We start from the raw sequence: 68,795 nt of genomic DNA on the forward strand, positions 1-68,795 counted from the left end.
GGTGATGGTACCCACACCATAAGAAGTAAATGAGATGTTTGCTAAGTGCTATTTCAGAGGGTGGCATGTAAAAATATTGGTTCCCACGCTACTTGCCATATAACCTAGAGCAAGTCACTTAAACTGCTAAGCCTGTTTATTCATCTCTTAAACTGAAAGGAAAAAAAGTACACTCTGAAGATCACAAAGCATGGTTGTGAGGATGAAACAAGATGTGTCAAAGCTCTATGTAAACTGTAAAGCGCTAGAAAAATGTAAGGAATGGTCCCCAACAGAAATTACCACAATGCTGTGCATAAAATAATTTTCAGTAAATGTTTGATAAATGCTACCAACATAAAACTTTCTTAATGTTGACATGAACCAAATTATCTGACAGCACTAATAACTCATGGTCAATCTTTATGCCCAGAGAACAAGATGTGGAGTCAATTAAAAAAAACCTGTTAAGAAACATTTACTTCACTCTACTACACGGACCCTGGACTCTCATCCTCATGCAATAGTTAAACCTTCCTCATGAAAGGAAACTAATAAGGAGATTTGCCTGGTGGTCCAGTAGTTAGGAATCCGGCTTTCAATGCTGGGGGCAGGTTCCAATACATGGGTTCAATCCCTGGTCAAAGAACTAAGATTCCACGTGCCATGGGGGCAACTAAGCCCATACCACAACTCCTGAGCCCACGTGCCACACAAGAGAGAAAACTGTGCGCCACAACTAAGACCTGACACGACCAAACAAAATTATTTTTTAAAAAGTAAACTAATAAGCCACGTGGCAAATAACCTGAACCTCGGTTTGACTGGCTTTGGTGTGCTTTTGTACTTTTTAAAGTCAGGAAATTTGAAACAATTTTTACAGAGTACAATGTTCCTGTGGAGTAGATAAAACAACATTCAAAGCTTCCACCTTCTGCAACCCCACTGTCCTCTTTCAAGCTTCCTCTTACATCCCACTGCTGTGGACAGACATAGGACATCTTAGCTGCAGTGAAAGTACCAATCGAAAGCAAAACAAGCTCATCTCCAAGAACTGCTAGTTCACACCTTCCTCAAGTTGAGCTGGAATTAAGTATTTCCTTTAAAAGGCCTGCTCTTCCATTTCCTGTTGGGTCAGAGTAAACATCCAGTTTGTATCAACAGGTTTAATTGAACACAGCACTTACTATTTCAGCAAGATGAGCCATCATGTGATGGGATCTCCCACTACACAGGTAGTATTCCCCAAGACCAGAGTTTTCTTCCAGGGATTTCAGGGCACTTTTAGTTCCCTTCTAAAATGCTTAAACAATCCTCCATCTTAAAAACAAAACAAAACCCAGGCTCATGCTCTTAAATGAGTTGAACTTTTCATGTCCTTCCAGCAACATGTAGCTACCCAGGTTAGTTGCTGTCAGTAACATAAACAGCCCAACAGGCTCTTCTAACTCAATCTCAGCAAGAATCACAAAGCATCCTCAAAGGTTCATTTCAAGGGAAAACCAATATAGCTTACTCATAAACATCTCAACGAATGAAGAATGAATACGTGAGACCCAAAGAGAGCTCTTCAACCTAATTTTGGTCTTAGTTTCGGACTCCTTTTTCAAGACTTACCTTGTGATAAGGTCTGAGAGTAAGAGAAGTAAAGATTTCTGGTATTCCCTAACCTATTACCTCCTGCTGTTTTCTGAAAGAGTGGGTAAACAACTAGTTTACAATAATGCTAGAAGACAACTGATCAGCAGAAAGCAAAACCTTAAAGGCAAAGATAATCCACAAACTAATAACCAAGAACTATTTATCTAAGGTCAAATGTAAACAAAGAACTGCTTCTTAACAGCTCCCACATTTAAGTCTCATCCACACCACTCCAGCCTCTCTCACACAAATGATGGCACTTTGTGATACAAGAGCAGAATCCTAGTATCTTTTATATTTGAAAAAAATCTGTCTTCTTTCAGATAATCTTTCCTCAACTATCTACTAAAGGCTGTTACTTAGTGACAGATTTCTCATACCCTACAAACACTAAAGAATAACATAGAGCCTTTTCTCCCTTCAACACACCAGGCATAAGCTATTTTATTTGAACCTTTCAAGATCTCTTCTGCTAACAGATCATCCGAAGATCTCTTAGGAGGAGTAAGCCAGGGCTTCAAAAATCCACAGGTATAAGAATGAGATAGTCTGCATGCAACAGCCTTTAATATGAAACCCAAGACCTTTCTGAATCTGTCCTCAGACAACACTAAAAAAAAAAAACCAAAAACCCAAAAAAAAACCAACAAAACACCCCACATGGGGCATTTCCCTGGAATTTAGAAAAAAGGGAGCTCCAGATTTGAGGTAACTACATCCTGCCAGCCTCAGTTACCCTGTGTTGTTTCAGCTGCCTGAGTGTTTCCTTGCTTTGCTGAATTGTAGCACACACACTACATTCCCAAGTGGGGCAAAAGAATATACATTATTATAATTTTTATAGAGGGAAAAATTTCATCACACTAATTCGACAGACTTAATGAAAGACAGCTGCTACAAAACTGAAGGCCTAACTTATTCATTCAACAAATATTTATGAAGCACCTACTCTGTGCAAGGTTCTGTATATTAAATGAGGAACAAAACAGGTATAGTTACCATTCCCACAAAACAAAGTTTGGTGAGATGGAAAAGTATACACAATTATAATCACAAAAAAGCTACGAATAGGATAACAAGTCCCAATCTGCCCAAGATACACCAATCTAAACTTGTCTCAGTGTAAAACAAAAGCACTGCCCTCCTCTACTCTCGAAAATGTCCCACACTGGACTAGAAATGATACGTCACTTTATCTCTGAAGGCTAGAGTACTGTAAGAGAAAGTAATGGAGGCACCACTTTAGCCTGGGTGATCAGAGAAGACTTCTTGAAAGAGGCACCATTAAACAGTTCTGATGGATAAGGCTCTAGTCATTCTGAGAGGGTTTTCCAAGTAGAGAGAACAGCAAAACTCAAACAGGGCTTGGGTACTAATATTAATCAACATGAACTTCGGCTGATGGAACTGAAGAATCATAAAAGTTATTTCAAAGTTCCCAGAGACCAATTTATATAGCCGAGATTAAAATATCCTAAGCCTCTAAATTTGTTAGACCTCAAAATTCAAGCATAAAGACAAAAATGAAGCTCTATGGCAGCAGTTTTCAAATTTTTATAGGTCATGAATCCTGCTGAGAATCTGAAAAATACTCCAGATCTTCACCCAGGAAACACATATATATTCTTGTGTGCACACATACACAATTTCAGGAGGTTCAGAAGGAAAGTCCATACCCAACCCCACCAACACTGGAAGTTCACACATGGACTACAGGTTAAGGGTGAGGGGGGAGCTCTCTTTCACAAAGGACAAAAGCTAGCTCTCAACTCTCTTTCTCTATTCAGGCATTAAGACATTTCTTAAAATCTTCTGAAGATATCAGGGAACAAAGATAAAAACTACAGTGATATATATATATTTTTTAAATATGTCAAAACAAGCCAATTGTAAAAAAATTGTCACTGGAAAAAATTTAAAAAAAAAACAAAAAAAAAACCATATGGACAATATATGTACCATCAAGAGTCAATGAGACTCAAATTTCCCATCATTTTGGAGACCCAGAACTGCCCTCAAGTCCTTACCTTACTAACGTTGAGTGAAGCTAGGGGAGGAGGGGTTTCTGTTCGGTCATTAATTATTTCCACTTCTGAAACATACTGTAAGTTTATAAGCAAGATGTCTGCATGGTTGGGCTTTCCACTGGAAGAGGGACATTCTGGTGAAAAAAAATAAAGTTAAGGAAAACAGGGGCAAGCAGAGCACTGACACATCCCCAAGGTGCATGGAAAACACACTTCTCACAAGGCTTGTGTAAAAGGTGTGCCACAAGCAAGAGGGGGGAGTCCCACAAGAATCACAGCTCTTCTCAGCAAATCTTTGCCTATCACCTTCCTCCCGCTCAACCCCATAACCAAAAGATCTCAAGCTTTTCAAAGCCAAACACAACCCAAAACTGGAAGCCTCAACAGGGTTTCCGTCACCTTCTCTCTAATGGTTTTACGAAGAGGCTTAATGTAGTTTTAAAGCTGTATGCATACTGTCCGTCTTGAACCTAACGAACCTCACAAGAGAGCAAGTACCTTCTGTTCTTGGTATACTTCCTACATCTGAACAGCTCTTTTCACTTTTTCTGATCTGAGACTTTCCATTTTGCAGAGGCAAAAACTACAGCACTGGAAAGGAAGCTCACTCAAGGTGACCCAGCTAGTTAACCCACTCATCCATCCATTCATTCTCCAGCCATTTCTCAAAAGCATATTGCATGTCAGTTGAAAGAGTAATTCCTCATTCCAAAACTCTTCCAGCTAAACCACTAATGCAAAAGATCTTATATGGTCCAGGTACGGTATCTTATGTTTAAAAAAACCGAGAAAACGCAACTATTTGAGCTGTAGTTAGTTTCAAAGGACATCTTCCTAAGCTAGAAATCTACAATGCGTTTAAATGAAGTGGTTAAGTTTAAATGAAGTTGGTTAAAATACTTGCCAGTCAAAGGCAGCAGACCCAGTAAGAAAATTCCTTTTGAAAGGTGCCATAAAAGATAACTCTTAAAAAAAAAAAAAGAAAAAATCCAAATAAATCCACCTGTGGCTCAAATATAAGAAGGAGGTGGTATTACAACCAGGAAGTATTTTGTTTCCAAGATTGAGCTTCCTGGAGTAATTCAGAAATCATTTCCACACCAAAGAAAGAGGCCACTTTTTCCATTCTGTTTAACACTGCCACATTTAAAAGGCAAGGCTACTACTGTGGAGAAGTCAGGATTCCATGTGCTGGCCTAAGCAAAAGATAACTTACTCTTTCACCTGTAACCCACACGTCCATACACAAGCCCCTGAAAAACGTGGTCCTCTCTCTGGACCAGGTTTCCAGTACAAACATCTCCAAAAGAGCAACTTCCAAATGACTGAGAAGCCTACAATTCAGCACCCCGTCCCCAGTAGCACCACGCACACACAAGCACCAGCAAAACAAGCCCCTACCCCCAGTTCTGCTACAAACTCTGTCCTGCAGTTACTCTCCCCCAAACAAGCGAGGCCCATTTGGTCACACACCACCGCCCTTCCGTGGACCACATCCCATCAGTAGACAACCCCTCCTGAACTCCATACCCATGTCCCACTCACTAGCAATTCCTTACTCAACACACCCCCTCCCAACTTGATTTCACCCTCCCCTCTTCCATCCGGGCTCCAATCACCAGCCCTCTCCCACGACCACCCCTCTCCTGATGACTGGGTCCCCTCTCCTAGCGTTCCCCCTGAAAAGCCATCCGCGTGTCAAGTCCCCCTCCACCCACCCTGTTCGCGGCCCAGCTCCCACAAGGGGTGGGCGACAAGGGTCCCCACGGCGGACCAAGGGACCAGGGAGAGGGGGAGGGGAGCTCAGGGTCGTGCGCATGCGCTCCGGGCACCGCGGTAGCCGGTCGCCCCTAGGCCCGGAGAGGGCCCCAGCCACCGCCGTCGTCCCCCGCCCCCCCACCACCGCACACACACGCCGGCCCGGCCTCGGGCTCCACGCAGGGAAGGATACTTAAAGCCAGCATTTTGGACTGGTAGTCGAAGGCTACCACCTCGCCCTGCAGCCGCTGCTCCTGGCACGTCCGGCACGACACCTGGCTCCCAACGCTGAAGTACTCGCCCGGAGGAGCCGCCATCTTGGGAGAGCAGCCGCGGCCGGCGGCGGCGGCGGCAGCAGCGGGCGAAAGCCGGGCCCCCAGTGAGCGCCGCGCCGCGACGCACGGGGCGTGCTGACGTCACACGCCAGGGCGTGGCCTGGACTGGGTGGGGCGGGAGCCTAGGTGGAAGAGGCAAGGAGAGGAAATAAAAGAGGGATCTGAATAATTATGTTTGTGCAGCTGCGCCCGTTTGGTAAAGTGCTTGCAAGGTCCATTTTAGAAATTAAAGATAAATGACCTATGTGGAATGAAAAGGGGAGACAGGGGAGAACTGGTCTCCGTTACGTACACACCTTGACACGAGTTTAATGAATGAACTCTATTTTACATATGAGGAATCCGAGGTTCAGAAGACTAAACGAAACTTGCCCAAAACGATTACACCTAATTACAAAAAGTGGTGGTGGAAAGGACACTGGCTACAAAATTAGCTAAACCAGAATCGGAATTCCACTGATTAACATGACCTTGAGCAAATTACTAAGCCTGATTCTGTTTATTCCTTCTGTACTATCACTATTGAGCATCCGACAACCCCTTGATATAGGAATCAATATCCTCATTTTACAGATGAAGAAACTTTGTCCAGGGTTGCACAACTAGCAAGGATTCAGTCTGTTTCCAAAAATGGTGCTATTAACTTTTATAATGTATTAGGTAACATTTGACATAGTAGTTAGGAGGAGTGGAAGATAAATAATGTGTACAAATGCATGACATGTAGTTACTACGTGGTAGTTCCTCCATGATCACCCATTACCGTTGAAACTCAAGATGCTTCCCCATCACCCCTCTTTCCCTCTCCAGAGCCAGAAGGAGGAGCAATGGTAGTGACAAAGGATGCCTTGGGACAAGAGTTTTGGGCCCCCCCATTAATGACTATCTAATATACAAAACAGTTTTCTTAACATGTAAGTATGATGGAGATGCATTTTCAACCCTACCATCACCAGTCGCCATCCCTAACCCAACTACCCCTCCACTATAGAAATTCTAGAGCCTCATTTAACAACAGGCAAAGAGAAGATGGCAAAGGACCAGTTCTGGCACTATTTAACATGAACAAATTTCAAAAGTGTTTTCATGCCTTGCAAGGGACATCAACTTCATATTACTACAATCATTGTAACAGAATAAGTATCAGTTCAGTCCAGTCACTCAATCGTGTCCAACTCTTTGCGACCCCATGAATCACAGCACACCAGTCCTCCCTGTCCACCACCAACTTCCGGAGTCCACCCAAACTCATGTCCATCGAGACGGTGATGCCATTCAACCATCTCATCCTCTGTCGTCCCCTTCTCCTCCTGCCCTCAATCTTTCCCAGCATCAGGGTCTTTTCAGATGAGTCAGCTCTTCGCATCAGGTGGCCAAAGTATTGGAGTTTCAGCTTCAGCATCAGTCCTTCCAATGAACACCCAGGACTGATCTCCTTTAGGATGGACTGATTGGATCTCCTTGCAGTCCAAAGGACTCTCAAGAGTCTTCTCCAACACCACAGTTCAAAAGCATCAATTCTTCAGCGCTCAGCTTTCTTCACAGCCCAACTCTCACATCCATACCTGACCACTGGAAAAACCATAGCCTTGACCAGACGGACCTTTGTTGGCAAAGTAATGTCTCTACTTTTTAATATGCTGTCTATTTGGGCTTGTTTCAGAGAACTTTCATGTCTCCCCCATAACAAGTCACATGTAACTGCCACTCAACTTTTCATGTAACATTGTGATTACAGGTTCTCAGGCACAGAGCCAGGCACTGTTCGGAAAAGCTATCTGGAAGAAGTGAAAAATCTGAGACCTGATGGACAAGCAGGGAAAGAGTGGCCAGGTACTAGCAAGAAGGAACTGCAGATGCCAGGACCCATAAAAGGAGAGAGCTTGGTGATTTCAGGGAGCATAAAGTAGCTTAGAAATATATCATTAAACAGAGTGTGGGACTGGACTGATAAAGGCTATCTTAGCTAGAGCACAAGCAAACTTTCACAAGACTTAAAAATGTGAACTTTTTCCTTGGGGCAATTGAAAAAACATTTAGCAAGGGAATGAAATGAGATTTGAATCCAGTTTCCCTTCCCCATACCTTTTTAAGTAGTGAAATTAATCTCTTTCCAATTAGAACCCAGATTTACATCCTTATTTTCACCTCTCAAAGAACTCACGAAGAATAAAGTTGCTTGAGGTAGGGAAGCAACCACTTCAACAATCTCCTCCCACCTCAACTCTGCCTCTAGGTAAGACCTCACCTAGACTAGCTGAGATTTCCGTTTTCTGTGTGTGTTCCTCCAGAGGATTATTCTAATTTTTGTCGTAGGTGGGTGCTCCTTCTCCTCCCTCACCAACCTAGCTATCTCAAGGCTTACCTCCCCAGAGGGGTTTTGGAAAGCAAGATGACAGGAGCACGAAAGGAGAGGGGCAAGACGAGCTTAGAACTGGGAGGAAGTGTGACTTAAGTCTGTGCTACGTGTTAAGAACTCTCAAGCCTTTAGGGACGACCCCTCAAAATCAAGAGGCTGATCTGTCGGCCACCAAATCAACAGCGGATGAATTCAAGCAAGAAAGTCTTGGGCTGGAGGAGGAAGCTGTGGACCGGCTTAGCCACCTGTGTGTGCAAATTTAGGGTCCCACTTCAGCGCCGACCGGGGATGACTGGCTTCCCGGAGCAGGGGTTGTCTCTAGCCTTCTCTCCAAGACATCTCCAAATATCTTTGGAGGGCAGCGGTACTGGAGGAGAAAAGTCTGGTCCGGAAGGAATCCTAGCTCTGGATATTACATGCCCGTCTTCACAGCAGCAAAGGACGGAGCCTGGACGCACCGCCGATCCTCACGTTAGTTTGTCCCATGACCCGGAAGAGCAGCAAGAGCCGCCTCTACGCCCTAGTCCACGTGCCGGCAATAGCAGCCACGTGGGGCTCTGCGGAAACGCCTTTGAAAAGATTTGTCCCCTACGCTGCCCAGTAGAGAGGAAGGGCTGGGAAGAGCGCAGGAGGAAACGGTACCGGCAGGAGGCCCGGCTCGCGCGAGCCCAGGGGCGGGGCCGAGGGCGGGGTTTTCACTGGTCACCACCAGGGGGCGGGGCCTCGGTTCCGAAGGGTGGGCTCTGCAGGGCAGTGAGTAGCAGTTTCCTCGTCGCCTGGACTCCTCGGCTTCCGCCCTACATCAAACCCTGGCCGGACCAGCCTGGGAGTCGCCATGGAGTCCACGCTGGGCGCGGGCATCGCGATGGCCGAGGCGCTGCAGAACCAGCTGCCCTGGTTGGAGAACGTGTGGCTCTGGGTCACCTTTCTGGGCGACCCCAAGAGCCTCTTTCTGTTCTACTTCCCTGCGGCCTACTATGCGTCTCGCCGGGTGGGCATTGCGGTGCTCTGGATCAGCCTCATCACCGAGTGGCTCAACCTCGTCTTCAAGTGGTGAGACAGCGAAGCCCTCCGGCGGCCTGGTCCCCCACCCCCAAGGGCCCTGAGCCTTGTGCAGACCCTGATTCCTCTCAGAAACTGCCTCAAAGGCCTGGCTCCCCGCTCCACCCCTAACCCCACCCCCAGGGAACCTTAAGACCTCCCCACCCCTACCCCATGGCCACTGACTTTTCCTCTTTGAGCATCCTTGTGCATCTTGGACTCAGACCTCAGAGTCCCCATCCTAATCATTAGACTAGTGTTTAACGGGCCTGATGAGATAAATCACTTAAGGGGGCGTGTTTAAAATGCAAATATCCTATCCCACCCCAGACATACTGATTTTAAAATTCCAGGGGAGAGCCTGGGAATCTGTATTTTTAAAAAACATCAATGGTGACTTAAGTAGCAGAAAGTCCTGCTTCTCAACTCACTCTTTGATTCATTTCTTCATTCATTTATTTGATAGAGTTTTTAAGAAGCTTGCTTTGTGCCAGGCTTCAACACTGGCTGCTCAGGACAGAAAAGGCTTCCAAGTTAAGGTGTGGTCACCGGGCCATGGCCAGCAACATAAGGAGCATTTGAAAACTTGCTGGAAATGCAGAATCTCAGGCTCCAGGTGGGAGCTCCTGAATCATTATCTACATTTTAGCAAGGACCCCAAGTGGTTCGTGTGCACAGTAAATTTCAAAAAGCACTGGGGCTTAAGCTTTGCCTTTTAGGGAACACTTTCTCATCTCCCTCTTCACCTTCATTCACCAGTAGGCTCTGACACAGACTTAGAAGCCAGGAATACCAGGCAAGTGGGTAGGGCCCTTGGGGCTTATCTCTTTGTGCCACCTGTTCTCTTGGGTGCAGAAGGGAGCTATACTTCCTGCTGGGCATGCAACTGCACCTCTCCTCACCTCACCATCTATTGCCATATTGCCAGCCTGAGGGAGGGAAGGGAGTTTCATAGGGGACACTTGAATGGGCTAGAATGACTTGGTGAAAAACCAAATACCTTCCCTTCCACTTCTTTCTACCAGGGCTTCATCCCTGCTATAAACGGTAAAGCAGTTGTCTAATCATTTCCTTCCTACTGAGTTGCCCTTTGCTTTGTCCTGTCCTCCCTCGGAGTCTGTATCAGCCTTCCTGTCTCGTCCTGTTCCCCTAAGACCATTAATTCCCACATGGCAAAGCCCCTGTTCATTTCCTAAGTATGTGTTGAGCATCTGGTGTGTGAACCACGCTCAGTTTTTGGCGGGGAGAGGCAGGTCCCTTCTGTACCTCCTTTCCCAGCCCTTGGCTTCCTAGCCAGCATCTCTGCTGTTCTGCCAACCTTTTCTCTTTCTGGCCACAGCAGCCTCTTAGTCTGCTGTGTGTTTTCCAGGGTCCAGCGAAGCACCTAGCTAAGCCAGGGGATTTTGAACTGTTTTGTTTTCTTTATTCTCCCTCAGCTTCCCTGTGCATTCCCCACCTCTGGTTTGTTTTTTTTTTTCTTCAATAGAAGGACTTTATTTATTTATTATTTTGGCCGCGCAGGGTCTTCATTGTGGCGTGGGGTCTCTTAATTGTGGCTCATGGGCTTTCTCTAGTTAAAGCATATGGGCTTCTCCTTGGGGGATGCTCAGGCTTCTCTTGCTGTGGCGCGTGGGTTCAGTCGTTGCAGCACATGGGCTTAGTTGCCCTGCAGCATGTGGGATCTTAATTCCCCAACCAGGGATCAGACCCACATACCCTGTGTTGGAAGGTGGATTCTTAACCACTGGACCACCAGGGAAGTCCCTCCCCCTTTTCTTATATTTGTTTTATTTATTAGTTGGCTGTGTCAGGTCCTAGTTGTGGCACATAGTATCTTTAGTTGCAGCACGCACACTGTTAGTTGCAGCATGGGGGATCTAGTTCCCTAACCAGGGATTATACCTGGACCCCCTGCATTGAGTGTGTAGAGTCTTAGCCCCTGGACCACCAGGGAAGCCCCGCCCCCACTACTATTTTCAAACATGAGAGACTTTCCTAAGTAACTGAGGCTGGAATTTGGGAAATGGAGAAAAGAGAAGCAGCAGAGTGAATGAGGGTTTGGGAAGGAGAGGGAGAGTCAGGTCCCAAGCTGTCTATAAATGACAAGAGCAGAGCTGGCCTTGCAGTGGGAGGGATAAGAATGGGACTTTTGAGCATCTCAGAGCACGCCCACGCACACCACAATCTCTTGCCTCCTTATCACTTTTTAAAAAAATGCACACTTTCTCCTGTTCCAAGGTAAAAAACCGTGGCAAGGCAGTGACCCAGAATCAGATGTCCTCTCTGACTCCACCCTATAAGCCCTTTGGAGTATTCCAGGTGTCCATCTGCCTCACCCCCATTCTCCTGGCATTTGTGTCTCTCTCTGTGTATGTGTGTGTGTGTGTGTGTGTGTGTGTGTGTGTGTGTGTATGTATAGTGGCATCTGCTCTCTTCTAGGTTTCTGTTTGGAGACAGGCCCTTTTGGTGGGTCCATGAGTCTGGGTACTACAGCCAAGCTCCAGCCCAGGTTCACCAATTCCCCTCTTCTTGTGAAACTGGCCCAGGTGAGAAGCCCTATACCTCCCTTGCCCAATGTGGTTAGCGTTTGGTGAGTGTTCGATAGTACTTTTTAGCCAGGACCACCTAAGCATCAGAGGCCTAGTCTCCTAGTTACTGGGCCAGAGAACAAAGAAACCCAGGGAAGAATTGTAGGAGAAAAACGCCCGTGCCAGTTGCTCACCTTGTATCGACTAGAGCCAAGTTGTCAGGGTAGAAGTCAGAGCAGTGACTGCAGGCTGGGGGTGGGGAGAAGGCTTCAGGGCAGAGGGAGCTATGGGCAGTGCTGGAGGAAGGCTCTCTCGTGGTCACAGGGAGGCAGCTGTGTTGAGCTATCACCAGGTACACCTGGGCTCCCACCAAACTCAGCTCCCACCATGAACTGAGTTTCTGAATCCCCCGGCAGGCAGCCCTTCTGGACACTGTATGATCACAGGAGCAGCCCTCTGGCCCATAATGACGGCCATCTCTTCCCAGATGGCCACTCGGGCCCACAGGTACACCTTGGCATCGCCCACCAGTGGGGGTGGGGTGATGGTACCCTGGACCCAAAAGCCCCACAGCAGGGTGGCCTGGGAGCTGGAGTTCTGGGGACCCCAGGTTATTTGGTCCAAGTGCCTGAGTGCTCAGGGAAGCCCAGCAGTGCATGGACATCTCGTGAACCATCTGCTTCTCTTCTTTTTAGCCGCTGGGTGAGGGTGATTCCTAGCTTGGCTTATTGCACCTTCCTGCTGGCGGTCGGCTTATCCCGGGTCTTCCTCTTAGCACATTTCCCTCACCAGGTGTTGGCTGGCTTAATAACTGGTGAGCAACTGGGGCAACGGGGTGGACCCAGAGGGTGCCATTGACAGTGGGAGGACCAGTGTATGATCTTCCCATTGTACGGCCAACCCCAAGCCCCCCTTCTGACAAACTACCCTGCTGTTCGGGGTGAGGGTCATATCCCCAAACTCCTTGAAGCTGCTGTCACCCTGCTTCCCTAGGTGCTGTCCTAGGCTGGCTGATGACCCCCCAGGTGCCCATGGAGCGGGAGCTAAGTTTCTATGGATTGACCTCTCTGGCCCTCTTGCTGGGTGCCAGCCTCATCTACTGGACCCTCTTTACACTGGGCCTGGATCTTTCTTGGTAAGTTCTGCTTTGAAGCTTGGGTAAGTAGGGGCCTGTCCTGCCTCCCCTGTATCTGGCCTGGTGGCTCTCTGGTTCGCTGTTGTTAAATAGGACACGTTGCCAGTTCACATACAGTCTCCCGAACATGGCGGTAGCCCCCAAAGGGATAGAAAGCCATCAGCCCTCTGGGCCCAGGGGATTCTCTCTCCTCGCAAAGACTCTTGCTCTCCACAGGTCCATCAACCTAGCCTCTAAGTGGTGTGAGCGGCCTGAGTGGGTGCACTTGGACAGCCGGCCCTTTGCCTCCCTAAGCCGCGACTCAGGGGCCGCCCTGGGTCTGGGCATCGCTCTACACTCTCCCTGCTATGCCCAGGTACGGCGGGCACACCTGGGATATGGCCAGAAACTAGCCTGCCTTGTGCTGGCCATGGGGTTGCTGGGCCCCCTGAACTGGCTGGGCTACCCGCCTCAGATCAGCCTTTTCTACATCTTCAATTTCCTCAAGCACACCCTCTGGCCATGCCTGGTCCTGGCCCTCGTACCCTGGCTGGTGCACACGTTCAGTGCCCAGGATGCACCGCCCATCCGCTCTTCCTGACTCTAGGTGCCTCCTACACCCACCTCCCCTCTCACGAAGCCCAGGCTCTGTGACCTCCATCCTTGGGAGGCGGCTCCGTCCACTTCCAGCCCCCAGCGGGCCCTGCTCATGTTGAGTTTTCTACTTCTCCCACTACCTGCTCTCAGCCCCAAGAGGGGCCTTTTCTCTCCCAGGAAGGTCCTCCTGCCTTCCCTCCCAAGTCCCCAAAGAGCAAAGGCAACAGTGAGAACAATGGGTTTCTGTAACACTGTGAGGGGCTCGGAGCAGCCCCAATAAAGCCCTTCCACACCTCTGGACTCCTCTCTTGCCTCCGTGAACATCTCCACTGGACTTGGCTATGCGCATGCAGGGCAACCCTTGCCAGACCGCTTGTTCTGCACCCACTCCAACCTTGTGCCCACAGAGGCTGAGAGGCAGAAGGAAAAGCCAGCCCTTTAGCCTTGGGCCCCCTTCCTACCACCACCACCTCGGCCACACAGAGGTCCCAGGAGATGCTGTGGCTATGTTCAGGGAAACCTTGTTCTTTAATCTACAGGACAGAGATCCCACTCCCTCCCACCCCAGCCTCTTGTTTCCTAAATTGGTTAGTCCAGGGACTGGAGAAAAGAGTAGGAAGCCCAGAGAACAGAGACATTGGCCCCAGAAGGCACTGCCAGAAACAAGTTTATTTCCACAAGGACACACAGTGTAACAGGTTACAGGATACTTAACTGAAATCTATGTCCAGGGAGACAAAGCCGGGAGTAGGTTTACATGAGAACCAGACAGGCCGTGGGAAGAGGGAGGGGAAGGGGCCCAGAGCTGGGGCTCAGCCCCACACCCCAGGAAGATCTAGAACACGCTAACAACACACAAGACACAGTGCATGATAAACCTGTGGTGGTGGGACTCCTGCTCCTCCCCTGGCTCCCTCAACCCTGCTCAGGCCCCCATTAGGATAATAAATATGTAAACAGATTGGTGGGGCCCTGGGGAGGGGAAGAAGAAAAGAATATGTGGGGTTGGGGAGAAGGAGGGAGGAAGACTTAGCCCCCCAGGAGCTTCTTCCCATCTTTGGTTTCCCACAGGCTGGACAGCATTCCCTAAGTCTTGTGGGCTCCTAGCCCTGGAAACAAGGCTAGGCCGGGCTCCTGGGAGAGAAAGGACAGCTCCCAGCCTCATCCAGGTCTTAGTTTCCCTGGGCGTGGCCCACAAAGGAAGCAGAGGAAGGGAAGCTAAAGCTGAGGGCAGGCTCCTGGGTTCTGTCCCTGCTCCTTCTAGAACCCCCACCCACTGTCACCCTCCCCAGGCTTCAAAGTCAAAGGTCCAAGGAGGGAGTTGGGCCCTGACCCTTCTGCTTGCAGTATGCTGGGTGGCTGGGGAAATCTGGTCCTAAACAGCAGGGGGGCTCTCACCAGCCTGGAGTCCCCCTGCAGGGACCGCCTTCTCCCCATCCCCAGACCCTGCCAGCAGAGGGGCAGGGAGGCCGACAGCTTACAAGGGAGAGCAGGCCTGGTTCCACAGCTCCTCTTGGTCCCTCAGAACCCGAGAGTCCAGTCCCCTCCCTCCCCACACACTTTCCCTCTCTCCAGCCCCTGAGAAGGGGAAACAGGCCCTGAGGAGTGCAAGGCAAGGCTGCCCTGCCCACAGACCTCAGGCCCACATCCTAGAGCACAGAGCTGAGGCCAGGAGAAACATGGAGGAGAGGGGAGCTCTGTGGAGATGGTGAGGACACCAGGAAAAATGGTGAGAATCACAGGGCGGGAGCCCACCTCCCCTCCGTTCCACATCTTAAGACTGTAGAGGGACCCTCTGGATTATCCTCTGGGGCTGGAGAGGGGAGGAAGGTGAAATTAAGGCATTTCCCCCTAAGTCAGCTGAAGCCAAGGCACCAAACTTACTGTTCCCTCCTCACTCAGGGAGCCCCCAGGGCCAGAAGGTGCCTTCTGGGCCCCGTGCCCACCTTGAGCTGGCCCAGGCTCCAGGGGGAACAAGGACAGGACGCAGGAAGTGGGTGTGGGGAAGAACATGGGAGAAGGCCTGGACAGGGTACCCCTCACCCTCCAGAAAGAGCAAACTTCTGAGCTGAGACATGGGCCACGGAGGCGGAAGGGGGGCCTGAGGCAGCTTAGAGGAGCAGCAGGGGCGAGGCTGAGAGACCCACACAGCACACGTTGTTGAATGTGTGACTTTTTGTTTTTAATAGAAAAAATAAACAAAATCACAATGATGAAGCCCAGAGAGATGGGGGCCAGGGCGTCACAGGGCAGGCTCCTGTTCCATGGGCTCCTCTGCTGGCCTGTGGGGACAAGCACAGGGAGACGCGTTGAGGCAGTGGTGCGGGGTGGGGGGGCGGCTTGGGCGACGGCTGGGAGGTGGGGGGCGCCTCACCTGGGGCTGTGCTCCCGGGCTGCAGCCGCCTGGGCCTGCTCGGCCCCCACCGACAGCAAGGCCATGGCGCTCACAGTCTCAGCCTCCTCTGTCTCACCTGCCTGGGCCTCCCGCAGGGAACGGCCTAGGCCAGCAGCGAACCTCTGCACACAGCTCCAGTGTTTGCCTGTGGGTGAGGGGTGAGCAGCGGGTCAAGGAGGGGCAGAAACCCCCAACCATATGGACTTCCCCAGCCCTGGTGTGCACTCGAGTTTTTCGCCTCTACTCAGCAAGCTGGGGCCCGAGCCCCTCTGCCTGTCCCCACGTACTCTGGATCTCGATGACTTTCTCCAGCGTGGCCACTGCGTTGATGTTGGGCTTTTGCTGCAAGACTGCCTCGTCCAAGGGCTGCAGCTGGCAGGGGAAAGAAGAACAAGCTTAGGGTTGGGAGTGGCCGTGGCTGCCCCTCTAACCACCCGACTCAGCCCCACAACAGGGGCAAGCATAGCCTTTTGAGAAACCTCTATTCAGAAAGCCTTCTCTGGCTACCAGCCATCTTTGGGAACCAAAAAAAAAAAAAAAACCCTCCCCAAAGACCCTGGGTGCTGCCTGACCCAGGAAAGGGTCCCTCCCCCACCCCGCTGGCCCCTTGGTCCCTGGCCTACCGGCCCACCTCCCCCAGCCCCACTGTGCGCCCCTTACCTCCACGCTGAGCAGTGCCGAGACACAGGCCTCAGAGGCATCACAGATGGCGGTCAGGTCGTGGCCTCCCTCCAGGGCCAGCACCACCCGGCCCCCTGCCAGCGTCATCAGCTGCCTGGTCAAGTGGCCAAAACCTTCAGGGAAGGGTGAAGAGAGGAGGATGAAACGGTTAATGAAAGAAAATCAACTCAAAAAAAAGTAAGAAAGGAGAGAAAAACACAAGAGATGAGACAAACAGCACAAAATAAGATGGTGGATTTAAACCTAAACAGATACCCATGTTAAAACTCAATGTCGTGGATTGAATGTTCCATTAAAGACAAAATGAAGAGGCTAAGAAGATCCAGTTATACATCTCCCATCATGAGAAACCACCAATGAAAACACGCAGGGTCATCACTCTACAGCTGCATGAGGAGGTACACTCCCCCACCTGTCGGCTCCTCAAGGCCAGGGCTGGCAGAGGGAGAAGGGAGGATGCTGCCAGGATGATTCAAGTCTTAGACCTGCCCCAGCGCTCCTCCCAGGGCTTCCCAGGTGGCGCTAATGGTAAAGAACCCACCCACCAATGCAAGAGACATAAGAGACATGGGTTTGATCCCTGGGTCGGGAAGATCCCCTGGAGAAGGAAATGGCAAACCACTCCAGTATTCTTGCCTGAAGAGTGCTATGGACAGAGGAGTCTAGTGGACTGCAGTCCAGAGGGTCTCCAAAGAGCTGGACATGCCTGAAGCGACCTGGCATGCAAGCACGCACAGCACTCCTCCCAGCTTCCCACTCGTCCCCACCATCTTCACTGCTCCATAGCCTCCCTCAATCCCCCAGCAGGCTCACATCTGGCGGTGACAGAGTAGCCACCCAGCGGAGACAGGTGTCCCTCAACAGCATCAAAGCCAGCGGAGACCAGGACCACGTCAGGTGAGAACTCGTGGGCAATGGGCATCACCACTGTCCTGCAAAGGGAGGGCCCGAGCTGACCCTGGCAGGTGACTTGGCCAGGCCTGTGTCCCCACAGGGCCGACCCCCTCCACCCAGACCAAACTGTGTGCTTTCTGCCCCTCCCACGGCAGGGCCCAGGAGCTCCCACCCCTCCCCGGGCTCTTCTCAGTCCCCACCTGAAGGCCGTGAGGTACTCCACGTCTCCGATGGGGGGGTCCACACCTCCCGTCCATGCCACGTTCACATTGTACCCCACGCCCGGCCCTCCGCCAACCTGGCAGCACGGTGGGGGGCAGGGGGTTATTCTCACTGCCGGGGGAGCCCACATGTTGCCCCACCCTCAGCCCTGCCTCCAGCCCTCACTCCACTGACCTCTGTTCTGCATGGAGGGGCAGTTGACTGGCGTGATCCTCCCACTAGGAGCCCAGACTCCCCAGGTTACCAGCACCACCACGGGCCTCCACGGCTCCCTGCCAGGTCCCATTCTGCTACCTCCCCGTGGGCCCCGAGTTTGAGCCCAGGAGCTGTACCTCTTCAGGAGCCCCGGAGCCCGGAAAGAAGTTCCCGTTGTCATAGCGATGCAGGGAGATGTAGAGCACAGAGGGATCGTTGTAAAATGCTTGCTGGGTGCCATTACCGTGGTGAATGTCCTAGTGGGGAGGGGTAGAGGCATCAGGAAAAACGGCCCAGGCTCTGACCCAAAGGTCAAAATTCGCCTTGCCCCCAGCCCTCACCCTATGGTGAACTCTGGGGGTGCGGTTTGCCCCTAGATACAGGGCTTCCATGTTCCATTCACAGTGAAATCCCCCCACGCTTCTTTAACCAGGGTCTGTGGGCCGGGACGTGGCACTGCACAGAGGAGACACAAAGCCAGGGGATGAATGACGGTGGCTCTCCCTGCAAGCCCGCTCTACTCAGCGCGGAGGAGGACAGTGAGGTTAGCCAGGAATTAAAACATTCTGAAGAAGAACCCAATGTGATGAACTCTGAAGCCCAAGCTAGGCTTTAGAGAAATCAGATCCCTTCTTGCCAAGGCTTGCTCCTGGCTACTTCCCAGCTCACAGGGAGCAAGCAATAGGGGCCTCTCCCTCTGCTGAGAGACGCAAGGGTGGAGAAGCTAAGTGACCTTAGTTGGGTGAGTCCCTCAACAGCCCGGTGTCTCCATTTATCGAACAGACCTCCTACTTCTTAGGAAGCGAGGTGTCCATGAAGCAGTACCATGTGTCAGCCCCCAGTCAAGAGGGGCTCTAGCAATGGCAGGAGACATCTCTATCACTCAAGGCAAAACAACCTCCTCAGCTGTTCAAGGCTGCAGGGGACGGAGGGGCAGCAGCTAAAACCACTTTCGCGTCTCCCCTAGTGAAGAGGGAGCCCCAGGGGACTGGGAGAGCTGAGCTAACACCCCAGGGTCAGCAGCCCAGCCCCATTCTGGCTGCTGAGGATGAAGGGAAGGAGTTGGGGTGGGGGCTTCCTGAAGACTGACCCTGGCCGCGCCAGGCACTGCCTACCCAGTCCACGATGAGAACCTTGCCCACGTTCAACTTCTGCTGCAGGAGCTTGGTTGTGATAGCTACTGAATTGAAGAAGCAGAATCCCCTGCAGGGTGGGAGAGAAAGCAAGGCGTCAGCCTTATTGGATGTTGGCTCCGGGAGCCACAGATACATACACAGTGTCAGCTCTACCGAGAGGGAGAAGGGGTGAGGGCGGTGGGTCCAGGGCAGGGCTGAGGTGGCGCTCACATGGCTGTGGATTCCTCCGCGTGGTGTCCTGGGGGCCGGATGATGGCAAATCCATTCTGAAGAGGTATGGAGAGAGGAACAGAGACGAGAGGCAGACAGGCGGGCAAGGTGGCCACGGATCGGGGTAGACACAGAAGAGAAGCATAAGCCCCGAAAAGAACACGTGAGGAACATCAGTCACACAACCTTTAGGAGTGTGCACAGCCGAGGGCCACATGGGTCAGCAGCGACCTTCTGTGGCCTCAAGACCCACAAGAGCGCCAGACATTAGTGCCTCGCGGTTGTCTCTCTCTACCCCTCACTCCCAGCCCGCTTGGAGCTGTCACCTCCTCCTCATACCTGCACCTGAGAGGTGAGATTGCAGAGGATGGTGCCCGACTGGTGCAAAAGCTGAGGCTGCCCCATCCCCTGCTGCTCCAGCAGCAGGACCAAGTCGCTCCCCCCACCCCCACCCCGGCCAGCCCGCACACACTCACCTTGAGCTCCCCTGCGGCCACCTTGAATGCCAGCTCCACCAGGCAGCCCACCGCCATGCGCACGGCACTGGAGGAGTGCATCTCGTTCCACACAGTGTCGCTGTCCACCTGCAGGGGCAGGAGAGTGGGCTTCAGTGTGCCCCCTGCAGGGGGAGGGCGAAAAGGGGGTGCAACCGTGGTGGGGGGAAGGGAGGGGCTGGAACTGGGAGCACCGCCCACCCAACCCCACAGGCGGGTGCCCTACTCACCCCAATGCCCCCACAAGGCAGCATGGCATACATCTTCTGGCTGATGGGGCCTGCAAGGAAGAGGGGCAGAGCTACATTAGAAGGTGCCGTCACTGCCAGGGCCGCAGGTGGGCATGTGCAGTGGGAAGAGAGCTCAGTCACAGAGAAAGGGCAGATCCCAGCAGAGAACAGGCCACTGCCACCCACGCCAGGAAGAGACAACCGTCCCCAGTCCTGAGGGGTGATCCTTCCCCGGGGGCAGGTGGCGGGGAGAAAGAGGCCTGACAGGTGAGGCAGAAGGGCACAGCCCATCGCCAGGCCTGACGGGTCTCCTCCCGCCCTCCTGCACGCACTCCACCCACATGCTGTAGTCTGTGTGAATGGCGCCCTCTGGAGGCATGTGATGTGGCAACCACGCCCCTGGAGACCCACCTGCCTACCAGGTGATGGTCATCCTGACAGCCCTGTTCCCATCTGGGCAGCAGACCCAGCCTGGCCCACCACCCCTCCCCGCTGGCCGCTCAGCTCACCGAGCAGCTTCTTGCTGTCCAGCTTCTGCCGGTTGAGGGGGCTGGTACCGTAGAGCAGGGTGTGGTACTCGGAGTGCACCGTCTGGATCTCATCCAGCGTGGCTTTACGACCCCGGATTCGCTGTCGGGAGATGGGGGAGCAAGAGGTGGAGCTGGTGATTAGGCTGGCGCTGCAGGCCCAGCACCTCTCCCCGCCCCACAGTCCGTGGGCACATGGAGCCACCCTCTAGTCTCAGGAGATCCAAAGTGGTTGTGGTTTTTTTTTTCTCCATCAGTGGGACATTGCTATTCTTTTTATTTTTGGCCATGCCGTGCAGCACACAGCACACAGTTTCCCAAGCAGGGATGGATCCCGGGTCCCCTGCAGTGGAAGCGCCAAATCCTATCCAGTGGCCCTCCAAGGAAGGCCCAGGATATGCAAAGTGTTTTGAGAAAGTATGCCCTGGTCCTCCAGGGACCCCAGCCCAGGACCCTCCCCCATTCAGCTAGGGACCATGGGGGCACCAGACCACAAAGGATGGAACTGGGAAGCACATGGGGGCCTGGCCCTGAAGTCAGGGGTTGAAAAGAGAATGAGGAAGAGACACAGACAGAGGCATCCTCAACAGGAGAAACACGAGGATTTTCACTGGGTTTGAGGTGGAAGCTGGAAGGCGGGGGGGACCCCCTTACCTCACACTTGCTGAGCAAGCCTGTCTCCTGCAGCCGGGACCAGATGCTCTGGATCCGGCCAGCATGCTCGGGGTGCACGTGTGTGTTCCCACACATGCACTGGTGCTTCAGCATGAACGTGTCGTAGACCACACCTGGGCCGGAGACACACCTTTCAGCCAGCACAGCTTCGGGCCGGGCTGTGCCAGCCTCAGCGGAGCTCACCGAGCTCTCCCCAGCCCACCCTAGTCGCAGCCCCTCCTCATGGCCACTCCAGCTACCCTCCCACATGCCTGCTCCTCTTCTCTTCCTGAAATTCCTTTCCCCCATCACCGCCTATCAGCAGTCTCCCTGCTTCTCAAGCCTCCACCAGGCTACCTGACACCACCATCCGTTTTAACCTCACAGCACCTCCTACTTCCCTCTGTCCCCCGTCAGAGCCTCTGTGTGCTGCCCCCCACCCCCACACCCCATTGGTGAGTGGAGACCATCCTCAACTAGGGTCCGTCAAGGGGACCATCCGTGCCCCTACAGAGCCCAGCACTGGGCGGTTTCAAGTGGAAGAGCCTTCTGCAATGGACTGAGGCCTCACTCTTAACCTCAAAGGGAGGGGAAAGAGCTAGAGGAGCCCGGCCTCACTGAGACAACAGGCTCCCTGCACCCACGCCTCCAGGTCAGAGGCAGCAAGGAAACAAAATCAGTGGTCCCTCGGTGTGGGGCAGGGAGGCCCTGAGAAAGATGCTGCCCCCAGAGTACATGGACGTTCACCCCCACCTGCCCAGTGAAACAGAGGCTGCCACCACGACCACAGGTGGCTGTGCACACAGGGAGACAGCCAAGGCCTGTTTTCCCTTCCTTCAGGGTGCTCTATTTCATCCCTTCACAACGCCCAAGACCGGATGCCATGTCATGCACAGCATGCCACCCCCCACTCCCCACAACACACACAATGGAAAGACGGCTCATGCGGGAAGGACTCACCTGTGGTGAAGAGGTGCTTGGTGGGCTGGTCTGGGGGGCTCTTCATGCCCCCAGGGGCAGCAGGTGAGGACTGGGTGCGGCCCAGGGCCTGGTGGGGCACAGTGGCCAGGCTGAGGGGTGCCTGGTACACCTGCAGCGGCTGCAGCTGCTGGGTGTCTGCAAATGCCTGGGAAGGAGAGAGCAGGAGGGAGCCTGGGTGAGGCTGAGGCTGCAACCAAAGTGAGGACAGGTGCCCTGGGGCCTCCCAGGAGGGCCTGAATCCAGCCCTTCTCTTCCAGATCTCCTCCTTCCTCCAGCTCCTCCCTCCAGGGACAGGAGACACTCCAGTCTTAGCCATCTCCATCTTCATCTCCATCCCCGAGGAGATGGGGAAGGATGAGGGGGACGAGATGAGTCATGCTACCGGAGTAACATTGAGGTAAGCGGCTGGGAGGGACGGGGGCGTGGGAGGGGGTGGGATGAGTCAGGCCCCGAGGGCTCAGCTGTGTCCGCCATGAATGGAGTGTGCGCTCGCTAGGCGCCAGGGCAGACTGTAGTAACAGCGGGGGCGGGTGTGTACACACGCACGCACGCAGAGACCGACGCACAACCGGCCCTACGTAGGCAGAGACGCAGATATACACAGACCACGTGCATCCAAGTGTGCGTGCGTGCACGCACACACACACACACACAGAAGCAGACAGGCGGGGGCAGTCACAGTCAGAGGGAGGGGCTGGCAGACAGGGCAGAGAGAGTTCTAAGACTGACACCAGTTCTCTCCCGTCCACAGCCCCTTGTCTCTCTCCTACTGCCCTGGGCACAGCCTGGAAACTGCAGACTGCGGAGAAGGAAGGGCAAGGCAGAAAGAAGAGGCGGGAAGACAGATGGGTGGTGATCAAGGGCCAGGGCGCAGGGGGCCACCTTTTTGTAACCAGCACTGGACTCCTCCAAGTCGGGCCCCTCTTCAGCACCGCTCTCGCGCTCCTCATCCTTGACCTGGATGCAGTCCTCCTCCTCCTCCTCCTCTTCCTCCTCCTCTTCTTCCTCCTCTTCTAGGTCTTCCTGGGTGCTCTCACTCTCGGTGGAGCCTTCTCGGGGTATGGTCAGGGCTCCCTCCCCCAGCAAGGCCTCCTGCTGCTCCGTCAGCTCCTCCTCCGTCTCCTCGGGGTGGGTGGTGGGCTGCCGTGGCAGCTCCCCTGTCTTGGTAAGGATCTGGAAGCAGAGCCAGGAGGCCCGTCAGATGGGAGAGGGGTGCAGCCATGCAGCCCGAGGCCCCGGAGAGTCTATTCCTGCCTTCCTCTCTCCCTAGCGGCTGCCCAGCCCATACAGAGCTTTGATGTGGGCAGAAAAAGGCAAGGTGGGGACTTCCCTGGTGCTCCAGTGGTTAAGAATCCACCTGCCAATATGGAGGACCACAGGTTCAATCCCTGGTCCTGGAACTAAAATCCCACATGTTTCAGAGGCAAACTAAGTCCTTGCACCATAACTATGGAGCCTGCACTCTAGAGTCCATGCCCCACAACAAGAGAAACCACCGCAGTGATAAGCCTGTGCACTGCAACTAGAGAAAGCCTGCAGCCAAAAATAAGTAAATAAAATGTTTTAAAATAAATAAATATCCTCCCCTGCAAAAAATACAATATATTCTCTTAAAAAAAAGGCAAGGTGACTCCTCTGATGCAGCAGGGAGTGGCAAGGAGGTCAGAGGGGCCTCCCTCTCCGCCAGCCTGGCACCCTATGTCCTGCCCCTAGCAGAGCCCTGGATGTCGGCTTCTCCCGGCTCACCTTGCCCAGGCAGCCCAGCCCCCTTGTGTCCTGCCCCCAGCACAGCCCAGGATGTCGCTTCTCCTGGCTCACCTTGCCCAGCTGCAGTTGCTGCTGCTTCTGCTTCTCCAGGAACTGCTGGTGCTGCTGCTGCATGACCAGCTGCTGCAGCGCCTGGGGGCTCTGGGGCAGCGGTGAAGACTGGGTGCGGCTCAGGGGCCGGTGCCGCGGAAGCTTGCCCACTGTCCGCATGCTGGTGGCCACGCGCTCACCCGTCACCAGCGGGGACTGCCCGTGGAGCGGCACTGTGAGGTGGGGGAAGAGGAGCAAGCATTACTGTTAGGGCACCAGCCTCCCCACTGCCACCCCAGATGCTCCTCCTTCCGGAACAGCGCCACCTACCACCTGGGGCGGGGCAGGGGGTAGAACCTGGGAGGGGCCTGGAGCACCTCTGCCCCCAGACCTGAGCCCTATTCTCCCTCCTCCCTACACTTTAACAGTCTTTTTTTTTTAGGACACCTTAACAGTCTTGCTGCTCAGAGCCACCACCTCCAGCAATCCTTCCTGGATTCACTGTTCCCTACCTTTAATTCATTTAGTCAAACTGTTATGGTAGGCCCAGGAACATTTTTACCAATGTATCAGAGTTCCTGGGCTTCTCTGGTGGCTCAATGGTAAAGAATCTGCCTGCAGTGTAGAGACCCAGGTTCAATCCCTAGGTTAGGAGAAGGGAATGGCAACCCACTCCAGTATTCTTGCCTGTGAGAATGCCATGGACAGAGGAGCCTGGCAGGCTACAGTCCATGGGGCCGCAGAGTCGGAAATGACTGAGTGACTAACACACACACACTACACACTCCCTTTAATTCACTACGACTACACAGATTTGGGCCCTTCATGTGCATGAACAATGACTAGTTCTCCCCAGCTGTTAGACCTCCCTGATCATGGACATGGATCCCACCTGGCTGAGAAGCCTAGGGGCCAAGATCATGAGACTTTTTTTTTTTTTTTGATCATGAGACTTTTAAGCAGAACCTCTTCTGATGCCGCCAGATCCTTACGGGCTGTCTGTCTACAGCTGTGCTGTCCAATCCCATAGCTGCCAGTCATACATGACCACTGAGCACTTGCAACATGGTCTGTCTAAACTAAGATGTGTTCTAAGTATGAAATACCCACCAGGTTTAAAAGACAGTATGAAAAACGAAATAAAATATTTCACTGCGAACTCTTTACATTCATCATATGTTCCAATAATAGCATCCTAAATAGATTGAGTTAGGTATATGTTATTAATTTCACCAATTTCTTTTTGCATTTTTTAATGTGGCTACTAGAACAAACACTTTAAAGTGCATGTGCCATTTGTATTATATTTCTACAGGATGGCACTGCCCTGGAATAGGAGCTCCAGTAGGATGGTAGAAGTCAAGTACAGCGCCTGGCTGGCTGCAGAGACTCAATAGCATCTGTAGAATGCGGAAAAAAATCAATGATGCCATTGAGGGGAGCTGTAACACGTCTGGTGAGTATCCCTGGCTACTTCTCCCTGACAAGTGGTCCCTCCAGCTGAGCCCTCAGGATGGGGTCTGGCCACGCCCCCTCACACAGCTGCCTGCCACTCACCAGCAATGAGGGTGCTCTGCTGCCGGGCTTGTTCCAGCAGCAGCACATGCTGCAGCAGTGAGGCATGCCCGTGGGGGCTCGAGTCGCCCTCCAGTGCCACGCCCAGCAGGCAGCCAGGGATGGAGGATGTGCTCATGAACTTGCCGGTCAGTGCACCGCCCTGCCGCAGAGACTGGAGGGCCTGCCTCTCGGCCTCCTGCTGCGTCGACAGCTTCGGGGAGGCCTGGGGTGGGACGGGAGATGGCGCTGAGAGAAGGGTTTATACTGCCCTCCAAGGTCTGCCAACATTGAACCAGCATCCCTCACCTACGCCCTGCCCACCCCCACCCCCAACTTTAGGGAGGACCTTCTGATCTCCCTCAGGACCTTGGGAGGACAAAAGCACCAGCTGGGGGCATCCAGGACCGAAGACCTCAACACCAGAGGGGACGTGCCCCATACTCACGGTGAGGTGCGAGTTGGTGACAGTGACCGTGGCCTGCAGCCCTAGGGAGATGTTGGGCAGAGAGGGAGACGTGTAGAGGCTGAACTGGTTGGGGGAGGTGTCCGGAGGGAGGGCCCGGTGCTGGGGGAGCATCTGGGGAGCAGTTGGGAGAGACAGGAGTGAGAGCAGGCAAAGGACAGCCACCTGGGGCCAGGGCCAAGGCTGAGGGCTCCGAATGGCGCCCCACTTCCTGCACCAAGCCCCACCTGGGGGAACTGAGAGGTCAGAGCCATGCAGAGGCCCACGGGACACATCCCACCTCGGGGCAACAGGTCCCCCCAGTCTGTCCATGCGGGGCAGAAAGGCCCCTGCTGGGCACTCTCAGCCAGACAGACCGCACGGGACAGGAAGCCGCTCTGGCCCACCCGCCCAGTCCCTGGTGGGCCTGTACCTCGGTGGGGATGTTGGGAACAGAGCCCGTAAAGCCATTCTCCGCGATGGTGCTGTGGGAGCTGTTGGGAGAGCTGGGGCCAGAGCCTGGCGCGCTGTTACACACGGCGGACACTGCGGGAGAGGTGGCTGTCTCACCTGGGCCTGCTCAGAGCAGCCCCCCTCCCCAACTCCCCAGCCCTCAGAGCAGGGACAAGAGACAAGCCCTTACCCCCAGGTCCGGCACCTGTGATCTCAACAGCTCTCTTCTTAAAGGTGCTAATGACAGTCCCGTCCTTGCGACGCAAGAGGGGACTGCTTCTCCGCTCGGCCACCTTCTGCTTTAGCCTCGAACGTACTTTTAAGTTGGGTTCGGAGGCTGGGGAGAAGGCAGCCGGGGTTCAGACACGTCCGCACAAGCGGACACACCTACAGCCTGGTCCTTCCACATTCCCACCTCTGCCTAACCCCGCCCCCGCAAAACTCACCTGTTTTGCGGAGGGGGAAGTCATCGCGGCTGTCGTAGGGCCCAAGCAAAGGCAGTTTATAGGAGGGAGGCGTCCCAGGAGGGCCGCTCTGGGGAGGGGAACTCTGGTCCAAAGAAGCATGGTGGGTTCCCCTGGGGTGGAGGGAAGGAATGGAGACATGTCTAGGGGATCACCCAGACTTTGGAGTGGAGGGAGGGGATGGAGACAGGTCTAGGGTATCACCCAGCCAGCTGGACCCGCAATTGAACAATCTACGTTTATGAAACATCCACTGCCTATGGTGATACGAAATGGATCTTGGGGAGGGCAGCGAGGAGAGAAACCAGGAGTGGGGGTCCCATCTCCTAGGAGAGATTACAGGGTCCCTACATGACTTCAGCCCAGGAGCCCCATGCCGGCCCGCAGCCAGGCAGCCCTTGAGCCGGGCACCTCTGCAACCTATGCCTGTTAAGGGTCGTACCAGCATTTGGGATGCTGTGGGAGGGAATGGTTGAGGCCGCCTGGTGTGGGCTCCTTTGACTTCGACAGGAGGAATTCCTGGAGCCGTAGCTTCACCTCGGTGCTGGCGATGGCACCTGTGGGACAGGGCACGGCTGACCGGGAGCTAGGGGCCAGGAGCCCACAGCTGGGGGAGGGGCAGGAATCCCAGCTGCGACCCCCCACCTAGAGGCGCCCCAGCCTCACTCTCTTTGCTCTTCTCCTTGTTTCGAAGGATGAGCAGCTGCTGCTCGAGCCGCTGCTTCTCCAGCTCCTCCTGCCGCTGCTGCTCCCGCTGCCGCTGCTGCTCCAGCTCCTGCTGCCTCTTGGCTGCCAGCATCTCTTGCTGCTGCTGCAGGGGCAGTGGGGAGGCAGGGTGAGCCGAGTCCAGGACAGGGCTCAGAGGTCTGGGTGCCCTGGCCCCCGTGCTCACCTTGAGGTGCTTCTGCAGCTGGACTTCATGCTGCCGGGTCAGGTGGTCATGCTGTTTCTGGAACTCAGCGAACAGGAGCTGCTTCTGCAGCTGCTGCTGCTGCTTGAGCGCCAGGAGCTCCTGCTGCAGTTGCTGCTCCCGCAGCGCGGGGTCCACGGGGCCTGCCAGAGCCCCCCGCAGCTCCACGGGGCTGGGGCTGCCTCCTCCCCCGCCCCCCATGGAGCTGGGCATGGCTCCTGGCAGCACCGGCTTCACCTCTACTGCGGAGAGAAGAAGCAGGAAGGGATCAGCAGGCCATCCGCACTGGGCCCTGGCTTCCATGCCTGGGGCCCAGAAAGCTACTAGGCAGGACTACTAGACCCCAAGAGAATGGGGGATGGGGGTGGGGGGAGTCAAATCCCTCTGCTCCGTGAATACAGCCTTCTGCCTTCATTAAATGAGACTGAAGCCATGAACTTCACTACAAAAATGGCATAAACAAAGCAGGGTACCTGGAAGATCATGAGTATTTAACAAAGACGACCACTAGACATTTTATGTGAATTATTTGGCGTGTGCGTGTGCCAAGTCACTTCAGTCGTGTCTGACTCTTTGCAACCCCTTGGACTGTAAAGACTGCCCATGGGATTCTCCAGGCAAGAATACTAGAGTGGGTTGCCATGTCCTCCTCCAGGGGATCTTCCTGAATTATTTTCATGATAAGGAAACTGAGATTTTAGAGAGGTTTAAGTAACATGCCCAAAGACAGCCCAGGAGATCAATGAACCAAGATGTGAATCCAAATCCTATGCTTTTAACCACCATCCTTCCTGTGCTTCCTCCCCCACCTCTCAACACCACACCATCCCTGCCAAGAAGCCTATAGTACAGGAGAAACCAAGGCATCGACGTTGGTTCTAGAACTGATGGGCCTGGCAGCCAGGGGCCTCAGTAAGCCTAGGAGAGGTCTGTGGACATCCCCATGGACAATGGACAGTCTATCCATTCTCCTGTTCCCTGCCTCACGCTCAGCTAGGGCAGATGGGGTGGGAGGGTGAGGCTATGGGAACAGGGGGTGGGGTGGGAGCAGGAGGCTGCAAGGGAAGGGGGTGCAGGGCAGCACCAAACCAGGGACTGGAGGGGGCTGGGAGTCAGACTCGCTTCCTTTGCTGGATTATCTCCTTTCAACAGTTTTATTGTAATTACCCTGAAAATGCCGCTATATATAGAGTGAGCCAAACAGCAGCTGTGCCTGGGGGGAGGGGGGAGGAGAGAGGGAGAATGGGCGGGCAGGCGCAGGGAGGAGGTGGGAGGAGGAGACAGGAAAGGAAAGGGAATCAGACAGGAAGAAGGGTAATGGCCCGGGTGCGGGGGGCTGGAGCCTAGGCAGAGATCTCAGAACTCCAGTCCCAGGGAGAACCCGCTGGGAAGAGAAAAGGAGTGGAGGGACCTGCTGGGCCCCCAGACCTTGGGTCCAGGCCCCCACGTGGACAATGGGCCACGGGGTCCCAGGGACTGGCAACAGACTCCAGTGGACTTATGGGAAAAGATGGGTCTCGCCCTCTTGATCCCTGTACACTGTCCTCTGTACACTCAATGTCACCACTCCCCACCACTGCCCTGTGGTTGCCAGGGCAACTGGGCAAACACCACGCCAGCAGGGAGCCCCAAACCCAGCCCACACCCCACAAAGCCTCCTGACGCCTGCAGGAAAGGGAAGGCAGGCTACCCACTGCCTGGGAAGGAGGAAGTGAGAGAGGCAGAGCCAAGCCGTCTTGTTCTTTTCCATTTCTTTCTCCAAAGACAGCCCTCACTTTCCCCACTCCAGTCCAGGGAGGTCCCGGGGAGCTGGGAAGACTTTCCAGTGGCAAGGAGGCCCACACCAACCCAGGCCTGGAGACGGAAAGATCCTACCGCATCCTGATGGCAGCCAGAGTCCCCTGCCCTCGAAAACAGGCCCAGGCCTCTACCACCATCCCGTATCAGGAGTGGAGAGGGAACCGGGAGGGGGGTGAAGGGCTGAGCTAATAAGAAAGGCTCCCACACCCTCTGCGGTCTATAAGCCTGGCTCTCTCCAGGGAGCCTGACTGAATATCATCAAGGCAGGGGCAAGGCCTGCTGAAGGCCAAGGTCATGCTATCCTCATGGCTGAACATGGCCCCCGGGACCCACTGGAGGTGGGAGAGGGAAGGTAGTCTGAGCCCAGGATCTCCCTCGCTCCCACCAGCCCTTCCTCCCCAGCACAGTCAGGCACATTCCCCTGTGGTTTGCCCGCCAGCCACACTGACGACTCTGCGGCCACAAGGCCAGAGCCACATCTGCAGGAGTGGCCAGATGTGGCCAGGAGGGTGGGGTTACACACACTTACACACTTACACACACACACACACACACACACGCACGCTCACTCACTTTCCCTCCCAACCCATGTCCTGCCCCAGCACCAGGAGGAAAGACCCTGGGAAATTACAGAGGCCCTTTCTGGAGGTGGACGGCCCTGTCTGGGGTTCAAAAGGGTGGCAGCAAGGAGCTAGCAGCCAGCCTCGGGTGTCCCCAGCCCTGGAAATACCCAGCAGGGCCCAGGGCTGGCTGGAGAGTTATCTGTTCCTCGGCAAGGCTGGCTTGGCCTGTGGCGCTCTGATTGCTCGGCCAAGAAGTGGACAGGCTTCAACCTGCTGCTCCCGGCAGCTCCAGGGCTGCGGGAGCCGGATGCCAGCCCGCCCGTCCAGGGAAGGGCAAGGGTCCAAGCGCTCCTGGCTCCCAGCAGATAACCCTGCTTGGGCTGGAACTGCCGCCAGCAGCGCTGGCTTCCCTGCTGGAGCCCTGCAGAGAAGGCACAGGCTCAGCCGAGGGGACTCTCCCCCCGGGGCCCCCGCGCGGCTGCCACCACCACAGCAGCAGTGGAGACGCTGGGTCCTGCAGGTGGTGGGGCGGCCAGCGGGCTCCACTGCACAGTCTTGTTCCCACACAAGCAGGAAGCACAGGCGACCGGGGAATATTAATCTGCAGGCCCTGTGGGGCCCAAACAGGATGCGGCACCCCCTGGGTCTGCCAGGTAGTAACTCAGCTCCATCCAAGATAGACGGTGCAGAGATTGGACAGCTGGAGTCAGGGAAAGGGTCGGCGGTGGGGTGGGGGGGACACAGAGCCCCCCAGATGTAGTTTTCTGGGCATAAAACCTAGAGCCTGTCACCTTTCGAGGATCTGCGCCCTCGGCCAGTTTGGCACGAGCAGAGCAGGTGGCAGTGGCGGCCATGAGAACCAGCACCTGGAAGGGGAAATGGGTGATGTCACGATAGGAAGAAGCTCTCGACCGCCTCCTGGTGGACGGAGGAGGACGGGAGGACTTCTGGAAAGAGAAGAAAGGAGATGCAAGGACTACTGGTCCCTAAGAGGGCAGGCTGGGGACCCTGGCTAGCCAAGGCCAGGGAAGGGATCACGTGGGAGGGCACAGTCCCCTATCCCATGCCTCCGCCTGACAGAGTTGCAGGAAGTCGAAAGGAAGCCAGCAGCTGGCTCAGGGACCTCCTGCAAAGGGAGACAGAAGGGACCAGGTCTGCCCTGCTCCATACTCCACCCTTTCTGGGTGCTCTGACCTTGCCTCCTGGGAGCCACAGCTGTAGGAACAAGCAGTAACAGCATCCTGTCCCCCAGCTTTCGGCAGGACTAACCAACGCTGTCTCCCTGGAGAAGCCCCAGCCCAGGCAGCTAGGTTGGCAGCCGTCAGGGTGTGGCCCTGCACACACCAGGCTCCAGCTCAGAGGGAACCACTCTGCCCTGCTCATGGGGACAACTGGGCAGGGCCAGTGACACTTTAGGGGACACTTCCTTCCCATTTCACTGGGCTTCTGGTCTCTCCACGAACCCCATCACCCCATCAGCCCAGTGGGGGCTCCCACAGCAGATTCCTTGGGCGGTACAACCAGGGAAAGCCTGGCTCCTGGCGCGTCAGAGGGGTGGGGGGGCAGCGGGGGGGGGGCGGGGGAGATGACGCAGGTGCTGACAGGGTAACCTCTGGGATGACTGCCAGCACAGGCTTAGGCTAAAAAGACAGTGCCCAGGCAAAGGGACACTGCCCCCAGGCAGACAAGGGATTCTAGGACACGAGGGGCGGGTTTCAGCAGCACCTTTGGGAAAAGGGTTCAAAATAAAAAAACAGATGGAGCTGCCCAAGGGCAAGGTCAAGCCTGCCTCCTTCTCTGAAGAGACCACAGGCTATGCCCCAGCTCCCAGCCTTCTCTTGGAGAAGTCACCAACTCCAGTGTGCCTCTGACCCAAACTCTAGCAGCAGGAAAATGGTACCTTGAGTTCCCCCCTGGAGAAAAGTCCTGGGGCACACCGCAGTGTGTGGACCCATTCAGCAGACAAGAAGCATAACACTTGACTCTAAAAAGACCCTCCTCCTGGAAGCCCCCAGCCACAGAAGGCTAGGGAAAGGAGGGGAGCCAGGGCACAAAGAACATGAGTGAAGAGCGCAGTAAACAGTTTGCAATGTCTACACACCCCCAACAATAAGAGGGAAGGGACTTTCCCGATGGTCTGGTGGTTAAGACTTGGTACTTCCGACGCAGGGGGGATGGGTTCGATCCCTGGTTGGGGGACCTAAAATACCACAAGCTGTGTGCCGTGGCTATATAAATAAATTAAATCTCCAAAAAAGAGGGGAGAGGGAGAAAAGGAATTCTGTTTCAGCTGGCTCGTAACACGTAACACAGATGAGAAGACCAAGCCTCTGAGGCGGCTCTGTTAGAGATCCCTCCAAGGAAGTAGCAGGGCCTCAAACCCAGGTGTCCTGACTCCCGGCTCAAGCGGGTTCACGAACCCCAATGCCGGGCATCCCAGGCCCTGGAGAACTGGCCCCTCTGGACAGTAATGGGGCTGGCAACCCACCCTGAAGGGTAGTGCCTTCCACCAGCACCCAGGCCCCCAAGAGCTCCCTCAACAGGCCAGGGAGTCAGCAACTTCCTTAAACATCCAGTGACCTCGTTCTGTCCCTCTGGAAAATGGGGAAAGGCTCTCATCCCTTTCCTGGCCTGGAGGGATTTTGGAAGAAGGCAGGGAACAGCATTTCATACTCCTCCCCGTGACGCTGATGACCCCTCCCCACCGAGGACAGTTTCCCATGATCTATTTCTGTGCTCTTACGTGACTAGCAAGGCCAATTTAGGTTCGACAGGTTCTACCACAATGCAGACAGCATTTCCACATGTGCGAGCTGGGGATGACTCTCACCTAGCAATTTTCCCAACTTCTCCTGCAACGTAAGCCAACACACATCACGTAATGGTGAGGAGCGAGGGCTCTGGGGTAAGAGACGCCAGGGTTCAAACCGGGCTCTTTCTGGGGCAAGACACTGAGCCCCCTCCCTGCACTCCAGGCAGGCATCTGTGAAATGGGAGGAAGCACCCACCTCCCAGAGCTGCCGGGGCTCCAGAGAGATAAGACATGCAGTGGAACTTGGCACAGAGCCTGGGAAAATCTCAGGAGGTATTGGTGGAGGCTATTAATGGCTCCTGACATTTTTGGTGTGTCCTGGACCACTTCGGCGGTCTAGCAGAGCCCATGGACCACTTCTCAGAATGTTTCTAAAGCGAATGAAATAAAATATTCGGGATTCCGTAGGGACACGTTCATAGACGGCCTGAATTCTAAGAGAGTCAGGCTCAGACCTCTGCTGGGATGAAGCCTTAGCTCTCTCATGTCAGGCTGTCCCAAGGTCACTCTGTGGTCCTGTCCCAATCAAATCCCTTCTGGTGGGCCCTGCACAACACAAGCTGGCATGGCTGAAAACTGGATCCCAGAGCTGGAGGAGGCATCCCTTGGGAGGAGCCTTCTCCCAACGGCAGCATGTCTCTCCTGCCTCCTTGCCTTGCTACCTCCAAGAAGGACCACACTGTCCTCTGAGGCTCACCCCCAGGAGTAGGGTCCCTCCATCCCTTCAAAGCATTTCTTAACTCAGATGAACACAAGTTTTGGTCCATGCTCTTGGGCAACCAGCTTCCAACAGTGGGAAAGCCTATAAAGGCATCTAACTTTTCTGTCCCTGCTGCAGACAACACTCCTCTCCCCAGTACCATTCTACATCCTCCTGAGGCCAGGACTCAGGGGACCCTAAGCCCCCTCTAGTCAGAAGCAACATGAAACCAAGTGGGGTGGGATGTGGTAGGAGGTGGGAGGGAGGTTCAAAAGGGAGGGAATATATGTATATTTATGGCTGACTCATGTTGACATATGGAAGAAAACAACATTGTAAAGCAATTATTCTCCAATTAAAAATAAATCAATTTTTTAAAAAGCAACATGAAACTGATTTCAAAGACTCTTAGAATGTCACTGAAGGAAGGGCCAGCAGGATCCACAACTCAACTCCCCCAGTTGACAGAGGAGTAAAGTAAAGCCAGAGACGGAAGAAATTCATCCAAGGTCACCCGGAAAGGAAGAGGCAGGGCTTAATCCTGGGTCTTCTGGTTCTCTCTTGTTGCTGTTGTTTAGTTGCTGAGTCGTGTCTCTTTTGTGACCCCATAGACTATAGCCGCCAGGCTCCTCTGTCCATGCGATTTCCCAGTTAAGAATACTAGAGTGAGTTGCCATTTCCTTCTCCAGGGGATCTTCCTGACCCAGGGATCAAAGCCACTTCTCCTGCATTGGCAGGTGGATTCTTTACCACTGAGCCGTCAGGGAAGCCCGGCTCTCTTGCCTTCCACCAAAAACCAAGAGAAATCTAGAAAGTTGTTCCTAAATTTAATGAGATGAAGCAGAGAGCTAGACTCTGTATGAGGGTCCAGGGATCTAGACAGGGCACCTGGCTGGCCCCCAGAACACCAGAGCCAGGAGTGCACGGGAAATGGGGACCAAGTGAAAAGAATCCCAGAAACCTTGAGGTAGACTGTGCTTCTCGAGGGCAGCAAAGTCTTAAGCATAAGGGATGCAGAGCCCTGGATGTTGTTATTGTTCAGTCGCTCAGTCGTGGCCGACTCTTTGCAACCCCATGGACTGCAGCATGTTAGGCTTTCTTGTCCTTCACTATCTCCCGAAGTTTGCTCAACCTCAGGTCCATTGAGTCCATGATGCCATCCAACCGTCTCATCTTCTGTCACCCTGTTCTCCTCCTGCCCTCCATCTTTCCCAGCATCAGGGAGTTTTCCAATGAGTCGGCTCTTTGCATCAGGTGGCCAAAGTATTGCAGCTTCAGCATCAGTCTTTCCAATGAATATTCAGGGTTGGTTTCCTTTAGGATTGACTAGAGCCCTGGCGGAAGGCACAAATCATCTCTCACTAGCGAAGACGGAAGGAGTCACTGGTCTTGGGCTGCTCCCTGGAGGAGAAGTAGATTCACTTCTCTCAGCCCAGCCATTTTCAGGAACCACTTGGGCACTACCCTGGAGGCAATTAAAAGGCACACTACAGACATTCAGTCTGCAGCTGTTGCTGGGACTGCTTGCTCCACACCTGGGGTGGCCAGCGGGGGCCCCGGGGCAGGAGCTCTGCCTGTCCTCCTGCCCAGCCCTGAGCATCCAGCAGGGTGCCCTGTGCCCCTGGCCACTTGCCATAATCCCCAACCCCACTGGCGTTTAGACACCTGCTCCCCAGGGTCTCAAGATGCCCTCTGTCTCCAGATTGCCAGGCTGCTGGGGGCTGGATTTGACTATGACCAGGGCAAAAGCCTCCATCCCTCTGTTGTAAGCCCTTCTCCCAAGAGTCCCAAAGCTCATCGAGGCCTTCTAGGCAGACAGGCGACACCCACCGGCAGGCTTGCTAGGCCCCACGACCCCTGTCCACAGGACCTCTGTCCACAAAGCCCTTACGCCAAGCATGGTCTGAGCCTACCTACTCACATCGGAATCATCTGAGATGTGTTAAAAATGTTGGTTCCTGGGCCACCCAGTGGCATCTGAAACTTAGGGTTGGGGGGAGTGGTACGGTTTGGAAATCTGCATCTTAACATATCCGCTTGGTAATTCTGTGGCAACTGGAAGTTTGAGAACTACTTTCTCACAGTGTCCCCAGGCTGGCAACACTCATTTCTGCTGCCAAGCTGACAGTTGTTACAGCTGTGTGCATGGACACAGTTAATTTGATTTCCTGTCTGGCAGCTGTGCACCAGGGAAGGGACAGCTGAGGGTCTCAGAAACAAGAGGAGGGGACGAGGTAGGAGGGGATGGGGGCAGGGGAGACTGTCTGAACCGGACAGGGTGTTCAACTTTGTTCCTGAGCCCGTTTCTCTCCTTTGGGTTGAAATCCTTACACGGAAGAAAACAGCTGATCCAGTGGCCCCCAAGATTTAGAGAAGAGTCTCCTCTCAGAAACCTCAAGAGTCCCCAAGGCCAGACTGGTCTCTCTTGTTGAGGAGCACAAAATTTGGGAGCACAAAGACAGGCCCACCACGTCCGGTGGTTCAGCTTGTGACTGTACAAGGGTCCCCAACTGAAGGGCCAAGTTGGGGGCTGAAATCTAGTCCATGCTCCAAGCGCGCTAAGCCATCCACTCTGGTATGAGTATATAGCCACCTGGAAGAAAGGCTGCCTTTTAAAATTTGCACAGGGAAGGTCTTGTGTAGGTTGGCGGTGGCCCTACACAAAAACCCGAGTCCAAAGCCCAAAGTCACTTACTCTGTGACCTTCGGCAAGTTCCATAACCTCTCAGTTCTTTCTCAACTGTAAAACATAACTATTAATACCTTTCCAAAGGAAACAGGTAAGGAAAGCACCGATACCTATCATTTAGTACATTATAATATTAATTTCCTTCCCACCTAGTTTCGCCCTTTCGATCTTCCCACACCCCGACACCTACACACCCACCTACCTAGCCAAGTTTGGAATGGTATGAAGAATGTGAACAAGAATGTCCAGGGGACAGGACTATCCAGGGGGTGGTCCAGTGGCTAAGTATCCGAGCTCCCGATGCAGGGGGCCTGGGTTCCATCCCTGGTTAGGGAAAAAGACCCCACATGCTACAACTAAGAGTTCACATGCTCTAAGACCTGGTACAGTCAAATAGATAAATAAATCTGTTTGAAAAAAAAAAAAGAGTATCTAGGGGAAACCCCAACACCAAACACAAACCCCATAGCACTTCCCAACATCCACAGCATCCCTTCCCAGCATAAGCGGAATTCACACCCTCCCTCACTAGGGAAAGAGAACTCCTCCTCCATGCCTGCTTTTAACATCCCGCACATTGCCCAAGCAGAAGCTCTGCCCAATCCAGGCCAGAGGGAAATCCAAGGCCCAAGAGAAGGGAGGCAGGGGAACCCCCAGCACCGCGTCCCTGGGAATCCCACACCCAGAGTTCAATCTCCTGGGCTTCCTGAGCCGAGACCAAGCCTGGATGAGAAGGGTGCCCGTTGTGGGCTGGGGTGGGGGAGCCAGGCAGAGACCCCATCCCTCAGGGAAGCCCTGACGGCACTAGCAGAAGCTGTGGTCTGTCCCCCTCCTTCAACAGGAACAGTGGAGAGCATCCCGCACCCTTCGTGGGCTCGCCTGCCAAGACTCTGGCTCACCCACGGGGGCAACTTACCATATCCGTCTATTCACCCAGAGGGCCAAGCCCGAGAATAGAGCCCAAGGATCCTGCTGTCAACCAACCCTGGATGCCAGCCCCCTCAAGGAACATTCATTCACCCATGTGCCAGGCACCGTGCTAAGAGTGCACAAGACAGTCCAGAGAGCCAAGGACACCCCTCAAGTAGGGTTCCGAAGATTTGCTGCTGCAGTGGGCGAAGAGTTCAGGGCAGACACCCAGCCTGGAAAGCCCCCTTTCCTCAAACCCTAGGGCTGGGGAGGCCTGGCGACACACACTGCCCACCAAGTGCTCCTGGACACCTGCTTTTTTAGCCACAGGCTTTTGCATCCTGTCTGGAGACTGATCAAGAGATGAGGAGAGGGGGTGGGGTGGGGAGGGAGGATGGGATAGTGGGGGGGGGGGGGGGGAGGGGGACACCAGGCTGCCTGGGCCCTCATGGCCGTGTTTATCCAGGGTGGATTTTTTTTTAACCCAAAGGTTAAAGCGTTTCTATTTGAAACATCTATTTACATTCCAGAGTCCAAAAAAAAAACAAGGCAGCCGAGATCCAGGCCTATATCTGTCCCCAGCCGCGTCACAGACACAGCATCAGAGCTGCACCGGGGGAACATTCTTAGCCCTCTCCCCGAGCCGCTGAGGTGACTCACGCCTCCCTCCTGCCAGCATGGACCACGCCACCGCTCAGAAGGCTAGGCAGTGTGTGTGTGTTGGTTTCAGGGGGTGGGGGGGGCCCACAGGGATCTAGAGAGCCGGACTGGCTGCAGGGGCCGGGGCGGGGGGGGGGGGTCTATGCAGAGATGGGGAGCCTTTAGGAAAGGGATGGGGGCAGCAGAGATCCAGCCTGCAAGGATTCTGGGGTCCAACTTGAAAGAAGCGAGAACATGCTAAGGAGGAAACTTCAGGTCAACGGCCAACTGCTTCTGGAAGGCAAGGACAGTGGGGACAGGGTAGATGGGTGAATTGATACGGCATCTGCCAAATGGGGTAGAGCCACCCCCCAAGCAGAGATGCTCTGCACAGTCAGCCCTTTGCTCTCCAAGAGACCACCTTAACTCCCAGGAGCTTCAAGGTAGAAGTCAGCAGATAGGGTCTTTAGCTAGAGCTGTGGGCTCGACTGGACCAAGGCTAGACTGGCCCCCCGTGTTTGCACCCCTCCCAGGGGACTATGCACAGACTCTGCACCGCTGGCCCCAGGGTTCCAGCCCCATCCCAGAGGCCTGCACAGCAGGCACCCTCAGGGCTGGTCCCCAGGATTATGCCACGACCTTAAGAGACCGCATGGGCATCCCTGCCCAGGCAGATGGCTGGCCTTGTTTAAAGGGTTTTCCAATCTTCCCCAAACCTTCATCCTCTGACACATCCCAGTCCAGCTGCAACCTTATCCCTGGACAGCTTAGAGCCAAGTCACGGGTGCCTGTGCAGGCACATGGTTCCCACCTTCCGATCCAAAGCCTGGGACCCACACCCACCTACCCAGAGGCAAAGACTCCCTGTACATACACACACAGACACCCACACCAAAGTGCCAAGCCACTGCCAGGAGGGGCCAAGCGGGCATGGGTCCAGCAGGCCCCTCCCTAGAGAAAGCATCTGGTGGTGCCGGCCTGGTGGGGAGGCTGTGCCAGCAAGGCCTGATGCTGCCAACAGGTTCCTGGGAGGGAGAGAGGGAGTGGCTCAGCCCTGAGGGATCCCACCCCCAGCCAAGAGTCCCTGCTGAGAAGGGGGCAGGGTTAGGGAGTCCTCAAGCCCTGTGAGCCTGAGTAACATTCCTTCATCCTCATGTGTTGATAATAAACCAAGGCCTGGGGGAAGGAGAGATATGGGGGGTGGGGGTGGTCAAGGGAGCCAAGGCCCCCAACATCCCAGCTGCCAGCCTCTGCCTAACTCAACCAGAACTGGACAAGCCTCCTCCCCAGGTGTCTGATTCCCAGGACACTCCCACCTGTGGACCGGCAGGAATCACTGCAATGGACCCTCTGACCCAAAGAACCCACCAGAGGAGTTGGCAGGGTGGTGGTGGGGAAGCCTTTATTCTTATGGACACTCCGGCTCTAGTTTCTTCTCTCATCCACACCTCGGAAGCAGACGGCCTGGAGGCAGGTCACTGACCCACTTCCTCCCCTCCTGACCATGGTGCCAACTAGGCCAGGATCGTCTAGTAATCCACAGCCCCCAGCAGTGGATGCAGACCCTGCCAACAGCCAAAGAGATGCTGCGCAGTGCAGCTGGAGGGCGTGGTGAGAGGGCAGGTCTGGGAGAGCAGGGAAGCCCACCTCAGAGAGCACATCTCCCCTGACTGCACATATTCTCAACAAAGACCTCCAGGAAGATCTAGGCAGGACCCCACCTGGGTGAGACCTGGAGCCAGACGCCCAGCCGCAGAGACGAGGATGCCCAATGGCAGAGGGCAGGCGAGGACACGGAGGCACTTACCTGTCACAGGGATGCCGTGCAGAGGGGTCCGGGGCAGGATTTCCAAGGCTGGTTCCCGGCCTGGCATCCCATCTGCTGAGAAACAGGATTCCGTCTCATAGATGGTCTGCAGCATCTCCACCAGCCCCTGAGCCTTGGGCACTAGCAGCATGCCCGGGAGGGGCCGCCTGAGGCGGGGAGTCAGCCACAGGGAAGGTGGTCAGGCGGGGCCCTCGCGGCTGCTCGGGGGCTCCCTCAAGCCACGGCTGCTGGGACCAGCGCGATGGGGAGGTGCTTCATCCGGCCTGGGCACTCCTGGCGGCAGGAGGAGCCAGGAGCCCCAGAGCTACAGGCCCAGCACCCCTCTAGAGGGGCATCCGACCACAGGCCTCTCCAGAGCTCCCAGGAGTGGGGTCTGGCTGAGCACTCAGGGGACAGGAAGGGGAGCTGGACAGGCAGGCGGGCTCTCTGTGTTCCCTCCCAGCCCTGGGTGACAGCTCTGGGCCCGGCTCCCTGCTCCTCCTTCCCGAATGAGCCGCCGGCAGCTGGCAGGAGACTGAAATAGCAGTTGGGGGAGGGCCCTGTCTATAAATAGGTGGAGCATGCTCAGGGAGCCGCCGGCCGGCTGCCAGGAGCCCGGGCCTGGCGGAGGCCCCATGGGGGGGAGGGGGAGGCGCGTTCCACCCCAGGAGGAAGCGCCAGGGAGGGGGATGGGAACCGGGAAGAGCCTACACTCAGGGCCAAGGCCACAGAGCCGGGTGGCCAGAGGCTGCGCTGGGGCAGGGCTCGGGCTGGAATAGCCACACATCTGGGAGCAGCTCTGGGACTGCTCTTGGCAGGCAAGGGGCTAGAGCCCCAAAACCCCGACTCCGTCCTCTACGTTCCCTCGCACCATCCAAAGCAGATAAAGCAACGGGAAGGGTCTGAGATAGGTGGGCAGACAGGGCCACCAGGCCAAACCATGCATCTACCCAGGAGTCCCTCTAACAGCCAATGGGAGCTGATTTACCCTCTGCCCTCTTTCAGACCTGGGAGGTGCCTCCCCGCCCCCCTCGACCAGCAAGGAGACCCCTGAGCACAGCTAAATGGTGGCTCCCTCCTACCTATTGGGGTGTCACTTCCAGAGGCTGCTCAGCTTCCTTCCAGGGGGCAGGGAGACCCTTCAGGGACAGGCCTCACCCCACGCAGAGAAGGGAACCTGGGAGCACCTGCCTGTGCTCAGAGCACAGGCAGCTCTTCCCAAGGTGAGTACAATGCTAAGTAGCACATAGGTCACCTCGTTTATTCTGCACGATGACCTCAGGAGAGAGGTGCAGATGGGGAAACAGAGACATCTGAAGTTCATGTCTGAGCTCTAACCACCACAGCCCCTGCTTCCTGCATGGCGGGCACATGAAGCTGCCCCAGGGTTTCCAGTAACAGGGACAATGACTCCCCACCAGGACCCAGGTAGGAGGAGATCTGGGGTTGCAGCCCCCGTAAGAGCTGAGGGGCTGCCAGCGTCCAGCCCTTCCCTGTCAGCCCCAGGCCTGGCAGAGCAGGGCCCGCTCCTGAGGCCCTGCTGGGACCTGAGGCTGGTGTGCCATGAGGACCGGTGATACCCCCCACCTACGCTTCCCACTGCTGGCCCATCGCTCCTTCTGAGGTTGTGCCTCCCACTGATACAGAGATCCCACTTGGCCCCCGACCTCAGTGGAGCCTTTTAATAGCCCGGTTATTCCTGGGTCTGTGTCCCCCTCCCCCTTCCTGATGTCACAGCTGCTATTTTGGAGCCCCCTCCTGGCCCCTCCTTGCCCCCAACTCTAGGCATGGAGCCAGGGACACCTGTCCTCTCTCTGGACTGGATGACCTCACCCTCCTGTCGGGAGCCCAGGAGGAGCTGGCCAACCAAGGACACAAGAGATGTGGCTCCTGCCAGCTGGGGACAGCAAAGGGGCCTCCTGCCCTCAGGTGGGGAGATCACATGGATGGGGAAGAGGCAGAGGTGGGCTGTCCCAGGCGCTAGGCTGACTGGTAAGATGGGTATGAGGGAAGCTGGAGGTTAACAGGAGCTAAAGAAAGCTCTGGGCCTCAGCTTCTTAGTCAGGACAGACTCCAGAAAACTGGTGATGGAGCAGTGCTCCCCACAGGGGTCTGGAGTTAGTGGACACTTCAGAGTAGGTCTGGGGACTCCATTCAGCACCCTGTGCCCCAAACTCATCCTGGCCAACCAGGCTCCCCAGAGAGCAAGGGGAGGGAAGGTCAAGGTCTCCTCAGCAGGGTGACAGGCAGCAGTCTCAAGGGAGCCCAGAAAGCTGGGGGCAGCAGCCCGTCCCAGCCAAGACTCCACCCACCCACGCTGAAAGCAACCAGAAGGGCTGGCTAGCCCTGTCCTGGCTCTCTCTCCGCCTGCCCCAGGCATAGGAGAGTATGGTAGGGGAACCCTGTTCTGGAAGAGAGGAAATCATCAGTTACAATGACTCAAAAGGCAGGGCCCCCAGAACGTGGAGCAGTCAGAACCCTAAGGAAACACAGCTCCCTGTTTAGGGAAGCTGGGAGCCCCCGGGAGGCTGGGCACCCAGAGGTGGCCAGAGCCAGGGGTTCAGGGCAGTTCCCAGCACTGCTACGACTTTCAGCAACAGCTTGAAATGGGAAGTAAAGTGTCAGACACAGCCAGACGGTCCTCAGCGTAGTTCCCAGAATCCCCCAGGGCAATAAGAGAGGAGGCCTGGGATGGGGACAAGTGTCTTTTTCTTTTGAGGTTCAAGTGATGCAACACCTTCCTAATGTCTAACCTCAATCCTTCCTGCTTTATAGCTCCTCTCCTTGGGGTTCATGTCTCTTCTCCACACCCCCTCCCCAGCTCTCCCATGCAAGTGTCACCCCACTGATCTTACAGAGCACCCACCAAGAATGGGTCACAGTAGCCTCATGAAAAGCAGGTACCATCCCCTCCAGAGCCACCATGACCTCATTTGCTCCCTCCCTCCCTCAGAGGCTGGGCTCAGGCCTCCTAACCCTTTAAATGTGGAGAAGGGAGAACCTAAAGTGGCTCCTTGAGCTCATGAAGGCTCCCATCTTCTGGGCCCAAAAGGTTTGGGTGGGGCCCTGACTGTAAGGAAGAAAGCAAAATCTGCTTTGTGAAGAGTATAAAAGCCGAGGGCTGGTGCGGGAGGGGACGGTTACCCCAGATGGAGTGCAGGATGCAAGCTGCCATGGGGCCCTGGAGGCAGGCCTGCCTGCCCTCCTATTCTCCCCTGCTCTCGGAGTCCAGTCATGCTGGAGCCTGTCAGCATGGCCCAGGAGCCGCCATGTGCCAGGTCCCATGCTGGGTGCTGGCTGAGCCCTCTCATTTGAGACCCAGCCCAGGGAAAATGTGAACACCTACTGTGGCATCTTCCACATCCCCTCAGGGTTGACCCTGACTCCCCGGACCATTCCATGCTAAGCCTTCAATCCCTTTGGAAGGGTGGGACAGGGGAGGGTGGCGCCGATCTCAGTCCACAACGAGTTCAGAGGCATGCCAGGGGGCATCGAAGTGGAGAAGGGACACCAGAGTCCACTTCCCAGACCCCCGCCCCATGACGCCTCTGACCCACTTTCTCCTCCTTCCCCGGTGGGGGGGTGGGGGGGGAGGCAGAGGCAGAGGCTGAGCCTGAGGCTGGGAGGCAGGACGCCGAGGTTCCTGGCTCCACCCCACGCCTATGCCCCAGTTTCTCTGGTCACCCAGAAAGGAGGGGGCAGTCGGGAAAGGGAAGGAGAGAAAGTGTGCAGCGAGCTGGGAGGTGCTGGGCAGGCAGGTGTTGTCATGAAGCTTGTCTCCTTCCCACGCTGGGGCTAAGGAACACGGCCGCCTCCTCCTGGGGCCCTGTCGCCATCTAGACTGGCTCAAGGGTCGGGCCTTCTCCGTGCCCACGCCTCTTGGCCACAGCACGGGGGACAGAGCAGTGAGGGACCAGAGTGGGCCCAGGCCCCAGGGTAGCTCCTTCAGGCTGGCAGGGGGCACACCCTGTCAGTCCTTCACACCCACTGATGGCAGCAGGAATGAAAATGACGCCTCACTCCTCAAGCCTCCCGGTGCCTAAAGAGAAGCCAGATACCAGGTAGCGGCCTCCTCAGGGAAGCGGGCAGCCCCATCAATGGCCTCTGCTTGTCCTCCCAGGACTGCAAAAGAGGCAAATCAGGTCAGATGCTGGCATCCGGCCTAGCCCAGAGGGAAGTGGATCAGCTCCCACTCCTCGGGGAGGACTGGGGAGCCCCAGAAGTAAATCTCTCGAGATCTCCACCTGCCACCCCTCACCCGGAAGACGCTCTCTCACTAACTTGTCCACTGTGAGGGCAGGGATGGATCATCTCCTACTTTTCTTTTCCAAACAGGAAAGCTCCTGCCCTGAGACAAAAGGAGAGAAACTGCCCCTCACCCAGGCCTGCCCTTCTGAGCCCTGAGAGGGAGAGGGGTGAGTCTTCAGGGACTTGGGAGAGGGTGAGGGGTGCTCAGAGACCCAGGGAACTAACCACTCTTCTCCTCCCCACCTTTAGCCCCAGACCTGGGGCCTCATGCTCTTCCTAAGCTCCCTGCGAGGGACACCCAGCTACATTTCGTGGTTTCACTGGACTTCCGTGGAGTTCAGGCAAGCAGTTTCCAGGCTTCGGCCAGGTGCCCGGCACCCGCAGCCTCAGTCCAGATGCCACCCTGCGCTCTGGGAATGGCAGATGCTGGGCCCCTTGATGGGGGATGCTGTGCACAAGTTGGCCCTCTCCTCCAGTCAGAGCAGCTGGAACTCCACAACAGGGAGAGGCAGGCCTGGAGCCCCAGAAAAACTCGGTAGGAAGGGCCTCAGGACGCTGCCCCTGAACAATGATCCCAATCTGAGCCTGGCAACAGTCCTAAAACCTGCTTTCCAATCTCTGGCCCCCTGTCCTTTTCCCTCCTTGCTGAACGCGAGCAGACGGCATCTCCCCCTGCTGGGGGGAGCGAGAAAGCCAGCCAGGAGGCGCGGTCAATTCAATGGGCCCCTCCTGGCCAGGCTCAGGGTTGATGGACCCCCTCCAGCCGCTGCCAGCTCTGGGCCAAGCGGCTACAAGGAGGATTCAGCCCACCTGCACAAGGAGGATTCAGCCCACCTGCATCTGGAAAGACAACCCACTGACCTGATCGGCCGAGGTTGATCATCTTAGCCTTTCACTGTAAGGCACTGAAATCTCAAAGCTGGAAAATGTCCTTCCGGAGCCACCAACAGATGCCTCTGGCGAGCTCCCGTTCCCCTGGCCAACGGTTAGACCCCAGGCCTGGTGTGACTAGATATGGCTCCCAAACAGATCAGTGTTGTAGCTCAGAGGAAAGAAGCAGTTGGCACTCCTGTTAGGCACAACCGACCCTGCGAGGGGCAGCATCCAGCTGATGGCCAAGGGATGGCTGAGAACCCACCAGGCCTCTCGTTCCCCTCCGCCAGCCCAGCCTCGTAGGAGGAAGCAGGAAGTCAGGGCAGCCCACCCTCCAGCGTGAGAGTCACACAGACCTCTCTACGTCTAACGCCTGGCAGAGCCCCTGCAGGGGAAATGAAGGCAGGCATTGGCAGGCGGTTCGGAGGGGAGACCACAATCCCGGCAGGAGGGGGCCCATCGACAAAGCTGACTTGGTGAATCTCAGGAGCCCAGCCTTCCCCAGCTGGCACTCTACTCTGTCTTGTGCCCGGACAATGTCACGATGCAAAGGGCAACAGGAGGGGCCACAGCCTTAACCAAAACAAAGGTCACAAAGCCAACCAATCCCACCAGCTTCTGGCTTCCCTGAATCTGTTGGAAGCCCCGGGACTGTGGTCAGGGCCACACGTCACCAGCACGCGGTCCTCACGACAGGAAGCCACCAGATCGAGCACAGTGATGATGACGGGGAATGAGATGGGCCTCAACTCCTCCCTGATCCTGCTTTGCACCATCCTGCTAACCGGTTTCGCTCTCCAGTCCCTAGTTTCCCTGTCTCTAAAAGAATGAAAGGTATCTCCCACCCCTGCAGAAAAAGATGTAAGTAATAGGAAGGGTTGGGGGGGGCGGGGGGGCGGTGGTTAAAGTTGAGCAAGATGGACTCTGACCCTTTTAAGTCTGTGCAGAAGGAGACAGCCAAGGAGGGAAAGCAGTTATTACTCTGACCACACTGACCCATGACCCTCCTGTGAAACCCCTGAGGGTCCAGCTCAGGCTGCTTGGACACATCCACATGGGCACACATCCAGACTCACCCGTGCACAAAGCTGCCTGGAGTCCCACCCACAGACTATTTCTGGCAGCACTAGGCAGGCTCACAGGAGCAGAGGAGAATAAGAAATCTCAGGGTTGGAGACCCCAAATTAAGAATCTTCCCTGTCCAGGGCATGTCTACCTGGACTCAAAGGAGAGAGCTGCCAACGTGTCACCGCCCACCCCTCACCCCAATACCACTCATCCCAGCACAGGCTAAGGCTGGAGGCCTTGCAAACCTCCACCGAGAAAAAGAGTATGGAACACAGAGTATGGAAAAGAGTATGGAACTTCAGCAAGAAGAAAGGACACCACCATGACAAGGAAGCTGGGCATTCAGCTATCAGAGGGAACTTCTTCCAACATCATCCCCAGACCTCCCGGAGCGGTTCAGGGGCACACAGCCCCCTCACCCCTGCCTGTCTTGGTGAACAGGGGCAGGGTGGCATGGAATTGACAGCCCCTGAGTCAAGAGGGCCAGCCTGGGATCACAGTTGGACCCATGCCCTCCCAGGGCTAGGCTGGACCATCAACCATCAACTTCAGGTCTACCCCTTAGTCAATCACCTTGGGCTTGCCTCTGTCCTTTTCTCATCATGCTTCTCCACTCCTGACACCTCGTTCCCTTATGGTTCAGACCCTGAAGACCAGCTGGCCTGGGGTGGATATACCCATACAGCCCATTACATCCAAAGCCACCCCAGGTGCCTTCTCCAGCCTCCCAACTCTTACCCGACTCGGTGGGAGAGTTCATGCCGGCTCTGGGCCTGCAGGAAGCTGGCGTTGGGGGCTGGGACGGGAGGGGGTGGAGCTGCGGTGATGTCAAGAGAGACAGACGATAACAGACAGACGGACGGGACAGGAGCCCGGGGCCGCTGTGCCTCTAACGCCCATCCGAGGCCATCCTTCGGGGCGAGGCAGTCAGGCATTCAGAACAGCATTCCTGGGGAGAGATGGAGCAGGGTTAGCGGGCCCCAACTCAGGAACCTGGGGGTAGAGGGAGACCTTGGAGCTTGTCAGTTACACCTAGAGAACAGAGGGAGGGCCACCTGCCCAGCAGCACAGCACTGGACCAGACCTAGTTTCTTCTCTTTCTAACTGGTGAGGCTGCCAGCTCTCACCGGAAGGGAAATGGCTACGGTAAACACATCCAAACTCCCTTTCAGGTGACCATATCCACTGCCAGGTGGGGAGACCTCAGAGACTCCCAAGGGTACCCGATGCGGGACAGGGTCTGCGCCAAAGGTGAAAGTGCAAGAACATTTCTGAACTCTGTCCAGGGTGGTGGAGAGAAGCAGGGCTGATCTGGAGCCCCTCGAAGAACTTAAGGGAAAGACCGGTCCTCCAGCCCCGTAGCCTGAGCTTGGATGCTCATCTTCTCCCTACTCCCAAATCCTCATGTCACCCAACCCTGGAAATGCCACGTGCTTCTGTCTTGGTCTCCCCCATTCAACAACACGTTGCCCTCAGAGAAAGAGGACAACAACTGCTCTTTCTCTACCCATTAACCATGCTGTTTCCAAGAATTTCGAAAGACAGAGACATTCATCCCACATCCGGTGCCCTCTGGACTAGGGGTCCAAGGCCCACACCCAGGGCCTTGCATGTGTTATATAGGTTGTGCCCCGCGCAACGAGGTCTGAAATCCAGCCTCTGCTGTGCCTGCCAAGCTACACAGGCTGAATCCACCCAGAATAAGGGACGCTGTTTTCCAGTTTGTACAAAGACACCAAGAGACCCAGCAGCAGGCCTGCTGAGGCCAGCAGAGTAAGAGAGGACGTCCCAGTATTACAGAACCATGTGTTTGCCAACTGTCTCCACTCCTCCAGCTCCCCAACCCCCTCTAGCCTCACAGCTAGCCCTCAAGCCTCAGACACTACACACGCACCCACCTGGGCCCATCCCTAAAGAGTTCATGATCCACCCTAGACATGATCTCATTCATTTTTTTCCAAGTGAAGGCAGGCCTTCCAACACCTAGTGAAATGGAGGGAGCAGGAAGCAATAGGCAGGGGCCAAGTTTTAAACCCTAACTCTGCTCCCCAAACTAGGAAGAGGCAGTCACTTCTGCCCCTGGACAGCCTACCTCCTGGCCGGATTAATTCTTGGTAAACTTTGCAGTCTCATCAAGGATGGCCAGGCATGAGGTCCATACGGGGCCAAGGAGCCCAGGAGTCAGCCACAGCAAGGGACACAAGAACACAAACATTGACACACACACAGGTATACTGCACATATACTAGGAAGATCCCAAGTCTTCTACTGCCCCCTGGGCTTTGACTCAGTAGCCGGGGAAAGGTGCGCTCAGATGGGGAGGTGGGAGTAGGCCGAGAGAAGGGGGCTGAATGGCTCCCAGCAGGCACAGGTGTGGGGCAAGGTAAGAAGAGGCTGTGCAGGGTTGGGGCCAAGCTCAGGAATGCAGCAGGTGGGGCTGTTGGTGCCCTGGCAGGGCCCGCGTGGGCAGGCAGCTCAGCCCATGCCCACCCCGGGGCTGGCGCCCAGTCCTGCTCACACCCTTTCCCGTGGGCTGGGGAACACAGGTTCAGAATTTCCCACGATTCCCAGCAGCCCGAGTGACCCAGCCCGTCTCCTCAGTGAAAGGAACCTCCACAACAGGGCTCTCAGGAGGGGCAGAGTCTCCATGGGCCAAAAACTAGGTTAAGATCCGCCCTGAGCCCCCATTAGTTTTTAACCCCTGGAGAGAAGAGGAAGGGAGGGGCTCCCAGAGCTCCCAGGAGGCTCGGAGCTCTGAAAGGCTGCACTCCGGCCCACCCTACCACATGTAACAGGACCCCTGGGCCCCGTCCACCTGCAAAGAGTGTCTGCCAACACTCCCAGGAAGCCTCCCTGGGAAACAAAGCAGCGTTCACTTTGATCGTTCATGGGGACAGGCAGAGATATTTGACTGGGGGTGGGGGGAAGGGCTGAAGGGGGAAAAGGGGAGCTTAATGGTGAAAACCTGAGCTGTCTGGTCCCCCCTCAGCCAGAGAAACTCACTGCTGACCATTGTTATAGGAAGGTCGGGGGTAGGGGGCAGCTGGGGACCAAGAGCTCCGTGAATCCTGGCACTCTGATACCAAACCAGTGAGCAGCCTGGCTTCCATGACACCACAAGCAGGCAGACTCCAGGATCCTGTCCGCACCCGCTGAGAACTCTTGTCTTCCAGTGAGACCTCTGTCCCATTCCAGGATCCAAACCCACCTCCCACCTCCAGCCAGGGCGGCAGAAAACCAGCTGCATCTCACCCTACAAGCTCATGGCTAAGCTGGGGGAGGAAGGGCCAAACACCCTAGGGTGATACGCCCCACTCCATTCACAGGCAATACAATCTCCGGTGGAGGGTGGGAGGAGAAGGGCAGACAAGTGAGGGACAGACGGAGGACACACTGCCTCAAAAGCCCCAAGTTCACAATGTGGCCCCACAGGTATCTCATCCCTCAAGGAACCTGAACTCCACCACCACGAAGCCGTCCCCTCTCCCAACACACCAGCTCCAGCCCTGCTCAAGACAGGCCCAAGTCCTGAGCGCTGGGGCCGGCCGGGGACCCCTCCCCTCCCAGGTGAGCTGTCCGAACCAAATCCTGTGAGACTGCTCCCAGTCTGAGATGTGCCCCCAGAGTCTTCATCAGAAAGCCACAAGCCCAAACATCCCATCCCAAGGCACAAAGGAACTCTCATCTTGACCCCTCCTGACCAGGGCCCAGCCGATCACTTTCCCCAGCCTGGAGCCTTCCCCCAAGCTGGCCCAACAGAAGCCTGGAGGCTGATGAGAGCCAGGAGGGGTGGCTGACTTGGATGTCAAGGCCCAAACTAAGGGAGGGGCGAGGGCGACAGGGGAGGAAAAAAGGCACCAGGCTGACAAATTCATTTTTGCAATCGGCCCATTTCTGTTTGTCTGCTCAGACGCAGCTCCAGGCATCTGCACAAGCCAGATGGAGGGAGGCTGCTATTTCTAGAAAAAAAAGAGGGGGGGTGGTGAGAGGGGAGGGAGGGACGAGGCAGAGGGCAGAAGACCGGGTCTGTTTGCCCTAAAACCTCAGGCAGAATGATACCCCCTCACCAGTACTACCAGACAGGGTCCCCATTCAAGAAAGGGCTGGGGCTGGGGCTCGGGTGAGGTGGGGTGGGGGAGAAGAAAGGCAGAGAAAGTTTAATTAGCCAGAGTCGGCTACAATAGGCCCCCTCACGGGCTGCATCAGGTTTTCATTCATGAGCAAGCGACAGTGCTCCAAAAATGCCAAGAACCGCCCCCCCCCCCTCGCCGTTTCCCCCCCACCCCCCACCAAGAGGAGTGCGTCCTCTAGCAGGCTGGCTGCGCCTGATGCTGTGTTCCAGACATCCCTCCTCAAAGGGATGTGAGTAGGAAGAATTAATTATTAAAGAGCAGCTGGTACTTCAGCACCAACTGCACTCCCCCCAGCTCCTATAGCTGTTGCCCCCCTCCCCCCTGCAGAAACACAAACTACCCGTGCCCCCTCCAACATCCCCAGGCCCCGTTTCTAAACACACAGCTAACATGCCACCCCTAGGGAAGGGGAAAGCAAACCTTTGTCTCTGCATCTACTTAAGAGTGGGTGGGGCATGTGATACTGCCAGCACCACCACCCCCCCCAATTACTCCATCCAGCCACACAGGAGGGTATACTGGGAAGGGGAGGCTGGCACAGAGCTAACGTGTCCTCCATCCTTGCTCGCAATAAACTGCACCTGGCATCTGCTCTCCGGCCCCCCGCATGCATACCTTCCCAGGATAGAGTGGAGATGCTGGTGGACCCAGTCCTCTCACTCAGAAACCCCTGCCTGCCTTGTCTGGACACAGCCCACAATCAAGTCCAAGGGGAAAAAAGCAAAGGGAGGTTTCAAGAGAAGGGGCAGAAGGCAAACCAAGAACTCTCCAAGCTTTGCTTTTAGGAGGAAGAGGAAGGAGGGAAGATTGAAACGAAAAAGCAGGCAGCCCCCAACATGGCTCACCCACCATCCCCAGCCCAGCCCAGCGTCTCAAGAGCCAGCACAGGCTGTGGAACTCTGGTGCCTAGAACTCAAACGGAGGACCCTTCCTGCCTACATCCTCTAAACCTGAAGAGGCCCAGGGCGGGACCCAGCTCCAGGCTCCAGTCCTCCAAAGCAGACTGGTCAGGGGTCCCTCTGGCTAAGAGTCCTGGATCTCTCATCCCCTGCCTCCTTTTGTTCCTATGGTCTGACTCCATCCTTCCCTCCTAGTCGGACCTTGAACCCAGTTACCACCAAACCCACTTACCCCAACTGCCAAAGCTAATTCCAGGCCCCAGAAGCGCAGTGGTCACTGTCAGAGTGGTGGGTCTCTTGAGCACCCCAAAGCAGCTGCAGTTGCCACCCTTCCTCTTTAGGGATACACCTCACCCAAGAAGGCCAATCGGGGAGTATCAGGTGGTCACCTCCTCCCCAAAATGAAGCACTCCCACCTTCCCCTCTTTTCCCCCACCAACCAGCCTCCCGGATTAATTACTTATTACCCAGCCAGTTCTCATCTCCCCCAGGACCCCAGAGAAGGGTGGGGTAGGGACGCAGCTCCCCCGAAGTTAAAAGGCACGGGCAGCGCCCCCTCCCTCTGTGAGACAGAGACCCAGGATGAAAAACGGGGGTCATCCACCCCAGACAAGAAGTGGGGGGGGGGGGGTAGCTTTCATCTCCTAGCTCTCTCTCTGGCTCCAGGGTGTCAGACGGGAGAAGAGGGTGGGAACAAACGCAGTAACGCCTCACTAGGGAGGGGGTGCGAATAATGGGAGAAAGAAGTAAGGTGGGCCCGCCGGCCCCCTCCTCGGGCATGTAAGTCAAGGACACAAAATCAAGGATGCGTTCCGAGGTATGGGTAGTAGCTCTGTGGGGTGGGGGCGCCCCTCACCTCAGACTACCAAGAAAGGCTGTCCAGCGAAGAGGGGTCTGCAAAGAATCCGGGTGCAGGGCTCAAATCGCTCTGCAACGCACAGCGCGCCGCCCGGGAGAGGGCAAATCAGACAGCCCCGGCCGGTCTCCCGGCCATTTGGGGGGTGTGGGTCGCGGGAAGACGGGCCCCTCCCTTACCTGTAGGGAAGGCGCCCCTGCCTGGGAGGGGCAGGGAGGGGCGCGGGCAGTAACCCCGAGGCCGGGCTCCCGGGCTGGCGATGCTCCCGGGGGCCGCCGCCTGGCACCCGGGCGCCGCGAGGAAGGAAGAGGGGCGCGGAGCTCGGCGCGCGCTCGGGGAGCCCGCGGGCAGCGACGGCAGGAGGAGGGGGCGCTGCGTCGCGTCCGGGGAGCCTGGGGGAGATGGGATCGGGGCTGGTGCGGCGCGCTCACCCCCTGCGGCTCGAGCTCCGGCTTCGCGGGCGGCGGCGGCAGCAGCGGCGGCGGCAGCAGCGGCAGCACCTCCTCGACGGCTCCTCCATCTTTGCGGCGGCTCCTCCGGCTCCGCTCGCCACCGCCACCAACAACAACATTCGGAGACGTCACTCCCGTCACGTGACCCCACCCGGTGCTAAAAATAGACCCAGACCCCCCCCCCCCCCAACTTCAGCCACCACCAACCCCTCCCCTCTTTCTTGGCCCTCCCCGCCGGGCGGGGCCAACAGCGCCACCGTGACAGCTTCTTAAAGGGCCAGTACCCGCAAAGGGTTGGTCTGGGGAGGGGGAGGAAGGCAAGGGATCCGATGCCTGTGAGCAGTGTTGGAAGGAGCGTTGCGGGCTTACGGGTTTGGTTCCTGGGGGCTCGGCCCTTGGGATGCACGATTTTCCTCCCTGCGCTTCCTCCACTTCCTTTTCAGACCGTGGATGGTGCAATCCTTGCCTGCCTAAGCTTCTGCCTAACACGCCCTCCCGCGGTGGGGGAGGGGACCCGGGGATGGATTCCTAGGGGCTGGGAGGGCCTTGGAGGCCCCAGCTAGGGGGCCATGCTGGGGGTGGATGTCTGGGACAGGCCTCGAACCCGCCAGCTCCGACCGCACACACTAAATCTGTGCCAACCCCCGCCCCCCCCCCCCCCCAAAAGAAAAAGACTGGGAAAGGCCAGGGCAGGGTTGTAATAGTCCAAGGCCTTCAAAAGGAAGACTTCCGGTCCCTGGCTTCGGTGCCATCCTCTTCTACAACTCGATAACTCAGTAATTCCACTAACGAAAATGTATCCTAAGGAATAATATTGCTGTGCTCAAAAATGAGTATGGAAGGAAAGAGATTGCTTCTAATGATGTGAAAAGTTGGAAGCAACCTAAATATCCATCAGGAGAGGATTAGCAAATAAATTAGGGCACATCCACTCAGTGGAATCCCATCCAGATCCAGACATTTAAAATGATACAAATCTGTATAGACGTTAAAAGATGCTCAAGATACGTGGTTTTCTTGAAAATCAGGAAATAAGTACTACAGAATTGTTCCATTATTTTTTTGTCTCTCCCCCTTCCATTATTATAAACAACAAACTACATACTACATCCATATATCTGAATATATATGTGTATTAATAAGCTTATAAGAATTTATGCCAAAATATTTACCTTTGCTTTCCTCTTTATCTTTTTCTGTATATCTGAAATTTTGCAACTATCATTTATCACTTATCTGATAGGAAAATGAATATATAAATGTTTCTGTAATAAATAATAAAGGTTCTTCCTACAAAGTAGCTCATGACACCCATCTTCATTCCCACCCCTTTTTTGAAGTCAAATCATCTCTCATTTGAGATATTCTAGCTGCTGCCCTGGCCAATCCACTCCCTGCATCATCCTAGCCATCTCCCAAAGCCAGAATGACCTTTTCAGAACACAAATTTAATCAAGGGAGGGCTTAAAAGCTGTCCACTTTTGCTACTGAAATCTGTATCTGGCCCAGAAAACTGGCTTTCAAACTTTAGGGTACTCACAAATTACCTAAAGAACATGTTCAAAATGCTGACTCCTGAACCCTAGTGACAATGTTTGTTTTTCAGTGGGGATGGGCCTAGAATTCATTTTTAGTAGTTTTGCTGCAGCTGGTCCTCTCCTCATATTTGAAAAAGAAAAAAAAAAAACAACCTAGAAACTTCTACATGATCTGGTCCCACCTCACCTCTCTTCCTGTAACTCTCTGTACCTCAGCCATTGTGGCTTTCTCTCACATCCTTGAAAAGCTAGTCTCTTGTTCCTCGGGATCTTTGCACAGGCTGGTCAGTTTTTTCTCTTTCTGAAATGCTCCCCTCCCCTCTTCTCGGCCTGGCTAACTCTTATTCATTCATAGCACTCAATTAAATATCACTTCCTTAAGACTCCATGCTTTCACTACCAAGGGCCTGGGTTCAATCCCTGGTTGAGGAACAAAAATCCCACAAGCTGCATGGGCATGGTCAAAAAAAAAAAATATATATATATATATACATATATATATATATAACTTCCTGTAAGAGGCCTTCTTTGGTCCTTTTAAGTTGGATCCTCTTGTTATGTATGCCTTCATTGACCCTGATAACAATTTGTAAATATACATCTATTTATAGTGCTTTTGGATTAGTGTCCATCTCTTCCTCTGAGGAGTATTAAATGATTAAGCAAAGGTGAGCATTTTTTTTAAAAAAAGATAACTTCTTTTTAAAAATATTTATTTTAAAAAAATGTATTTATTTATTTGGCTGTGTCAGGTCTTAGTTGCTGCTCACAGGCTCTTCGTTGTGTCATGTGGATCTGTCCTTGCATCAGGCAGGCTTAATTGCTCTGCAGTTTGTGGGATCTTAAGTCTCCAACCAGGGATGGACCCAACATCTCCTGCAATGTAAGGCAGATTCTTAATCACTGAACCACCACTGAAGTCCCAAAGATAAACAGTTTTTGACTGTGGACTCTGAGCAGAAAGGCCACCTCAAAGAGTCATTCCATGTCACTCCAAGATAGGGGTCTTCTTGTGTCTATACTATAATGATGGTGCCATTTGCTGTCATTCTTGTTTTTTTCCTAGCCAGGCCACACGGCATGTGGGACCTTAGTTCTCCCACCAGGGATCAAACACATGCCCCCTGTGTTGAAAGAAGGAGTCTTAACCATTGGACTGCTAGGGAAGTCCTGCATTTGCTGTGATTCTTATGCAATCCTATGATATCTCTTGGGTGGTTAGGTTCAGTTGAAGTTTTGCTTTTTCAGTGCTTATGTTTTGCCTCCCCAAGCAGAGTAGGAGTTGCCTGGGAAAAGCAATAAGATCATATATATTTTTTTGCCTTTCTAGCACCTAGCACTCCACCTGACACATAGCAGATACAGGTTCAGGGACATTGAAGACTCTAGAGTTTTTTTCTCTCAGGATCTCAGAACATGGGTAAAAAAATCTTCCCATCAGATACAATAGATGTCAATAACTGTCTTATGGCCAAGCCCTTCACATTCCACAGATGAAGGGACTGAGGCTCAGAGAAGCTAAATAACTTGCCCAGAGTCAGAGTTCATGCAAGCAAGAACTCGGATTCAAACTCAGATAGCTCTGGCTGTCCCCCAGATACTAGGGAAAGGACCTGGGGGAACTGGACTCCCAAGTTCAACACTCTAGCCCTGATCTATGGAGGTTTCTGAGATGAACACCTTGTCCCTGCCATAGCCAAATGCCCCAGAAGTTAGAAGAATTCACCATATGTGGCCCTGATGAGTCTTCAGATTTCTCCTTATCTGGTAAGTGGGATTAAATATTTCCCCATGAATTCTTCTTATGTTTCTTGAGTATAAACAGAAAGTGCTGGAGATATAGAAATGAAACTACGTTTAAGGATCTTAGAGGTCTCTCACAGAGAATAAAAGTATCTCTTGTTATGAGTCCCTGTGCTGTGCTGTGCTTAGTCGTTCAGTCGTGTCCAACTCTTTGTGACTCCATGGATTGTAGCCCACCAGGCTCCTCTGTCCATGGGGATTCTCCAGGCAAGAATACTGGAGTGGATTGCCATGCCCTCATCCAGGGGATCTTCCCAACCCAGGAATCTAACCCAGGTCTCCCATATTGCAGGTGGATTCTTTATGGTCTGAGCCACCAGTGAAAGTGAAAGTGTTAGTCAAGTCTGCTCTTTGCGACCCCATGGACTGTAGCCTGCCAGGCTCCTCTGTCCATAGGATTTCCCAGGCAAGAATACTCGAGTGGGTTGCCATGCCCTCCTCCAGGGGATCTTCCCCACCCAGAAATCGAATCCAGATCTCCTGCATTGCAGACAGATCCTTTTACCAGCTGAGCTATCAGGGAAGCCCTAAGAGTTCCTAAGGTGAGCCATTGACAGGACCATTCACCATGGAAATGGGAATTACAAGTTTGTCTCCTTAACTAGTGCCTCAGGTTCCCTATGTAGAATGATGAGGCAGAAGGGATCAACTAGTTGACTGGAAAACTTCTGACCCTGGGACCCAGTAGTGAATTTGGACTCTTGGTAGAAGGAAATTAATCTTGGAGATGAGCCAGGTGTTTAACCTATAACCTGATGGGTTGGAAGCACCATTGGACTTTGAGAAGGAGGCATCAGGGCTGGGGAGAGGAATGAGGACTGGTGAGCAACACTGCTAGGGGCTCTGGGAGCTCCTACTCCTGTCGGAAGTCACCAGAAATGTCCTGGCCAGTTCTTGGAGCAAGACAGAGGGCAGCCTTCCTCCCTAATCAGTGGATGCTATGGAACTCACAGATAGCCCCATCTCCTCCACCCCCCTCTCACTCACCCAGCATCTAAAGTCAGCATTGCCTGGGGACTTCCCTGGTGGTCCAGTGACTAAGACTCTACGCTCCCAGTGCAGGGGGCCCAGGTTCCATCCCTGGTCAGGGAACTAGATCCCACATGCCGCAACTAAGAGTTTGAATGCTGCCGATTCCGCATGCCACAACTAAAGGTCAAAGATTCCAAGTGACACAACTAAGATCTGGTCCGGCCAAATAAACATTTTTTAAAATTAATAAATAAAAATAAATAAATAATAAATAAAGTTAGCATTGTTTGACGGAAGAGATGAGGCACCCAGGACCAATGTGCCCTCACCTGAAACTCTCACCCAGATCCGTGGATAGAATTCTAGAGGCTCTGGGGCAATCCTTATAGAGTGTTCCAGCCTACAGTCTGGTCTCCAGTGGAGCAACACTTTAGGTGGCCCTGCTGCCCTCCAAAGAGTGCCTGGTGGGGAAATAGTCACCACAGCTGTGCCTAAATACAGCGTCGAGTGGAAAATACTACAGAACAAGGAAGAACTAAGCTGATAAATTCATGCAACACACATTTACTAGATATTTATCACAGGAAATAGGCATTCTTTAACATTTTTGTCAATTACCAAGGGCAACTTGTTCATAGAAACATGTTTCTAGTTCATTCAGCCAGAATTTATTGACCTCATTGAAAAATCATGAGGTCAGCACAATACTAGCTACTTTGGGGACGGCAAAAAATAAGAAAACAGGATGGGAGACAAGAAAACCTGGGTCCTAGGATCACTCAGGGCTTTCCTGGTAGCTCAGCTGGTAAAGAATCCACCTGCAATGGCAGGAGATCCCGGTTCAATTCCTGGGTCAGAAAGATCCCCTGGAGGAGGGTGTGGCAACCCTCTCCAGTATTCTTGCCTGGACAATCCCCACGGACAGAGGGCAGTAATCCATGGGGTCGAAAATAGTCAGACACGACTGAGTGATTAGGCACAGCACAGCACAGGATGACTCCATCCTGGTGTGCTATTGGATAAGTCCCTCTAGGCCTTGGTGTCCTTACCTGGCCTGCTGTTCTCTGTGGTCCCTTTCAGTTCTGACCCTTTGAAAATCCCAAATTAGATGTGATGACAGCATCCAGAGTAGTGCTGGGCTTCAGAGTTTAGGCTGGATCTTCAGTCCTTCGGGATGCTTTAAGGTTCAGTCCTGCCCATGGGTGATTTACAATATGCCCAAGAGCCAAGGGGCTTCCTAGGTGGCACAGTGGTAAAGAATCTGCCTGCCAATGCAGGAGATGCAAGAGATGTCGGTTCAGTCCCTGCGTTAGAAAGATCCCCTGGAGTAAGAAATGGCAACCCACTCCAGTATTCTTACCTGGACAAGTCCATGGACAGAGGAGCCTGGCAGGCTATAGTCCATGGGGTTGCTAAGACTTGGATATGACAGAGCGACTGAGCAAACACACAAGAGCCAAAAATGAGTTTATTTCAGTGCACACAATTCATGTGCCCCAAGACACAAAGCAAAAAGCATGTCACAGAGAATTGTAATGCAAACTGCCTTCAGGATGCCTAAGTATGGCCCAGGTCTCCCAGTGTGACCCTGGACAAATCCCTTCCTCTCTGTGGGCCTCTATTTCTTGTAGGATGAGAGTGTTGGACTAGATTTCCTTCCTTCCAGCTGAAGACATTTCTGGAGGGTCCAACAGGTGTGGTTGAGAAGGAAAGGTGGAAAAACCCCTCCCTCTCCTGCCTTCTTCCCAGGGCCCTCTCCTGCAGGCTTGGGGCAAAAAGAAACCAGTTTCAGGCTAGCATCCAGGATATAGTCATGCTTGACTAGCTGAGATGTGTGGGGGAAGAGCAACAGACAGGGGCCTAGGTAAGCTGCTACCCCTCTGGGCCTCAGTTTGCTCATCTGTAAAATGGGATGATTCAGTGGATGAGTCTAAGGATTCTTCCAGCTCTGTGAGCTAACAATTCTAGAGCTGTAGCTTAAAAAAAGCAAAAACAAGTGTGTGTGGTGGGGGGAACTTGCCTGGTGGTCCAGTAGTTAAGACTTCACCTTCCAATGCAGGGGGTGCAGGTTCAATCCCTGGTGGGAGAGCTAGGATTCCACATGCCTCTTGGCCCAAAAACCAAAACATAAAAACAGAAACAATATTGTAACAAATTCAACAAAAGACTTAAAAATAATACAAAAAAATAAGGGCCCTGGAAGGAGATGCAGGCCCCAGTTATTCCTCACTTGGGAGTCTTACCTGGTGCTTGACACCTTCTGTTCCTTCCCAGGCCTCTTGCCTTTCTGGCCCACAGACTGGAAGCAGGTCACTGTCTCTTCACTCAGCAATGACCAAACCTTGAGAAAGCCAGCGTGGTGGCTCCTAGAAGAAGCTATGAATTTGTTTAAAAACAGAGACTATTCTGGGTGCAGCTATCACCACTTGTCATGGTACCTTTAATATGTATGTTATTTACAGACAAAGCTGAAAAAAGTTGCCAGTATATGGACTAAGAGCCTCCCACAGCAGCGAAAGGACAGCAAGTGACCAGGAGGCCTGAGATGGAGGTGAGACCTTACAATAAAATTTCTCAGCTAGGGACCCAGAGTGAGGTGTCTCACTGAGGCTTCTTACCCCGCTACCAGCAAGACAACAAGCAGGAGGTCCAGGGGGCCGTAGCTGTAAAGGAAACCTACTCTCTCCTCCACCGCCCTGCTGGGAGCTGGAAGTGAGGCCCAGATTTCCTGAACTGTACGGGGTTCCTGCCTGCCCGCTCAGAATTCAAGGCCACGTGAACACAACAGTGTAAGGGCAGCTCTGGACAGTCACATCCTGTATGTCCGCAGTCCCTCTAGAGTATCGTCTCTGGGCAGGGCATGCACACCACGGAGGGGGTGGAGGGTACAAACGTGCCTGCCCTCTGGGAGCGTATGAGCCTGCGGAGACAACAGAGCCCCAAGAAGCAGAATGGAGCAGTGGTAAAGGAGGGAACCTGGGAGACACAAGCCAACTCGGCCTATAGAAGCTCAGGCCAACCATTTGCCCTCTCTGAGCCTCGTTTCCCCTCTGTAACAGGAGGACTGGACTCTTTGATGCTGGGAAACCCTCTTGGCCCTGAGGTCATGAAACCACAGAGAACAAGATACGTGGAGGGGCATGGGCCCAGCCACACAAAACTGGCCCAGTTGGCTTCCCTCCAGCAAGTCATCTATGACTGACATACATTTTGCCCCCTTTCTGCATAAACATGTATCGAGAGACTTCCTTTTGGAAGGCTCTGTCACATATATTACTATTTTCACCACAATACTACAAGGTAGATGCTATGTATTCCATCTTATAACTAAGGAGACAGAGGCCCAGTGAGTGGCAAGACCAGGGCAGAGGGAACGTCCTTGGTGGTCCCGTGGCTAAAACTCCATGCTCCCAATGCAGGGGGAGTTCAATCCTTGGTCAGGGAACTAGATCCCAAAGGCCACAACTAAAGATCTTGAATGCCGCAAGGATCAAAGATCCCGTGTGCCTCAACTAAGACCCAGCACAGCCAAATAAATAAATAAGTAAAATATTAAAAAAAAAAATGACCAGGGTAGGACCCATGCTATCTGGGTGCAGTGCCAGATGGGGTCTCCCCAGGTTTGAGGGGTCTCCCCAGTATAGGCAGAGACATCTGTGGCCTCTTTCTCCTAGGAACTCCTTGCAGACCCAGACACCCCAACAGGGAGGCCTTTAGTTACGTGTCTGGAAGGCACATTCCATCATCTTTAAGCAATAGGGGCTCTCTGGCATATCCATTGAGGATTCATCCTGTCCATCAGACACAGCAGCAGACTAGACTTTACCCACCCCATTTGACTTCATTCTGCCAACTCCTCAAGATGAGTGTTGTTGCTCTTGCTGTTGTTATTATTATCATCATCCCCACTTTAAAGATGAAGGATTCAAGGCCCAGGAGACTTAAGGAACTTGCCCAAAGCCACAGACTCGGTAAGTTAAGATACAGGGATCTGACCCCAGGTTATCAGAGCCCAGAGTGGTTAACCACTGGACCCAACCCCACTGAAAAGGTAAAGATCTAGACCTGGATTGAGGCTCTGCCACTGAACCAGCTATGTGAACTTGGAAATTTATTTGATACTTTATCTCTTAGAATTTCCTCACCCATAATAAAGGACAGTAACCTCCACCACTCTGAGTTGCCAGAGCAGGACATGGGGGTATCTGTGTGAAGAGCCAGCACAGGACTTGGCAAAGGGTTAGCCCAACCCTCATCTCTTGCCTTGATGTTATCACTCCTTGCTTTGGGCCAGCTGAAATGCTACTGCCACTCCCACTCCCTGAGCAAGGAACTCACCTTCTATATCAGAAATGACCTCTGCCCCACACTTTCTCACCTTGCTGTTTGCAGATCCTGGGTTTCCATCCCACTCTCCCAGACATTGTAGAATTGCTCTAGGGGTGGGTAGGGGTACAAGCCCAGATGCCCCAGAGATGCTATAGGAACAAAGCTTCCAGACTAGGGTTGCCAGAATTAGGAAAAATAGAAAAGAAAGGCTGTGCAGTTAAGTTTACATTTCAGATAAACAAGGAATAATTGTGTATACTTATACAAAGAGTTCATGCCTTCACTTCAGTTCAGTCGCTCAGTCATGTCCGACTCTTTGCGACCCCATGAACCGTAGCATGCCAGGCTTCCCTGTCCATCACCAACTCCTGGAGTCCATCCAAACCCATATCCATTGAGTCGGTGATGCCATCCAACCATCTCATCCTCTGTCGTCCCCTTCTCCTCCTGCCCTCAATCTTTCCCAGCATCAAGGTCTTTTCAAATGAGTCAGCTCTTCACATCAGGTGGCCAAAGTATTGGAGTGTCAGCTTCAACATCAGTCCTTCCAATGAACACCCAGGACTGATCTCCCCTAGGATGGACTGGTTGGATCTCCTTGCAGTCCAAGGGACTCTCAAGTCTTCTCCAACACCACAGTTCAAAAGTATCAGCTCTTCGGCGCTCAGCTTTCTTTATAGTCCAACTCTCACATCCATACATGACCACTGGAAAAACCATAGCCTTGACTAGATGGATCTTTGTTGACAGAGCAATGTCTCTGCTTTTTAATATGCTGTCTAGGTTGGTCATAACTTTCCTTCCAAGGAGTAAGCATCTTTTAATTTCATGGCTGCAATCACCATCTGCAGTGATTTTGGAGCCCAGAAAAATAAAGTCAGCCACTGTTTCCACTGTTTCCCCATCTATTCGCCATGAAGTGATGGGACCAGATGCCATGATCTTAGTTTTCTGAACGTTGAGCTTTAAGCCAACTTTTTCACTCTCCTCTTACACTTTCATCAAGAGGCTCTTTAGTTCTTCTTCACTTTCTGCCATAAGGGTGGTGTCATCTGCATATCTGAGGTTATTGATATTTCTCCTGGCAATCTTGATTCCAGCTTGTGCTTATTCCAGCCCAGCGTTCCTCATGATGTACTCTGCATATAAGTTAAATAAGCAGGGTGACAATATACAGCCTTGACGTATTCCTTTTCCTATTTGGAGCCAGTCTGTTGTTTCATGTCCAGTTCTAACTGTTGCTTCCTGACCTGCATATAGATTTCTCAAGAGGCAGGTCAGGTGATCTGGTATGCCCATCTCTTTCAGAATTTTCCACAGTTTATTGTGATCCACACAGTCAAAGGCTTTGGCATAGTCAATAAAGCAGAAATAGATGTTTTCCTGGAACTCTCTTGCTTTTTCGATGATCCAGCAGATGTTGGCAATTTGATCTCTGGTTCCTCTGCCTTTTCTAAAACCAGCTTGAATATCTGGAACTTCATGGTTCACGTATTGCTGAAGCCTGGCTTGGAGTATTTTAAGCATTACTTTACTAGCATGTGAGATGAGTGCAGTTGTGCGGCAGTTTGAGCATTCTTTGACATTGCCTTTCTTTGGGATTGGAATGAAAACTGACCTTTTCCAGTCCTGTGGCCACTGCTGAGTTTTCCAAATTTGCTGGCATATTGAGTGCAGCACTTTCACAGCATCATCTTTCAGGATTTGAAATAGCTCAACTGGAATTCCATCACCTCCACTAGCTTTGTTTGTAGTGACAGTTCCTAAGGCCCACTTGATTTCACATTCCAGGATGTCTGGCTCTAGGTGAGTGATCATGCCTTTAAAAAACTTATTTATTTTTATACTTGTATTTAAAAAATTATTCTTTATCTGAAACTCAGATTTAAGTGGTTTTCCTGTATTTTAACTGACAGTCCCTACTCCTAGACCTCAAGTTCAGGTTGGAAGACAGCCCAACAAATGATTTTTTTGTTTCATTTTGTTTAATAATTTTATTTGTTTATTTTTGGCTGTGCTGGGTCTTTGTTGCTTCAGAGGCTTTTCTCTAGTTGTGGTGGCACATGGACTCAATAGTTGCGGTTCCCCGGCTCTAGAGCACAGGCTCAGAAGTTGCTTGTGGCTCAGGGGCTTAGTTGCTCCACAGTATGTGGGATCTTCCCAGACCAGGGATTGAACCTGTGTCTCTGGCATTGGCAAGCAGATTCTTTCCCACTGAGACACCAGGGAACCCCCAAGGAAGTGGTTTTTGTTAAGAAATTTTAAATAAAAAAACCCATTTTAGGTATACAATTCAACATTTTCTAAGTAAATTTACCAACATGACAACCATCACATAATCTGGTTTCAAAAACATTTTTATCACCCAATAAAATGCCCATTTACAGTTAATTCCCATTACCTCCCCCACAAATAGCTTTTTAAAATATTTAATAAATAAATAATATTTTTCTGCTGTAAAAATTCATACACTTAATGTAGAAACAAGGGGTGGGAGGGAGATAAGAGAAGTACAAAGAAAAAAATAAAATCACTCCTAAGTGCATAATTCAATGAGAACAATTATTAGTAATTGGGTAGATGCTTTTCTAATTTTTCCCATGTTCATATTTTTTCAAGAAAAATTATATCACATTATATCACACAGTATCTTACTATTTATTTTTTTGTAATACATCATGAAAATATTCCCATGGCATTAAATCTTCTTCCACAGCCTCATTTTTAAAGGTCGAGCAGTATTCCATTTTTTTTATTTTTATTTTTTTAAATATTATTTATTTATTTGATTGAGCTGGGGCTTTTATGCTGCAGTAGGCATAAACTTCGATCCTCCTTGACGCACTCAGGATTTTTAGTTGTGACATGAGAACTATTAGTTGCTGCTTGTGGGATCTAGTTCCTTGATCAAGGATCAAACCCAGCTGTCCTGCTTTGGCAGCATGGAGTCTGAGCCACTGAACCGCCCAGCAAGTCCCCCATTGTGTTATTTTACCAGTTTCTTTATTCAATTCCTTTTTGATGGACATTTCGGTTGTTTTTCTATTTTTCACCATTTTATATAATGCTGTGATCCACCTTCTTATAGCTAAATCCTTGCACACATCAATTATTGTTTTCTTAGAGGTGGAGCTGTTTTGTCAAATATCTTGCATGCACGCACTCGTGCCTGCTCAGTCGTGTCCAACTCTCTGCAGCCCCTTGGACTGTAGCCCACCAGGCTCCTCTGTTCACAGGATTTTCCAGGCAAGAATACTGAAGAGGGTTGCCATTTCCTTCTCCAGGGGATCTTTCTGACCCAGGGATCAAACCTGTATTTCTAGCATCTCCTGCACTGGCAGGTAGATTCTTTACCACTGAGCCCCCTGGGAAGCCCATTTTGTCAAAAGGTCTACGCACTTTTAAAGCTTTTGATGATTTATTTCCCACCTTGTAAGGGACACCACCCTGGGACCCAGTTGTCCAAGTCAGAAGCCTCACGTGAAGTTCAACCCTAGAGAAGGCTGATTGATAGCTGATGGTGGGATTCAGACTGGTCTTTAGAGGAACAGGTCCTGGGAGTGCAGAGGTTCTGAAGTGCTAACAGGTTCTGAAGACTGTCAGGTACTGGGGGGACACTGTGGGATCTCCCTGGAAACCAGAATACTGTTGCCTTACCCCATCCCCTCCTCACCACCAGCCACAGGTGCCCCAGACAACAAGCTTGAGCAGCTCCTTCCTTGCTGCCCTGTTTGTCTCCGCGCTCCAGGCAAGCTGGACATGGCTCGCAGGAATCTAGCCAGCTGCAGTCTGCCCTGAGCTCCGCCCTCCCCACGGTCCGGAGAGAGTCAGCGTCGCTTCCAGGGGCCGACCTTGGCACTCCCCCACCCAGGGGTCCAGCCTCCCTGCCTTCACCCCGCAACCGTGGAAGAAGACCGCACGCGGAAGGCTTGGGGAGGTGGGTGTTGGACTGGAGGCATAGATCTTGTGATGACTCACATGCCCGCGAAGAGGGAGAAAGGGGCTGGGGGAATGAATGGATTGCAAACCAGAGGGGAGGGGCCAAGGAGAAGAGCTTTGGTGCCTCGATTCCACCGCGTCAGTTTCTTCAACATCTGCAGTGCGTGGGGCTGAGCGATCCCACTGGGGAGTTGGGGGGGGTGGGCTGGCTGACGTTTGCTTCCCGCCCGTTGGGTTGGCCCGAGCAGTTCATGAATGACTCACCTCATTGTCAGGCTGATTCACTGCTCGCCTGGGGACTTGCGGGAGGGTGGGGGTGGGGGGGGGATTGGGGGGAGCTGGGGCGGGGGCGGGGGAGGGGAGGCGGCCGCAGCCTTTCTGCTGGGGTCCGGACGCGATGGATGGGTTTCCGGGATGAGAAGGAGGGGCGTGCACATGACTTGGTCCGTGGAGAACAAGCTCGAGATTCTGTCACTAGTCTACCTGTGACTATTTACATTTAAATTAATTAAAATTAAATCCAAGAGAGCTTCAGTTTCTCAGTGTCACCAGCCACACTTCAAGCTGTCAGTAGCACGTGCTGTTGTCAACAGCTACTCTATTGGATAATGAAGAAAGTTCTATGCGGCAGTGCTGGCCTACACAGCCTTCACATACACAATGCCACACAGACCAGACCCTCAGCCACCCCTGTACGCTCAGACCTCCCCCCCTTGTAAGCAGCACATAACAAATATAATTCCACACACATTCCACACACTCATTCAACATGCAACAGCCACCCACCGACACATCCCCGCAGAACTCTCAGTATGTGTACACACTTCCAGTGTATGCCACTGTCCATGGGAAGACAAATGTAAACACGTAAACATGCATCATCACTGTGAATCGCATACAACTGTTAATACGATCAAAATACAAATTAGGACGAAATGTATTTGCAAATATGCTGAAATAGAGACAAACTCAAGCCATGTGGTTCCCATAAAAAATCTCAGCACATGTTTGCAAACTCGAGTAGGGGGGAAGGGAACCCACGTTGTTGAGCCTCTGCCAAGGTGCTGGGCATGGAGTTAGCCATTTCAATGCATTAATTCATTTAATTCCACAGCAATCCTATGAGGAAGTTGTATTATTCCATTTTCATAGAGGGAACAGCTAAGTTTAGGGAGGTAAAGTAACTTACGGAAGGTCACACAACCAGTTAGCAGTATGGTCAAATATGAACCCCCATTTATCTAACTCCATAGACAATGCAGCATGCTGTCTCCAAACACTCCCTCTAAACACACACACACACACACACACACACAAATACAGGTGTGCTCTCTCCTGTACTTAAGAAGGCGAGGCTCCTCATCCAACAAGTACAGGTATTTGGGGAAGTGAGCATGGAGTTGCCTAGACTCCTTTGTACTCCCTTCTGACAAATAGCATTAGGTCATTCAACAAACACTTGCTAGTCTTCTGTGCGCTAGGTCCTGTGCCAAGTGCTGGCTCACAAAAGTGAAAAGTCATAGTCGGTTGCTCTGAAAGAGTTCAGAGGCGATAAGGGAGGTATGAGGGAAACTTGAAGACAATACAGGGCATGCAAGAGACCTAAGCTATCAGAACCCCCAAGTCCAGGGAACCAAGGAGAAGGAAACCTGAGTCAGTCAAAGAAGGCTTCTTGGAGGAGGCATCATGTGACCTAGGGCATGAAGGGTGAGTGGGGTGGAGAGGGATTGGTATTGATTGGGACATTAGTTGAGAGATGAGATCACTTCCCAGGTGCAGGAGACACAAGAGACCTTGGTTTGATTCCTGGCTTGGGAGGATGCCCTAAGTAGGAAATGGCAACCCACTCCAGTGTTCTTGCCTGAAAAATTCCCTGGACAGAGGAGCCTGGCAGGCTATAGTCCATGGGGTCGCAAGGAGTCATAGCACAGATGCGCGTGAAAGATGAAATAGGACGGGGAAGCAGATTCCTGGGCATTGTAGGTGCTGGGGAATTTTTTTTTTTTTAACTCCACCATGTGATATGAATCTTAGCTCCCTGAGGAGGAATCAAACTGGTGTCCCTTGCAGTGAAAGCACGAAGTCTTAAGCACTGGGCCACCAGGGGGAAAAGTCCCAGCCTTGGGGATTTCATACATCATCCTCAGGTGACTGGAAGGGATTGAACATTTTTTACAATGGAAAAAATAGTATCCTGCTTGCATGTTGGAAAGAATGGACAGAAGGGAGGAGAGCTTGGACTAGGGAGACAGTGCAGCAGGCTATGGGATTGTCCAGGTAGGAGATAGTAAGGCTTGATGTAGAGTGTAAGATCTGGACAAATCTTGGGATTTGTATCCCCCAGGGATACAGGGGGATGACGGATCAGAGTATATTCTGGCCCTGAGATAGTGCAAGGCAACAGCTTTCCCACCCATGAAAATGTAATGAAAGCTATGATTTTCTTTCAGAGCAAGGCATATGTGCATAGGCACGTGATGTTTTGGACATAATTATAGGGGATTCGTATTCCCTCAATCCCCAGTTTAAGAACCCAGTTCATTGGAATTCTAAAAGGTAAAACAATGTAGTGGTGAAGCTTGTGGATGCTGGTGTCAAACTGGCTGGTTAATTATCTTAGCTGCAACACCTATTAGCAATGTGGGCTTAGGCCAGGCATTGCCCCTTTCCTCCTCTGTAAAGCAGAAGTGATCCAAGCACCTATATCAAGACCCGTTGCTATGAACAAGTGAGTTAATTCATGTAAATTAATGAACCTTGTCTGGAACACAGAAAGTGTTCAGGGAAGTCCTGGTGGTTATTACTATAGACTGTTGTTGTTACTGTTTAATCGCTCAGTCACGTCTGACTCTTTTGCGATCCAATGGACTGTAGCCAACCAGGCTCCTCTGTCCATGGGACTCTCCAGGAAAGAATACTGGAGTGGGTTGCCATTTTCTTCTCCAGGGGATCTTCCCAACCCAGGTATTGAACCCCCATCTCCTGCATTGGCAGGTAGATTCTTTACCACTGAGCCACCAGGTAAGCCCATTACTATAGATTAACTCAGTGCTAATGAGACATTCCCCTTTGTACTTGACTTCACAGCTGAAGTTCTGGTGTCTTCTGGTATGGGTCCTCCTACCTGAGTCCTAGAACCCACTTTTCCGTTTCCCAGAATCTACCCTTCCTTTTTGGTCTGAGTCTCCATTATCCTCAACCCTGGTTATTAGTAGTAAGCCCACCAACCCCTCTTCGAAGAGAAGGAAGAAGAGGACCAGACTAGATCACCATGGGGATCTAATCTTTGCTCTTACTTTGGAGCAAAGTGTCAGGAAGAAGACCTGTGATTTGGAGGAGAATCCTTCAGCATGACAAAGTGAAAGTCACTCAGTCGTGTCTGACTCTTTCTGACACTATGGACTGTAGTCCATGGAATTCTCCAGGGCAGAATACTGGAGTGGGTAGCCATTCCCTTCTCCAGGGGATCTTCCCAATCCAGGGATCGAACCCAGGTCTCCTGCATTGCAGGTGGATTCTTTACCAGCTGAGCCACAAGGGAAAACCAAGTATACTGGAGTGGATAGCCTATCCCTTCTCCAGCGGATCTTCCTGATCCAGGAATCGAACTGGGGTCTCCTGCATTGCAGGTGGATTCTTTACCAACTGAGCTATCAGGGAAGCCCAAGTCAAATTAGCATGACTGTCCTCCCCAAATTTAAAATCATAGACAACTTCCTCACTGTGGCCTGCCAGCCCCTCTCCAAAATGTCCCTGGCCCACATTTTCCGTTTACTTCAGCTATCGCTCCCACCCCCATCCAAGTTCTAACAGGAGGTGGGGGTGGCATTTGCCAAGTTCACTGAACTCAGAAAAGCAATGGAGGAGAAAGCATAGGACTTCCCATCAGAAGAGCCACCACCGAATGACTGTGTGACCCCGAGGGAGTCCCTTCCCCTGTGGGCCTCAGGTTCCTAATCTGTAAGTAACACCCACTCTTCACTCTTCGTGGAATCTCGTGAAGACAAAATGAGCCAATGGTTAAAACTGGAAGATGGAAACTACGGTGTGGGTAGTAGTTGATAGTATTCCTCTTGGCATTTTGGCCTCTGTGATGTCCCTTCACCTGGAGCTGTCAGAGCCCAGATCCACATGAAGCCCTGTAA

The 68,795-nt window shown here is 53.4% G+C and overlaps 3 protein-coding genes and 1 long non-coding RNA gene across 15 annotated transcripts in view; 2 read left to right on the plus strand and 2 right to left on the minus strand.

Annotated features, from left to right (window-relative positions):
- The window catches only part of LSM12 (LSM12 homolog), a 19,433-nt gene extending 13,639 nt beyond the window's left edge, over nucleotides 1-5,794 (minus strand). Inside the window, exons 1-2 of the mRNA XM_061144164.1 lie at nucleotides 5,599-5,794; nucleotides 3,648-3,781 (exon numbers count right to left, since the gene is read on the minus strand). Coding sequence (XP_061000147.1) covers nucleotides 3,648-3,781; nucleotides 5,599-5,722 — 258 coding nt within the window. The 5' untranslated portion in view covers nucleotides 5,723-5,794. The remainder of the gene's footprint in view (nucleotides 1-3,647; nucleotides 3,782-5,598) is intronic.
- Nucleotides 5,795-8,822: 3,028 nt separating this feature from the next.
- Nucleotides 8,823-13,679, plus strand: G6PC3 (glucose-6-phosphatase catalytic subunit 3). 2 transcript variants are annotated; one of them, XM_061144166.1, is made up of 7 exons: nucleotides 8,823-9,152; nucleotides 11,580-11,686; nucleotides 12,085-12,175; nucleotides 12,364-12,482; nucleotides 12,662-12,803; nucleotides 13,020-13,158; nucleotides 13,291-13,679. In XM_061144166.1, the coding sequence occupies exons 1-7, from the start codon at nucleotides 8,935-8,937 to the stop codon at nucleotides 13,381-13,383; spliced, it is 909 nt and encodes a 302-aa protein (XP_061000149.1). In that variant the 5' UTR covers nucleotides 8,823-8,934; the 3' UTR covers nucleotides 13,384-13,679. The 2 variants fall into 2 exon arrangements, with proteins under 2 accessions (XP_061000149.1, XP_061000148.1); XM_061144165.1 differs by having other exon boundaries at nucleotides 8,824-9,152; nucleotides 13,020-13,679.
- A 1,857-nt stretch (nucleotides 13,680-15,536) lies between these two features.
- HDAC5 (histone deacetylase 5) lies at nucleotides 15,537-52,204 on the minus strand. 11 transcript variants are annotated; one of them, XM_061144169.1, is made up of 28 exons: nucleotides 52,049-52,204; nucleotides 46,468-46,678; nucleotides 39,541-39,612; nucleotides 30,776-30,850; nucleotides 27,604-27,863; nucleotides 27,357-27,522; nucleotides 27,154-27,286; nucleotides 26,694-26,824; nucleotides 26,438-26,584; nucleotides 26,228-26,340; nucleotides 25,798-25,929; nucleotides 25,353-25,575; nucleotides 23,817-24,028; nucleotides 22,881-23,171; nucleotides 21,978-22,143; nucleotides 21,018-21,151; nucleotides 20,346-20,466; nucleotides 19,837-19,886; nucleotides 19,589-19,696; nucleotides 19,113-19,168; nucleotides 18,882-18,969; nucleotides 17,904-18,023; nucleotides 17,550-17,647; nucleotides 17,269-17,387; nucleotides 16,435-16,568; nucleotides 16,062-16,146; nucleotides 15,754-15,919; nucleotides 15,537-15,661 (listed from the first exon to the last, which is right to left on the minus strand). In XM_061144169.1, the coding sequence occupies exons 2-28, from the start codon at nucleotides 46,487-46,489 to the stop codon at nucleotides 15,622-15,624; spliced, it is 3,462 nt and encodes a 1,153-aa protein (XP_061000152.1). In that variant the 5' UTR covers nucleotides 46,490-46,678; nucleotides 52,049-52,204; the 3' UTR covers nucleotides 15,537-15,621. The 11 variants fall into 11 exon arrangements, with proteins under 11 accessions (XP_061000152.1, XP_061000158.1, XP_061000153.1 ...); XM_061144175.1 differs by having other exon boundaries at nucleotides 26,453-26,584; nucleotides 27,154-27,268; nucleotides 27,378-27,522; nucleotides 39,541-39,615; XM_061144170.1 differs by having other exon boundaries at nucleotides 26,453-26,584; nucleotides 39,541-39,615.
- Nucleotides 22,150-25,858, plus strand: LOC133057557 (uncharacterized). Its single transcript, XR_009693046.1, has 3 exons — nucleotides 22,150-22,395; nucleotides 25,111-25,251; nucleotides 25,692-25,858. It is a non-coding gene; the product is annotated as an uncharacterized LOC133057557 (long non-coding RNA).
- Nucleotides 52,205-68,795: the final 16,591 nt, after the last annotated feature.

The sequence above is a fragment of the Dama dama genome, chromosome 5, assembly GCF_033118175.1.
Source record: "Dama dama isolate Ldn47 chromosome 5, ASM3311817v1, whole genome shotgun sequence".
In the NCBI taxonomy this organism is placed as follows: Eukaryota; Metazoa; Chordata; class Mammalia; order Artiodactyla; family Cervidae; genus Dama; species Dama dama.

Coding starts and splice junctions, on each gene's coding strand:
- G6PC3 (XM_061144165.1), top strand. CDS start 8,935: ATGGAGTCCACGCTGGGCGCGGGCATCGCGATGGCCGAGGCGCTGCAG. Junction 12,176..12,363: donor ATGGCCACTCGGGCCCACAG/GTACACCTTGGC, acceptor TCTTCTTTTTAG/CCGCTGGGTGAGGGTGATTC. Junction 12,483..12,661: donor GTTGGCTGGCTTAATAACTG/GTGAGCAACTGG, acceptor CTGCTTCCCTAG/GTGCTGTCCTAGGCTGGCTG.
- HDAC5 (XM_061144167.1), bottom strand. CDS start 46,489: ATGAACTCTCCCACCGAGTCGG. Junction 26,825..27,153: donor CCACAGCATCCCAAATGCTG/GTACGACCCTTA, acceptor CCTCCACCCCAG/GGGAACCCACCATGCTTCTT. Junction 26,341..26,437: donor CACAGGTGCCGGACCTGGGG/GTAAGGGCTTGT, acceptor CCTCTCCCGCAG/TGTCCGCCGTGTGTAACAGC.